Genomic DNA, 72,089 nt, shown 5'->3' with positions numbered 1-72,089 from the left:
CCTCGAAGTCCCGCACGTACTCGAATTTGCTCTTTGCCATGGTCGCTCCCAATTTCAAGCACCGTCTCAGAGTGACGGAAGTAGCAGCCAAGCAATCGCGAACTTTGAATGTGCCAGCAACCCACATTTCCCCCAAGGTAGAGAAAGGAACAGAGAGCTCCGCCCCGGAAGTTCCTGTGTCTTTTCGTGGTCGCTCTAGCCGTAGTGGAGGCCAGCATCTCGCTTGCCTCTCCTTGTAGTTCGTAATGCACTTCCGGGCCTGGAAGGAGGGTTTCAGTCTTCCCTTAGCACTATTCTTGATTGCTGCGGTATGCCCTCTCGGTCTGCAACAAGTCATTCTCACGAAATTAAAAAAATTCATTTCTGGCCAAGTTTTAAGGTTTAATGGTGATTTTTTTTCTTTCCAAATAGCATTTGTTAATGTGCTATAAAAAACGTGGTATATATTGGAAAATATAATTAAGAAAATTAACACGATGTCTCCCTTCTCCCCGCCAGAGCATTGTGGATGGTTCTTTCCGGTCTCTTTTTATATATTATGTTTACACAGGGAACACACAAAATTGGAATCAGACACTTGGACAATTTTTATATTTTTCACCTTGAGTATTTTTCCAACGTCATTAAATATGCCAAAGGGTGACTTTAAAAAGAGAAAAACGGCCTCATATTCTAACATATGTAGTACTAAGTTAACTCATTCAAATTTTCACAAAGGCTAAATGTCTGAGATGTTGTTGCTGGTGCTTGCCAGCGTGTCAAGTTGCTTCAGTCCTGTACAACTCCTTGTGACCCTATGGACTGTAGCCCACCAGGCTCCTCTGTCCATGGGATGCTCCAGGCAAGAATACTGGAGTAGATTCCCATGCCCTCCTCTGGAGGAATCTTCCCAACCCAGGGATGGAATGAACCCTTGGGTCTCTTTTCTTTCCTGCATTGGCAGGCGGGTTCTTTACCACTAGTGTCACCTGGGAAGCCTCAGTAAACACTAGTAACAATAAAACCCTAATAACTGTAGAATGCTGTATGATTTATAAAGCGTTTTGGAATTCATTGCATATATATCCCCTAAGAAAATACTATTCAAACAATATAAGAAGATAAATAGTGAAAAGTAAATCTCTCACTGACCCCTAACTCTGTACTTTAAGCAACTAGTGTTACCAGTATCTTCCCATTCAGGAAGATATTGAGATAGAGATGGACAGAGAGATAGAGATGTCTTTTGAGGCAGATTATGCTCGAGACTGAAATTGTTGCTTATTTTTATCTACTATAGGTTCACTGAGAATTATAATTTCACAAGCCAATAGCATACAGGATTTGTCTCTTAATAAGCCAATAAAGAAATAACCTACTGTAAATGATAGATTGATTACATTGTTGTTCCAGGCAAGGGGAGATAGGAGAAATAAAGTCCAAATTCAGTTGAGGTGTATCTTTCCTATGAGGTTGGTCCTCAAGAGAGTTGGCTTAGCTAACCACAAGCTGATGTCTAGCTGGTAGCTAAAGGAAAGTAAGAAGTCCCTGATGCTTATAGAGCATGTTGTTAGGGAATGAAGCTGTGTTGAGGGGCAAAGTGGTCTTTGTGGGATTGCTGCATAGCTTTCACCACTGCGGTAAAAGAGTCACTTTTACCCCAGCAGGAACATAATGCCCCAGGGTCTTCAGAGAGTTGTTTAGGTCAGTAAAGAGTCACCATGCCCAGGTGGAAACTCTTGGAAAATCCTGACAAACTCTAGGTACTTACTGTCTATATTTTTCTCACCATAGTTGCTTTTTAGTCTATTTTTATTAACAAGTCCCAAGTGGGGCCCCCTCAACAGCAGAGCTATTGACTGCTTCTTGATCACAACAGATGAGATAATGACATCCTGATACAACTTTACTTCATTCTTATAGAAAAACTGCTTTATTTCTTAAAAAAAAAAACTTTGTATTTTGTCTTTGCCATAAACAAGTGCATTTAAACAACTTCACTTTAGTGATAAACAAGTGGATCTGAAATCATATCAAACCACTTGGAGGTTTCTGGAGCAGCCTAGCCCGCAAGATGAGAAGGAGCGGTAATGTGGGGTACCTGAGGAAAGGATGGGGATACCTCACTATGGTCCCCTTCAGCCTTTGGGGCCTGGAAAAGGTCATTCATTATTTGTCCCATCAGAAGGCTCTCAGAGGTTGGTGGGAGGCAGGAGCCAGTAGTTGCCTCTGAGGCCCCTGGGCAAGTAAAGTCACCCCTCCTGGAGAAGACTTGGAGGTAGACAGAGCAAGAAGGGCCAAAGTGAGCTATGGCTGCTCCTCTTCAAGGAATCCTTGGAGGATCTGGCTGGTGCTAAAATGGCCCCACACACCATTTTAGCCAACCCAGGAAGAGAGGACTTTCCACCACCAGGCCAATTACATAGAATGCACCTGCTGAGTCCATACCCCAGTCTAACCCTCGATGGGAATCAAACCTTGAAAACAGGGGAGTGATGCAGAGAATCTCAGAACCAGACTATGTCTCCCACCTTGATTTCAGGTTGTTGGAGAGCGAGCAGAGTGAAAGAGCAGACCCCAGGCCTCCCACTCCAAGCCCTTTCAACTAAGAGGCCTGGCCTGTGTTGGGGCTTCAAGGAAGGGGACACTTTTCACAAAAAGACAAATACTGTACAATTCTGGAAACTCAATGAAGTACTTAGAGAAGGCAAATTCACAGAGACAGAACACAGAATGATGGTTGCTAGGGGACAGGGGCAGTGGGGGAAGGGAGTTGTTAACTGGGTATAGAATTTCTGTTTTGTAAGATGAAGAGTTCTGGGGATTGGATGCACAACAATGTGAATGTACTTAACACTACTGAATTGTACACTTATAAATGCTTAAAATGGTATAATTTTTATGTGTATTTTACAAAATTAAAAGTTAAAAAAATTCTGCACACAACAGATATTTGTGACACTGGACTAACTGGACACTGTCCAGACTAACTGGACACTGACGTCTATTTTTTAAAACATTCTATTATTTAGAAGATCACTTACTCAGTGAGACTGACAGAAGAAAAGTTGCCTTTGGTATGGAAGCCATATTTCAGTTTGTCTTCCCCGATGCTGACTTATTTCATTTTTACTAAGAGCTGTATTATGTAAATGAAATTTAGGGTGGAGCTGGCTAAGAAGGAATAATTTGGCTCTAAAGTCTCCTTCCCTGCTCTGAAACACTCTAATCAAATTTCTGGCTAGGAGTTACGTATATTCTTCCAGGAATGAACTGTTTGGTTCTGATGTAGTTTGGATGCAGATAGAAGCATTAGGACATATCAGGACATACACAGTGTAAGATTTAGAATGATTACTCTAGAGTAAATTAATGATTACAGGTCTTATAATTGCTGTAATACATTTATTCTGAATTTTTGAGATGTAGCTTGCATAAGTCAGAATGAATGGATTTCATTTCTGAATAGTCATTGACTTAAAGAGATGTGTGTCCTTAAAGAGATAGGTTTAGTCAACTACTCATTCTTTCTCTTCTTAGTAGAGGTTCCACAATGTGGTCACTGGAGGGCTTGGAAAAAATATTACAACAGAAAGGAGAAGTTAGATGTACGTTTCATAGTTCACTTGATCTTGTTCCACTCACTCTCACAAATTTACTCATTCATTGAACAAATCTTTCTTAATCTCCTACTATGTACCATGCACAACAGGATGCAACAGCAAACAATATAGCCACGTTACCTGCACAGTGGAGGCTTCCCTGGTTAGCTCAGTGGCAAAGACTCTACCTGCCAATGCAAGAGACATGGGTTTGATCCCTGGGTTGGGAAGATCCCTCGGAGGAGGAAATGGCAACCCACTCCACTATTCTTGCCCGGGTAATCCCCATGGACAAAGGAGCCTGGCAGGCTACAATCCTTGGGGTTGCAAAATAGTCAGACACAACTTAGTGACTAAACATCACAACAACAACCTGCATGATGGAGTTCACGGCCAGTGATGGAGACAGATATTAAACAGGAGTTTCACAAGTAACTGTTAAACTAGAACTGTATTATGTGTTGTGAAACAGGTTGGGGGCCCTGCCCTGATTGAGGGACTGGGGATAAACCATGAAGTTTTCCCTGAGGAAGTAGCACTTAAATTGAGGTCTGAAAAATGAGATCAAAAGACTGCTTGCTCTGTATGTTTCTAGAGTTGTTGAATGAATGGTTCACCAAAACATTTGCTTGTATAAAGTTTTAGAAAAGTAAGTGGAGTGATGTGAGTTTCCATGTCATGGATCAGCCAATTGATAAATACTTAATGGGAACCTTCAATGTGTAAGGGCACTGCGCAAGGTACTGACTGGGAAAATAGAAAAAATAATACCTTCCAGGTGTAAAAAACTTATAATTCCCAAACCACACTCTCATTTATTATCTCATTTTTCCTTTTAATGAGTCTGAGGGGGAAAAATAATCCTCTCCATTTCATAAGGGCTTCCCTGGTAGCTCAGTTGGTAAAGAATCCACTTGCAACACAGAGACCCTGGTTTGATTCCTGGGTCAGGAAGATTTACTGGGGAAGGGATAGGCTACCCACTCCAGTATTCTTGGGCTTCCCTGGTGGCTCAGCTGGTAAAGAATCCACCCGAAATGCAGGAAACCTGGGTTCAATCCCTGGGTTGTGAAGATCCCCTGGAGAAGGGAAAGGCTACCCAATCCAGTATTCTGGCCTGGAGAATTCCAGGGACTGTATAGTTCATGGGATCCCAAACAGCTGGACATGACTGAATGACTTTCACTTCACTTCACCATTTCATAAGAAATGAAACAAACTCTACGGGAACTGGTTAAATGATATGCCCAATATCCCATAGCTTCCAAAGCCAGAATTAGAACCCAGTCCTTTTGATGCCAAGTCCAGGTCTTCTCCACTCTACCACCCTGCCTTTCTATGTTTTAAAGGAATGAAGTGGATAGCTGCTGTTTTTGCATACTCAGCGTCCCTTTTACTCTCTTTTGGCAAAGGCACCCCAACTCTCCTTTCTCCACCCTCAGACCATTTGGCTTGCATGGGGATAACCCTATTCCACTTTTGCTCCTGGGTGAGCACTTGACTAAAACCACTGTAGTGTCACAACGTGAATTAGAGAAATGCACTCTTTTCCAGGAGATATAGCTGCGTACCAGGCAAAACCGTGCTAAGTATGCCCTACAACCTCAGCTTCTGCTTGTTTTCTTTGCAGTGAATAACAACCAGCACAAACGCTTGTGGTGGCCTCACTAATAACTGAGATCTGGCTAATCAGGCTTAGAGATACGCACCTAGACCAAGTCAGTTCAGTGAGACAGACTGGCACTGTGTTAGAATGACTGTAAAAATGAGACTCTCCTCCTTTTAGAGTTGCTGCACTGGTGGCCATGTAGCTTCAAATAGGAAGAGCCCCTCCTCCCTCCAAATTAGCCAACACAAAGTGAAAAAATCCAAGAGATGGAGAAAACGATTTCTGATGACATTGAGCACCATGCCTGGAGATAGTGATACTCCTAGACTCTTTTAAGTTCCAGAAAATCATAAACTTTAATATTTTTCAAAGCTGTATCCCCCTTGTCTAGAACAGTGTCTGGCAGATGGGAAGCAATCAATAAATATTTGTTGAGATTAAGCCAATAAGTTCCTTTTAAATTAGGTTTCTAGATGTCTTAATTCATTAAGGGTATACTCATTTTGCCCAATTCTCTGTTTATCCATGTATTAGGTAAGTGGGTTATGTTTCCTGCTCTTGGAAAAGTGACCCTATGCAATAGATGTCCTGGAGGGCCCAACAGTACATTCCTCTCTGACCATCAGAGCTATATGCTCTGGGGGTGCCCCCTGTGTGGGCTGCATGGGTCCTTTTTGTAGTGGGAGTGGCTCCAATCCTGGCTGGCTCTCAGGTCCTGCTTTATGAGGTGGCTACTGATTTATTGGTGGGCAGGGTCTGGCCCCAAAGTGGTCAGCTGCGGGACCCTGGGGCACCAAGCTGGTGCTGGCCTGTTTGTGGGCAGGTAATTCCTGGTGCTAATAGACTAGCATGATGTTCCAAAATGGTGCTTTCAAGCACCAGTGTCCTTGCTGCTGCTGCTGCTGCTGCTGCTAAGTCGCTTCAGTCGTGTCTGACTCTGCGACCCCAAAGACAGCAGCCCACCAGGCTCCTCTGTCCCCGGGATTCTCCAGGCAAGAACACTGGAGTGGGTTGCCATTTCCTTCTCCAATTCATGAAAGTGAAAAGTGAAAGTGAAGTCGCTCAGTCGTGCCCCACTCTTAGCAACCCCATGGACTGCAGCCTACCAGGCTCCTCCGTCCACGGGATTTTCCAGGCAAGAGTACTGGAGTGGGGTGTCACTGCCTTCTCCGACCAGTGTCCTTATGGCAGAACAAATTCCCAAAATTGGTTGCCACCAGTAACTATGCCTGCAGGGGGAGTCCTAGCTGCCTGTTGTCCCTTTGCGAGATTTGCAGAGATCCGCAAGTGGGTCTGACCAAGGCTCCTTTTAAAACTGCTGTCTCTGTAATGGGATTCTGAGCATGAGAAATTTTGTGTGCACTCTTTAAGAGCAGAATATCTATTTCCTACAGCCTCCTGGCTCTCCTGTATGCAAGCCCTTCAGTTCAGTTCAGTTCAGTCACTCAGTTGTGATCCCATGGACGGCAGCATGCCAGGCCTCCCTGTCCATCACCAACTTTGTGATCCCATGGACGGCAGCATGCCAGGCCTCCCTGTCCATCACCAACTCCCGGAGTTTACTCAAACTTGTGTCCATTGAGCCAGTGATTCCATCCAACCATCTCATCCTCTGTCATCCCCTTCTTCTCCAGCCTTCAAACTTTCCTAGCATCAGGGTTGTTTCATTAACGACCAGGTTAATGAGTCAGTTTTTTGCATCAGGTGGCCAAAATATTGGAGTTTCAGCTTCAGTATCAGTCCTTCCAATGAATATTCAGGACTGATTTCCTTTAGGATGGATTGGTTGGATCTCCTAACTGTCCAAGGGACTCTCAAGAGTCTTCTCCAACATCAGAAGCATCAATTCTTCAGCTCTCAGCTTTCTTTATAGTCCAACTCTCACATCTTTTTACATGACTACTGAAAAAAACCATAGCTTTGACTAGATGGACTTTTGTTGGCAAAGTATTGTCTCTGCTTTTTAACATGCTTTAATATGCAAGCCCTACTGGTCTTCAAAGTGAGACACTCTGGCTTCTTATCTTCCTGGTGCAAAAATTCTGCATTGGAGAGAGTGATGTGGGCCTCAGATTCCTTGCTCCTTGGGGAGAATCCTGTAATCATTGTTTCCTCCCATTTGTGGATTGCCCATCCCACGGTTATGGGTTTTCACTGTACTGCAACTCCACCCCTTCTACCCATCTCACTGTGGTTCCTTCTTCATATTTTCAGTTGTGGCAAACATTTTCTGCTAGCCTTCATGTCCTTCTCACAGATATTTGCTCTCATAGATAGCTGTAACTTTAGTGTGCCCATAGCAGAAGGCGAGCTCAGGGTCTTCCTACTTTGATCTTAGCCATACACCACCCCCATGCTTAACTTTCATTACTGGTTCTGACTAGTTGGGGAACAAAAGTGGTTGAACAGTAATACACATAATTTTCCCTCTAAATATTTCCAGCATAGTTTTCTTCTGTTTCTGTGAAGAAATCAACTTGGGAAGAGGATTCAAGGGATTTTAGAGACTGAAACACATCACATACTGACACTGCATGAATTTACACCATTTAAGGAAATCTTTTCTCTCTGTAATATTTTATTTTTGAAGATAATACTTGAGAACACATTTTCAGGCAGAATCTCAGGAACTACTACCTCCTTAGATTTGACTCATCATAGATGCAATCTGATAGATATCCTCTTAAAATTACTATATACAATTCTGTGATTATAGAATTTCAGGATGAGTAACTGCAATTAAATCAGAGTCTAAACAGAGTAACTCTCTCTATATCCAACATACCTTTACTCTCTAACTATATTTAGGCTTTGTTTTACCCATGTCTGAAGATGAGCATCATCTTTTCCATTTTCACAGTGACTTTTGGCTCAACTTACCTTTATTTTCCCAGTTAACCAGGCTTAAAAATTTGGAATCATGCTGGCTTTTTCCTATTTTTCTCTAATAATAATGGTTAACATCTTAGTATTTGTTAGCTGTGAAATTATATATTGAGCTCTTTTTTTTACAGAATATTTAACATCCCCACAACAATTCTTTTAGGTATAAACTGTTATTATACACATTTCATAGCTGAGGAAACAGCCCTAAAGAGATTAAGGGACTTGCCCAAGGTCACATAGCTAATAAGTGGTACAGCTAGGATTGGAAGCCAGAAATGTAATACCTGACATTATGCTCTTAACCATTTTCCACACTGTCTCCTAATAACATCATCACATTGATTTACAGATTTATCCATTCATTTATTTATTATTTCTTCACTGCATACTTCTTAAGCAACCATTCTAAACCAGAAAGTATAGAAGGTGCTAGGAACTGATTAAGACAAAGTCCCTACCCTAACAGTTTAGGGTTAGCGTGTCTATCATACGGTGCCCTGCAGTTTCTGTTTCATTGCTATCAGAAGAATCAAAGTAAGTGATGGATTTTCAGTTTGGATGTTCCTAAAATTAAAAAGGAAAGGAAAAGGAAATTTTGGTGTTCCTTTAACAAAAAAGTAAAACATATTGCAAGTGTTTAATAAACATTATTTTTACTTCCATTTCTGTCAACAAGTGCATTTCCTTCACAGTATTTTCCAAATCTGCTTCATTCCTTTTTGTGACCTACGGCTTCAGCCAAATCAAAGCCAACAGTGTTCTGGTCTCCTCATTTTGGCTAACAGCAAGTATATGTGGTAGGAGGTTGAAGATAATATAAATGCAACAACCACATTTTTGCCAGCTGACTAAATGCTCTTTTGATTAAAACAAGATAATAAAGGACATAGTAGGCACTGTAAGGGGTCTTAAATATTTGTTCCTTCCTCAGCCTCTTTCTTTTTCCATCTTTTCCATTTATTAACTATCTTACATTTTTATTTTAGGAACATTGAAACTAAAAAGCCATCACTTACTTTGATTCTGCTGATAGCAATGAAACAAAAACTGCAGGGCACTGTATGATAGGGACCAAAGAGCTCTACTTACTGTTTATTCAATATTAAAACTATATTAGTTATTCTTTTGGAGAAGGAAATGGCAACCCACTCCAGTATTCTTGCCTGGAGAATCCCAGGGACAGAGGAGCCTGGTGGGCTGCCATCTATGGGGTCGCAGAGTCGGACACGACCGAAGCAACTTAGCAGCAGCAGCAGCAGTTATTCTTTGCTGTGTTACAAACTATCCCAAAACTTAATGGCCTAAAACTATAATATATATTTATTATCTCAAATAGTTTCTGTAAGTCAGGAATTCAGTAGATTTGCTGGGTTCTTTCAGCTCAGTCTTTCATGAGGTTGTAATTAAGATGTGAGCAGGATGTATAGTCATCTGAAGGATTGTTTGGGGCTAGAGGATCTACCTCAAGTATGATTCACTTACATGACTGTTGGCAAGAAGCTTTAGACCTCTCATGTCATCTCTTCATAGGGCTACTTGATACAGGGTAAAGTAGCAGAGAAAACATGAACCAATAAATGGTATCAGTATAACTAGATTACTATATGAAATTAACTTGGATACCTATTTTTATATCACATAAAATGCCATAAACATTATAGACTTAAATATAAAAGGTAAAATTATATAACTACTAGAAGAAAATATACAAGAATTTCTTTGAGAAATCTGAGCTGGAAAAGTATTTCTTAAACAAGACCTAAAAGCATAAAATATAAGGTAAAAAATAATGGATGCAACTGTGTTAAGGATTTCTGTTCAACAGAGGATGTGAGACACAAATGAACAGATGAGATGAGTCACAGATAAGAAGAAGGTATTTGCAATGTTTGAATATCTGTAATAAATAAGGGACTCCTGCAGATCAACAAGGAAAAAGTGGGAAACACAATAATAAAGTGGCAGAGGGTTTTAACTGCACATCTGTAATGGGAAAGTTGAAAGACTAAAAAGTTTATGAAGAGATGATCAACCTATCTAAAGATCAGAGAAGTGCAAATTAAAAGAACAGTTGGATGTTTCTATACACCGATAAGATGGGCAAATTTTATTGAACAAAACCAAGTGTTGGTAAGGAAGTTGTAAAAAGGAAATCCTTATGTACTGCTGTCAGGAGTCTGAAGTGGAATGAAATAGCCACCTTGGAAAGCAATAGTTAGTGAAGAGTTGTATGTGCATACCTAGAATACAGCAATGCCACTTCTGGGTATATCTGCAGAGACTCTGCTGTACAGGTTTATGGGGGCATATCCACAATGCGGCTTGTGGAGGGAGCTCAGTGGAGGCACCCTAGGAGTCCATCATTAGAGGAATGGAGAAGTAAAAAAGTGCTTGATTCACAGTATATAGAACTCAGGAGTTCAGAACCAGACCAGACTTACCTATAATGACAAGGGTAAGTTCTCTTTAAAATTGTACTTCATAGGGTCAGAAAGTAGATCAGTGGTTTTTAGGGCCTGGGAAAAAGGGAATGGGAAGTAACTACTAATGGGTGTGAGGTTTACTTTTGAGATGATGAAAATATTCTGGAGTAAGATAACGGTGATTGATTTGCTGCAACAGCAATAGGAAACTAATACAAGGTCTTGCACAAACCAAAAATAAAAATCTGCTGGATCTGTGGAAAATAATTAACTCAATTTTCTGCATTGAATGAAAGCCTCCACCCCCAAAAGTCTATTTTCCCCCATAAACAGCACTTGGTTCATTCTCTTTGTTCTAAGAATTAGCATGTAGTGGCACCTATAATTTAAAATTTCTAAAAGATAAATTAATCAAACTCATTTCATAATTTTTTAAGGACAAAAATACCTTGTTCCACTAATTACCATGGATATTTGATTCCTGTTTGTATTAATCTGCTTGGGCTGCGGCTAACAAAATACCACAAGCTGGGTTGCTTAAACAACAGACATTTATTTTCTCACAGTTATGGAGGCTGAAAGTCCCAGATCAAGGTCCACTAGAGTTGGTTCCTGGTGAGAGCTTTCTTCCTACCTTGCAGATGGTCATCCCACTATGTCCACATAAGATCTTTTCTCAGTGTGTTCTTGAGGTGAGTCATAAAGATACTGATCCTATCAGTTTAGGACCCCACCATTATGACCTCATTAAACCTTAATTACTTCCTTAGAGATCCAACCTTAAACACAGGCACACTGTAGGGTAGGGCTTCACCAGAGAATGTAGCACATATTAGGGGGTTCAGCAAATATTTGTTCAATGAATAAATTAATTAGTGAACCGAATTTCTCCTCTAGGCCTTAATCAATGGATGTTAGCAGTAAAGAAAAGAAATAATCCCAGAACTCCCTGTTACAAATCCTCTACTAAGAAAAGAGAATATGTTAGTTTCCAAAGACTGTTGTAACAAAATATCATAAACTGGCTTAAAAACAAGATATTTATTCTTTCACAGTTCTGGAGACTAGCACTTTGAAATCAGGACTGATTCCTTCTGGAAGCTCTGAAGGAAAATCTGTTCAATACCTCTTCCTAGCTACTGATGGCTCTCAACAATCCTTGGCATTTCTTGGCTCGTAAATGCATCCCTCCAATCTCTGCCTCCATCTTTACATCATCTTCTCTGTATCCTCTCCTCTTATGACACTAGTCATTGGATTTAAGGTTCACAGAAATTCAGTATGATTTCGTCTCATTTCTTATGTAATTACATCTCCAAAGACAGATTGTGAAGTTCTGCACACTATAAGGAATCTGATGGAAATTACTACTGGCAGATAGATTTACATCATTAAGTAAATAAGTAAACAACACTTTCTACTATGCCTTATATAAACTGTCAAGGAACAAACTACTGAAATTAATATCTTATGTTATTTGACAATTATTATTGATACCCTTGCATGAGAGATGAGAGAAGAGAACAAGAGTCTATTGGACCAATTAGCAAATCAAAAGACAATTTTCTGTGAGTAGAAACTTACTGTAAATGGGTTCAGATACTGGATTTAGCAGGAAACACTACAAAGAAGCTATTAAGAATATGTTCAAAGAATTAAAGAAAATATGATAACAAACAAGTAGGAAATCTTTAATAAACAGAGGTTATTAAAATGTGAAATTCTAGAGTTAAAATGTACTTCAATTAAAATTAAAATTTCACTAGATAGCTCAATAGTGGAACTGAGATGTCAAAGAAAGAATCTGTGAGTTTGAAGATTAGACTGGATCAACAGAAATGATCCAATCCAAAGATTACAAATAAAAAGTACTGAAGAAAAACGAACAGAGTATCAGAGACTTACAGGATAACGATAAGGGTCCCAACACGCGTTAATGGGAGTCCCCAAAGGAGACGACAAAGTGAATGGGTAGAAAAATATACATGAAGAAATAATGGCTAAAACTTTTCCAAATATGATTTAAGAGAAAACAAAACAGATGATCCAAGAATCTCAACAAATTCCAAGGAGGATAAAAATAAAGAGAAGTACATCTAGGTTTATTATAGTCAAACTCCTGAAATCCAAAAACAAAGGGAAAACTGTGACAGCTACAAAAGAAAAATGACTCATTATGTAAAGAGAAAACAAAAATTTAATTACTGGCTGACTTCTCAGAAACAAAAGGGTAGTGGAATGACATACTCAAAGTGATGAAATAAAAAAGAAAAGTCAGCCATGAGTTCTACATCCAATTAAACTAGTCTTCAAAGATAAAGGTGAAATATATTTGCAGATAAACAGAAATGATAGAAGATGTTGTGAGCAGATATGTCTTCCAAAAAATACTAAGGAGAGGATGCTTGACAATAACTTGTACCTGTGGGAAGGAAAGAAGAACATGGGAAATAGTAAATGTGTGGGTAAATATAAAATACTACATAATTTTTCTCTTCTCTTATTTTCTTTGAAAAATACAAGCTTGTTTAAGGCAATAAATATATTACTCTATCATTTGGTTTATAACATATATAGCCTTAATATATATATAGTAGTAATATCATAAAGGAAGGAGGAGATGGAGCTCTACTAGTGAAATGTGATATTTTTTATCAGAATTAGGTCAGTATAGGAAGACTCTAGAAGACTGTGATAGGTTAAAGGTGAATACTGTAATCCAAAGAGCATGTATGTGTGTACGCACATATATACTCTTATAGAACACACTAAACCTCAGAGTTGTTAAAATGGTAAACTAAAAAATATTTGTATAACCAAAGAAAAGTAGTATAGGAGAAGCCAAATAACAAAAGCACATAAAAAACAAATTCCAAAATGACAAACCCAACTCTAAGAATATCAATAATTAAATTGTACTGGACTAAAAACTCTAGCTAATAGGCAGAACAATCAGATGGGATTAAAAAGCATATTCTGTTTAAAGGAGAAATACTTGGCTTAAAATACTTCAAATGTAATAGGATGGCAAAAGGTATACCAAGCAAACAGAAAGCTGGAGAGTTTATACTAAAATGAATTTTAATTCCAAAAATATCACTAGAGACAGAGAGGGACATTTCATAATGACAAAAGTGCCAGTTCATCAAAAAGATACAATTACAAATATACTGGAAACTAACGAGAGCCCCAAAATATGTGAAGCAAAATTTGACAAAATTAAAGGAGAAAAAGACCATTCAGTAACTAAAGTTGAATATTTTCAGTATTTCTCTCTCAATAATTGATAATACTAATAGGTATGACAAGAAGCAAACCAGAAAGCATATAGAATACATGAATACTATTAAACAGCTAGAATGCTCCACTTAACAACAGTAGAATATACATTCTTCTCAAGCACACATGAAACATTCTATATAACAGATCATATACACGGTGATAGAACAAGTCACAAAATAAAGATTGAAATCATAATTTAAGGATTGAAACCATATAAAGAATGTTCTTTGACCACAGTAGAATTAATTAGAAATAAATAGCAGAAGGAAATCTGGAACATATCCATATATTTGGAAATTAAACATTATGCTTCTAAATCAATCATAGGGAAAAGAAGAAATCATATTAGAAAATATCTTTAACTGGAAATCAGGTAGAGCAGTGCATAGAGGGAAACTTATAGCTTTAAATGCTTCTATTAAAAAGGAAGTAAGATTTTAAATAAACAACTTTAAAAAATCAATTAGCTAAGCTTTCACCTTAAGAAATTAGAAAAATAAAAGCAAATTAAACACAAAGTAAGTTGAGTGAAGTAATAGAGACTATAGCAGAAATTAAAAGAAAAAAAACCTCAGCAAAATAGAGAAAAATCAGTGAAACAGATGGTTAGTTCTTCAAAAAAATCTGTGGAATTGACAAAATTTTAGTAAAATGACCAATAAAAAAGAGGAAAGATATATAGGCTATCAAAATTAGGAATGAAAAAGGAAACAACCTGAACCCTACAGAAATTTAAAATATTATAAAGAAATATTATGTCAATGATTTGACAACTGAGCTGAAATGGACAAATTCACAGACAGAAATTATCAAATTGACTCAAGAAAAAATATAAAATCTGAAAAGACCTAAGTCAAGAAAAGACATTAAATTATTTAATTGGGTTACTAAAATATCTTCCTACAAAGAAAAAATCCAGGCCCAAATGGCTTCACTGATGAATTCTATCAACACTTAAGGAAACGATAATACCAATCCAACACAACTTCTTTCAAAACTAGAAGTGAATGGAACACTTTCCAGCTCATTTTTAACCAGATACCAAAACTTCAAAATTATCAGAAGAAAATTATGAACCAATACATTATGAATATAAATGCTAAAATTCTTAGTTCAGTTCAGCCATTCGAGTCGTGTCTGACTCCGTGCAACCCTATGGACTGTAGCACGCCAGGCCTCCCTGTCCATCACCAACTCCTGCAGTTCACTCAGACTCACATCCATCAAGTCAGTGATGCCATCCAGCCATCTCATCCTCTGTCATCCCCTTCTCTCTCCTGCCTTCAATCTTTCCCAGTATCAGGGTCTTTTCAAATAAGTCAGCTCTTCCCATCAGGTGGTCAAAGTATTGGAGTTTCAGCTTCAACTTCAGTCCTTCCAATGAACACCCAGGACTGATCTCCTTTAGGATGGACTGGTTGGATCTCCTTGCAGTCCAAGGGACTCTCAAGAGTCTTCTCCAACATCACAGTTTAAAAGCATCAATTGTGAAAGTGAAGTGAAGTCGCTCAGTCACGTCCGACTCTTTGCAACCTTGTGGACTGTAGCCTACCAGGCGCCTCTGTCCATGGGATTCTCCAGGCAAAAATACTGGAGTGGGTTGCCATTTCCTTCTCCAAGGGATCTTCCCGACCCAGGGATCGAACCTGGGTCTCCCACATTGCAGGCAGATGCTTTAACCTCTGAGCATCAATTCTTTGGCACTCAGCTCCCTTATGATTATACAGTGGAAGTGAGAAATAGATTTAAGGGCCTAGATCTGATAGAGTGCCTGATGAACTATGGAATGAGGTTCATGACATTGTACAGGAGACAGGGATCAAGACCATCCCCATGGAAAAGAAATGCAAAAAAGCAAAATGGCTGTCTGGGGAGGCCTTACAAATAGCTGTGAAAAAGAAGAGAGGTGAAAAGCAAAGGAGAAAAGGAAAGATATAAGCATCTGAATGCAGAGTTCCAGAGACTAGCAAGAAGAGATAAGAAAGCCTTCTTCAGTGATCAATGCAAAGAAATAGAGGAAAATAACAGAATGGGAAAGACTAGAGATCTCTTCAAGAAAACTAGAGATACCAAGGGAACATTTCATGCAAAGATGGGCTCGATAAAGGACAGAAATGGTATGGACCTAACAGAGGCAGAAGATATTAAGAAGAGGTGGTAAGAATACACAGAAGAACTGCACAAAAAAGATCTTCACGACCCAGATAATCATGATGGTATGATCACTCATCTAGAGCCAGACATACTGGAATGTGAAGTGAAGTGGGCCTTAGAAAGCATCGCTATGAACAAAGCTAGTGGAGGTGATGGAATTCCAGTTGAGCTATTTCAAATCCTGAAGGATGATGCTGTGAAAGTGCTGCACTCAATATGCCAGCAAATTTGGAAAACTCAGCAGTGGCCACAGGACTGGAAAAGGTCAGTTTTCATTCCAATCCCAAAGAAAGGCAATGCCAAAGAATGCTCAAACTACCGCACAATTGCACTCATCTCACATGCTAGTAAAGTAATGCTCAAAATTCTCCAAGCCAGGCTTCAGCAATACGTGAACCGTGTACTTCCTGATGTTCAAGCTCGTTTTAGAAAAGGCAGAGGAACAGAGATCAAATTGCCAACATCTGCTGGATCATGGAAAAAGCAAGAGAGTTCCAGAAAAACATCTATTTCTGCTTTATTGACTATGCCAAAGCCTTTGACTGTGTGGATCACAATAAACTGTGGAAAATCCTGAAAGAGATGGGAATACCAGACCACCTGACCTGCCTCTTGAGAAATCTATATGCAGGTCAGGAAGCAACAGTTAGAGCTGGACATGGAACAACAGGCTGGTTCCAAATAGGAAAAGGAGTATGTCAAGGCTGTATATTGTCACCCTGCTTATTGAACTTCTATGCAGAGTACATCATGAGAAATGCTGGACTGGAAGAAACACAAGCTGGAATCAAGATTGCTGGGAGAAATATCAATAACCTCAGATATGCAGATGACACCACCCTTATGGCAGAAAGTGAAGAGGAGCTAAAAAGCCTTTTGATGAAAGTGAAAGTGGAGAGTGAAAAAGTTGGCTTAAAGCTCAACATTCAGAAAATGAAGATCACAGCATCCAGTCCCATCACTTCATGGGAAATAGATGGAGAAACAGTGGAAACAGTGTCAGACTATATTTTTGGGCTCCAAAATCACTGCAGATGGTAGCTGCAGCCATGAAATTAGAAGACGCTTACTCCTTGGAAGAAAAGTTATGACCAACCTAGATAGTATATTCAAAAGTAGAGACATTACTTTGCCGACTAAGGTCCGCCTAGTCAAGGCTCTGGTTTTCCCTGTGGTCATGTATGGATGTGAGAGTTGGACTGTGAAGAGGCTGAGTGCCGAAGAACTGATGCTTTTGAACTGTGGTGTTGGAGAAGACTCTTGAGAGTCCCTTGGACTGCAAGGAGATCCAACCAGTCCATTCTGAAGGAGATCAGCCCTGGGAGTTCTTTGGAAGGAATGATGCTAAAGCTGACACTCCAGTACTTTGGCCACCTCATGCGAAGAGTTGACTCATTGGAAAAGACTCTGATGCTGGGAGGGACTGGGGGCCGGAGGAGAAGGGGATGACAGAGGATGACATGGCTGGATGGCATCACTGACTCGATGGACGTGAGTCTGAGTGAACTCCAGGAGTTGGTGATGGACAGGGAAGCCTGGCGTGCTGCAATTCATGGGGTCGCAAAGAGTCAGACACGACTGAGCGACTGAAGTGAACTGAACTGAACTTTCTTGGCACTCGGGCTTCCCTGGTGGCTCAATTGGTAAAGAATCCACTTGCAATGTGGGAGACCTGGGTTCAATTCCTGGGTTGGGAAGATCCCCTGGAGAAGGGAAAGGCAACCCACTCCAGTATTCTGGCCTGGAGAATTCCATGGACTATATGGTCCATGGGGTTGCAAAGAGTCCAACACAAGTGAGCGACTTTCACTTCACTTCAATTTCTTTATAGTCCAACTCTCACATCCTTACATGATTACTGGAAAAACCATAGCTTTGACTAGAGCGACCTTTGGCACAGTAATGAAGAATAGCAATTGTATCCAATAATGTATAAAAAAAGGTTATACATTATGACCAAGTAAGGGTATCAGTAATGCAGGCTACTTTAACATCTGAATATCAACTAATGTAATACATATAGTAGTAACAGAATAAAGCAGAAGTATGCATACCAAAGCTCATAGACCAAATCCGGCATGGCTTTTGTTTTTGTTAATAAAGTTTTATTGGAAAACAATCATGCCCACTTATCTACACGTGGTCTATAATTGCTTTCATTCTACAACAGCAGAGTTGATTGGCTGCAACAAAGATCATATTGCTCACAAAACCAAAAATATTTACTATATAGGCCTCTCTGGAAAATATTGCTGACTCTTGGATTAAAGGGGAATAGGATAATCTCAAAAGATGTAGAAAAAGCTGTTGATAAAATATTAATATTTATAATACACCAGAAGTCAAATCATTTTTAGATATGATTATAATAAGAAAAAGCATTTGATAAAATGCAGAAAATATTCATGAGAAAGCTCTCAATAAACTAGGGAGAGTAAGAAACTTCTTTAATTTGATAATAGCTACATAAAATCTACAACTAACATCATGCTTAAAATTAAAGATAAAAGACACTGCTTTCCCCCTGACACTGGGTACAAAGCAAGGATGTCCACTTGTATTCCATGCTGCACCAGAGCGTCTAGCCAGTGCAATAACACAACGAAAATACAATCAGTATATAACCAACTAGAAATGAAATTAAAACAATTACATTCATAACAGCATCAAAATTAAAGTATTTAATACTTTGACCAACTAAAGCGAAGACTTGACTCATTGGAAAAGCCCCTGATGCTGGGAAATATTGAAGGTGGGAGGAGAAGGGGATGACAGAGGATGAGATGGTTGGATGGCATGCCGATTCAATGGACATGAGTTTGAGTAGGCTCCGGGAGTTGGTGATGGACAGAGAAGGCTGGCATGCTGCAGTCCATGGCGTCCCAAAGAGTTGGACACAACTGAGTGGCTGAACTGAACTGAACTGAAGAAAGAGTTTAACAAAATAAGGGCAGAACTGTACACTGAATATTATACAACACTTGAATATTATACAACACTGTCAAGAAAAATTAAAGACTGAAACAAACGGACATATATCCCATGTCTGCAAATTGAAGACTCAATATTGCTTTGTTGTTGTTCAGTCACCAAGTCACGACCAACTCTCTGTGACCCCATGCCAGGATTCCCTGACCTTCACTATCTCCCTATATTGCTTCAGTTCAGTTCAGTTCAGTTGCTCAGTCGTGTCCGACTCTTTGCAACCCCATGAATCGCAGCACGCCAGGCCTCCCTGTCCATCACCAACTCCCAGAGTTCACTCAGACTCACGTCCATCGAGTCCGTGATGCCACCCAGCCATGTCATCCTCTGTCATCCCCTTCTCCTCCTGCCCCCAATCCCTCCCAGCATCAGAGTCTTTTCCAGTGAGTCAACTCTTCGCACGAGGTGGCCAAAGTACTGGAGTTTCAGCTTTAGCATCATTCCTTCCAAAGAAATCCCAGGGCTGATCTCCTTCAGAATGGACTGGTTGGATCTCCTTGCAGTCCAAGGGACTCTCAAGAGTCTTCTCCAACACCACAGTTCAAAAACATCAATTCTTTGGCGCTCAGCTTTCTTCACAGTCCAACTCTCATATCCATACATGACTACTGGAAAAACCATAGCCTTGACTAGACCGATCTTAGTCGGCAAAGTAATGTCTCTGCTTTTGAATATACTATCTAGGTGGTCATAACTTTCCTTCCAAGGAGTAAGCGTCTTTTAATTTCATGGCTGCAGTCACCATCTGCAGTGATTTTGGAGCCCAAAAATATAGTCTGACACTGTTTCCACTGTTTCCCCATCTATTTCCCATGAAGTGATGGGACTGGATGCTATGATTTTCGTTTTCTGAATGTTGAGCTTTAAGCCAAACTTTTTCACTCTCCTCTTTCACTTTCATCAAAAGGCTTTTTAGCTCCTCTTCACTTTCTGCCATAAGGGTGGTGTCATCTGCATATCTGAGGTTATTGATATTTCTCCCAGCAATCTTGATTCCAGCTCGTGCTTCCTCCAGCCCAGCGTTCCTCATGATGTACTCTGCATAGAAGTTCAATAAGCAGGGTGACAATATACAGCCTTGACATACTCCTTTTCCTATTTGGAACCAGTCTGTTGTTCCATGTCCCGTTTTAACTGTTGCTTCCTGACCTGCATATAGATTTCTCAAGAGGCAGGTCAGGTGGTCTGGTATTCCCATCTCTTTCAGGATTTTCCACAGTTTATTGTGATCCACACAGTCAAAGGCTTTGGCATAGTCAATAAAGCAGAAATAGATATCCATTTTCCCAAAAATCATCTATAGATCTAGTGCAGGCTACATGCATCACCATGCTTGTTTTTGGTAAAAATTAATAAGCTGATTCTAAAATTTATATGAAAACCCAAAGAACAAAGACTAGCCAATATGATTTTGAAAAAGAACCGAGTTTAAGAACTTATATGACCTAATCCCCACATTTACCATAAATATTTGTAATCAGGATAATGTAATATTAGCCTAAAGACAGACATTGGTCAGAGGAATAAAACAGAGTTCAGAGGTAAAGCCATGTATATCCTGTCAATTAAATTTCAACAAAAGTACTAAAGTAATTCAATGGGAAAAGGATAGTCTTTTCAACAAATGGTACTGAAACAACTTTATGGTGTTTGGTAAGGATCTAGATTCTTCTTCACAGAAAAATTAACTTGAAATGGATCACAGTGCTAAGTGTAAGAGCTAAAACTAAAACTCTTCTAGAGAAAATCACAAGAGAAAAATCTTTGTAACCTTAGGCTAGGCAAAGATTTCTTAAATATGCATAATGGCACATTAATAAATTGGACTTCATTAAAGGTAAAAATGTTGCTCTTGGAAAGATTACTAAGAATGAAAAGACAAGCTACAGACTGGAAGAAAATATTTGCAAAACCCATATCTAATAAAGAACTTATATTCAGAATATATTAAGAATCCTTAAAAATAAAAAAGAAAACCAACACAATCTAAATAACTGGCAAAAGAAACTTTAACAGAACTAGGTAATGAAGATACATGAATAGCAACTAAGGATATGAGGAGATGCTCAACAATATTATTCAGTGTGGAAATAGTTTTAAAATACAATTATTTACTATTATATTCTACTACTATAATATATTCTATATATACTAAATAGAATGGATAAAATTTAAAAGGCTTTTGATACTGATAGCTTATGGTGAGCAGTGTGGGATTCGTGATCTCTGAAGAACATTCAACTTCGGGACCAGGGACTAGGCTTGATCACTCAAGAGCTTTTGTGTAGCAGAGTTGTATTAAAGTGAAAAAGGGACAGAGAAAGCTTCTGACATAGACATCAGAAGGAGGAGGGAGAGTGCCCCCCCCCCTGCACTCCCCCCACCCCCGCTCGTTTTAGCAAGCTGTTTTATGTCTGGTAGAAAGTTATTAATCAGATAAGAGAGACACCTCAAGGCTGAGGGAAGTTTCACCGGACCCCTCTCTCACAACATGCATTTTTGAGATAGAATGGCATGAGGTGTGTCATCCCCCAGCCATAAAGCAATTGATATGAATACTGGTTTGTTGAGTTATTAGCAGCCCAAGGTTTGAGAAAAGGAAAAAAGTTAGGCTTAGGTGAAACCGTTTTGAAGAAAGGCAAATTCCAAAGCAAATATATAGTTTCATTAACATAGCTTAAGACAAATATTTCCATAAGAAAAATGCATTGGTTAGCTCAGTCAGTTAGTTCAGTCAGTTCAGTCGCTCAGTCGTGTCTGACTCTTTGAGACCCCATGAATCACAGCACGCCAGGCCTCCCTGTCCATCATCAACTCCCGGAGTTCACTCAGACTCACGTCCATGGAGTCGGTGATGCCATCCAGCCATCTCATCCTCTGTCGTCCCCTTCTCCTCCTGCCCCCAGTCCCTCCCATCATCAGAGTCTTTTCCAGTGAGTCAACTCTTCGCATGAGGTGGCCAAAGTATTGGAGTTTCAGCTTAGGTTAGCTCAAGGTTTGAGAAAAGTTAAGTTCAGGTGGAACCAGGTGTCTTCATAGCAAAACAGAATTTTAAGAGACACTTGCAGCCTATTTCCTCCGTTTGGAGACCCCTGGCCTTCCTGCCTGCTACCCTCTCAATACCAAATTTTGAAGAAGAGGTAAAGAAACCGGGACCCTCATAGGTTATGGGTGGGAATTTAAAATGACACATTTTGCAAAGTAGTTTGGAAGTTTTGTAAAATGTTATGCATAAACTTACCACATAATCTAGCAATTCTGCTTCTGGGTGCCTACCCAAGTGAGATGCAAATCTATGTCCCCACAAATATTTGTACATGAATGGACATCATATTCATAGAAGCCAAAACCTAGAAATAATCCAAATGCTCATCAACCAGTCAATGGATAAACAAAACGAATGGGAAACATCTTAAACAAAACATCCCTGTATAATTTGGTATTTCCATACTATGGAATACCATGCTGTAATAAAGAATTATTGATACATTATATTTGGATGAACCTCAAAAACATTATGCTAAGTTAAAGAAGCCAGATGTTTATGCCTACATATTATGTAATTCCATTTATATGAAATTTCTAGAAAACGCAAAATTATAGAGACAGAAAGCATATATGTGGTTGTCTGGGGTTGAAGATGGGAGCAGATACCGTTTGTACTGCTGTCACAGAGGATTGTCAGATCACTTGCTTTAAATTACTAATTCAGACTGGAATATATGAACTAGTCTTGCACAAAATCTAACATGATTTATTTCTCTGCCTCTTTCATTAGCCTTTGTTTTGTCAACGGTCCTCAAAGTGCAAAGCTGCCCTAGTGGTTCAGCTGGTTAAGAGTCTGCCTGCAATGCAGGAGATGTGGGTTCAATCCCTGGGTCAGCAAGATACCCCATCAAAGGAAATGGCAACCCACTCCAGTATTCTTGCCTGGAGAATCCCATGGACAGAGGATCTGGACAGGCAACAGTCCATGGGAACATAAAGAGCCTGACACGACTGTGCAACCAGCTTGGTCAAAGTGTGGTTCAGGGACTGACTCTTTCAGAGTTCCTGCTAAGTTAACACTACTTTTATAATAAGTCTTAGACAATATTTGCCTTTTTTACTTCATACACTCATGAGTGTATAATGAAGCTATCTAGAGCCTGTATGACCTGAATCACAACAAACTGAAGGCAGAAGCAGCCATGAGAATCTAACTTTTTAAAAAAACCTAAGTTAGACATTAGATTCACAATTCCACTCTTCTGATTTGGGGGTAAACAGTTTTATCATGAAAATGTGTTATGTTAATATCTAATGGGTTTATTATTGATACTTGAATTGATAACTATTTTTAAGTCCTCCAGTTTTTATTTATAATATGGCAAACATTGATAAATAAAATCAGATAAATATAAGCTCTTTGGAATCTTCATTTTTGTGGATATAAAGGATTCCTGAGATAAAAGTTTGCGAACCACTGCTTTTATTTACCTTCCAGTTGTAACAACTCCTATTTGCCACATTTGACAACATGGTATCAGAAAGAGAAGTGGGTTCAGGTCTTCTTTGAGAGCTAACTTGTCCTGGTGGCAAAATAATTATCTGCTTCAAGATTTATCTATATCTTTTGGTCAGGACATCACTTAGAAATGTAACAAATGTTAATACAAGATTTCTTTCTTTTTCTTGGTGATATTTAACGGAAACAAACACAGTTCCAGATAAAGGAGAGGCATAAGAATGCAAAGAACTTGAACCAATGCCTAGATAAAAGTAAGCCCCTAATATAGATTGTGATTATTATATTATTAGACTATGCTGCTGCTGCTAAGTCACTTCAGTCATGTCCGACTCTGTGCGACCCCATAGATGGCAGCCCACCAGGCTCCCCCGTCCCTGGGATTCTCCAGGCAAGAACACTGGAGTGGGTTGCCATTTCCTTCTCCAATGCATAAAAGTTAAAAGTGAAAGTGAAGTCGCTCAGTGGTGTCCGACTCTTCGGGACCCCATGGACTGCAGCCTACCAGGCTCCTCCGTCCATGGGATTTTCCAGGCAAGGGTACTGGAGTGGGGTGCCATTGCCTTCTCTAATTATTAGATTATGGCAGTCCTTATTCATTCAGCAAGTATTGTGGAATGTCTACTATACACCAGGCTCCATGACTGGCGTTGGCGATTCAGAAATGAACAAAACACAGTCTGTCCTCAAGGAGAATACAAGTCCCCTACACACCAACCTTCAAGTTGCAAAATTTTAAAGATGCAAACGTGTTTTTGCATGTCCAGTCACGGGAGGCACAAGTGAAACTGCAGCTTACTCTTTGTCTCCTATTGCTGACAATACTGCAGTTCTACAATTTCCCACCTTTCTTGTTTATTCCCTTGATGCCAGCCCCTGTATGCCAATCTTCACACTGTTCTGCCATACTTTTCAAGGTGCACTACTATAAGATTAAAAATGTTTTTTGTTTTATGTACAGTTGGGTACCTAGGATACCTCTGGTGGGTACCTCTGCTGGACTTACAGACAAATTCAATTTATAAAGGTGCTCTGGGAACATTCCTATGCACGGGGCTTGCTGTAAAGCAAAGTGGGGGACGCAGGAGAACAATGACAAAGAGATACATAATAACAAATTGTGGTAAGAGCTTTAAAAGAAGTGATAGAGATATGAGGCCATAAAGGAGATTTGACCTTTTTTTCCGAGTCAGAGAACATTTCTTTGAGGAAGTGCTAGTTGAACTATTTGAAATGCCAGGAGATGTGAAGGAGACACAAGGGAAAAATACAACTGCGGGCATATTCAAACATCTCTGTAGTAGCAATGGTAAGAGGTAGCAGTAGCTGAAGCTAGAGCTAGAGTGATTAAGTAGGAGAACTAGAGCCCAAGCCATTTGAGGCCTTATGGATTCCGCCAAGAATAGTAAACCTTTATTGTCTGACCTATGGAGAGTCCTGAGAAGATTTTTGGGGGTGGGGGCGGGGAAGGTTATGAGAGGATTAGATCTGTATTTTTGAGATTCTTGGCAACTGGAGTGTAATGGTACCAAAACGAAAAGCAAGAAAACTATTTACTATATACAGCTATAGCAGTATCCAGGTGAAAAGATGTTGTAAGATCAGAACGGAGTAATGGGAAAAACCGCAAGAGGTGGAAGAATTTGGGATGTGTTTTGCAAGTACGAGTGGTGTATTTCTGCCCATAGGAGTGGTGATTAATGTAAAGTCTAGCACTAATGGTTAAGTCCAACACTCTCCCCTGCAAGATTAAGTAATAAGGTTATTGAGACGTTGCAAAATTTGCCCTTTCCCGTAGCATAAATCCAAAGTCCCCCTTGATGGCAGGGGTCCATGGGTTATTCCGGAAGCGCAAACTGCGTATACAAGGCCGGGATCTCCAGCTCTAGTAAATGACTCACGAGACTTCAGCCCCTGGAGGTCAGTGGCTTCGAACAGCTCTGTTTCCAGGCAACGCCATTGTCGGCGCTCTGGGCGGGGGAGGGGTAACTAAGGACAACGGCCGGAAGAGAACTCCGGAAGAGAGGGATAGTCAGACAGGGAAAATAGGCAGCACGTGTCACGGCCCAGGCCATCAAGAGTGATTCGAGGGCTCCGCACGAGAGGAGCGCGGAAGTCAGGAGGGGCCGGAGAACGCCCCTGTGATTGGCGGGCTGGGGTACCAGAACGCTTGTGATTGGGCGAGGCCAAGACCAAGGACTGCTTTTTGAACCGCGTAGGGTTCTGGGTAGCAAAGACCTTGGAAGGGTCTTAACTGAAAGGGGTAGGGGGAAGGTCGCCAACAAACGGCTGAGCTCACAATCCGTCCTGGGACCAGGCCGGGGCGTACCCCTCTCCCCATGGAGAGAGCCAGGCCGGAGCAGCCGCTTCAGCAGCGCCAACTGCCACGGGCGACCCCGCCGCGCCCGCTGCGTCCTGCTCCGCCCTCGCTGCCCGTCGAGGGCGCCTCCTTTCGGGCAGCGGCCGCGGAGCCCTCTCCGTCGCCGCCCACCCCGTGCGCGGCCGCCATTGCGACCGTCGCCTCGTCGTGTGGGGAACCCTCGGCGTTGAGCGTACAGCCAGCGGCACGACGGCTGCTGCAGGTGAAGCCGGAGCAGGTGTTACTGCTGCCACCCGGGCCACCACTGCCTCAGGCCCGGGAGGAAGGCGCTGCCACCTCTCCCGCGCAGGCGCGGCTGCTGCAGCTGAGGCCCGAGCTGCTCCTGCTGCCGCCGCCGCCCCCCGCATCTGAGGGCGTCCCCTGCAGGCCTGAGTTGCACCCGTTGCAGCCCCGAGCGCTGCACGTTAAGGCGGAGAAGCAGGACCCGGGACCCGGCTTGGATCTGTTGGCTGGGCCTCGGAGGGCCGTTGAGGCGTGCCCTAAAACCTCCAGGACGGTGAAGGGAGAAGGCTCTGGGCCCCTCAACAGCCGCCGGGGGGACGAGAAGAAGGACAAGTTGGAGGCGGAGGAGATTGTGAGCTACGCAGCAAAAGGCGAAGAAGGCAAAAGCCTGGCAGCCCTCAGAGAAGGAGGCATCAAAACGGAGGCGCCTGAGAGACTTCGAGAGGACTGCAGGCTCAGTACAGAGCCCGCGTCCAATGGCCTGGCCCATGGCAGCAAGGATGTCATCCTGACCCAGCCGTCCACTGCCTTTGGGCCACATCAGCAGGACCTCAGGATCCCTTTGACTCTTCACACCGTACCCCCTGGGGCCAGGATCCAGTTTCAGGGACCACCACCTTCAGAGCTGATACGATTGACCAAGGTCCCATTGACACCAGTGCCTATTAAAATGCAGTCCTTACTGGAGCCTTCTGTAAAAATTGAAACCAAAGATGTCCCGCTCACGGTGCTTCCCTCAGATGCAGGTATTAGACAGCAGGGGAATCAATCTGGTTTTCAGACTTCGTCTATTGCCCATAGCTGACATATCAGCTGTTGAGAAGCCTAAACTAGAAAAATAAAATCATGGATTCAGGGCAAAGTCTGCACAGGTATCACTTCTGACTTGTACATATACCAGTAAAATACACTAACACGTTCAAGATTCCCAAACATTAAAAATAACCTCTTTTTTTAAAGGCCCATTAAATGAGATTTAGGTGTGACTAATGCTTATACACAAAAATAGAAGTAGTCTTTCTACGTAAATACAACATTTTCAGTTTATATTGCAGATAATCAACATTTTAAAATGTATGATAGTAGCTCAGTGTTTTTATGTGTATTAATAAAAGTTTAAGAGAAGGGAAAGTTTATACTGGATTTAGAAATGATTTTTCTTTTTTAAAAATGAGTAAGCATTTTCTAAGAGAAAAGACTACATAATTAATTGTAACAGTATTCTAAAAGCTAAGGACTTACAGAAATACAGAAAATGAAAGTAGAATAAAAGTTTTCAAATAAAGGACCATAATTATAGTAGTAACAATTAAAAGTAGGTATCTTATTTCTATCCATTATTTCCAAATACATACCTAGAAAATTCTTATTTTAAGATTTAATTCAGACAGACTATTATGCCTGTAAATGTGGAAATTCATATTAATCTTCACTTTATATTTTCATTAATTTTATATTTACTGTATTTGTTCTTATTTTCTTTATTGATTCTTCCCTCCCCACCCTCTTGCTTTTCACTTTTAGGAATTTTTAAACTTCGTTTTCATTTTCTAAAGAAGAGAAAGGGAAAGCTTTCTTTATAATACTTGTTTCATCCTTTGTGCATTTTAAAATTTTATATGTTAAGCAACCTTAAGATAGAATATGTGAAATTTGTAGACAGTGGCTTTTGATGAATTATATAAGAAATGTGACTTTAAACAACTTCCTTTATTGTAATTTCAGTTGCCCCTGTGACTTTCAAAAAGTCACCTTTATTATTTTCCTCTTTTTTCCCAGGACATGGGACTAGTGTTAATGACCCACCTTGGCAGGTGCTTCACTTTAATAATGAAATATAACTAACACTGTAATATAAGTATTTTTGCTTGAATGGGCACTCCAGCGGCATGTAAGTGAATTCCTTTAAATTTTTAGGGTACACCCACCTAGTGCTAGGATTATAATCATGAATAAGTTATAGTTCTTGTTCCCCATTAATAGAATATTTTTAATGGGAAATAAGCCAAATGTTAATTGTTGTTAGAAGCATTAATATAACTCAAGGAAGTAGTAAGCCAGCATTTTACAGTGTCTTCAATAATAATATTCTTTCTGAGGAAAAGAACAATCATTCTAAACCACAGTTTAGAATGCTGAGTTCAAGGGTTATGAGGAATTATGGAATACTGGCAGTTCTTTGACTATACTGAAGTGAATATTTTCTCCATATGTTTAAAAAGTAAATATAGTTGGAGGTGCACTTCACTTTAAAATTGTGTGTGTGTGTGTGTGTGGCACATTAATTTAGTCTTTTAATTTTTGTCATGTAGGAATACCAGATACTCCCTTCAGTAAGGACAGAAATGGTCATGTGAAGCGACCCATGAATGCATTTATGGTTTGGGCAAGAATCCACCGGCCAGCACTAGCCAAAGCTAACCCAGCAGCCAACAATGCAGAAATCAGTGTCCAGCTCGGGTTAGAGTGGAACAAACTTAGTGAAGAACAAAAGAAACCCTATTATGATGAAGCACAAAAGATTAAAGAAAAGCACAGAGAGGAATTTCCTGGTAATCAAATGAAATGAACAAAGCCTCTTTCTAATTTCTTTTAAATTTATTTATTTAGGTAAAGAATAGGTTAGGATGAGATTGAAAGACAAAATGTAATTTTTTTCTGGTCTGATATGTACAATAGAGAAAATTATGGTTAATACTATAGTAACGATTGAATTGACACTGGACGTAAGTTTTCTTAAACAGAACAAAGTAGAACGATATCTGGTCTCATATTTGCCAACCAATGCAAACCTGATCTGGTCTTATATTTGCCTACTAATGCAAACCTGGGGATATACAGTTTTACAGTGGTTTTGATTTAATATAAAAATATAAATTTAATGAAGGTGAAGCTCCAGAGTTCTATGCTATGATATTTCAAATATATTAGAAAATGAAGTGTTCGGCTCATAGCAACAGAAAAATATGCAGTGCACACTGCAGGCATTAGCACCAAGCTCCATTTTAATGTTATATGGTTATCAGAATTTAGTCCTGCCTCCTGCCTGATAAATTATCCTCATCATGATATAGTTTGAAATAAATTCTGACTTTCTCCCCAGCAGTGAGGACATTGTTATTAAGCTTGGTAAAAGCTTAATATATGTTGATATGACCAACACATTGTGCATGGAAAGAATTTTTTTCCTAAAGTAATAGAGAGATTCAGGCTGGCAATGGTCAGAGTAGTGGTTACAGGGAACCAGTGATTCTCTTGGTTGTACAGTGGCAACAACTGCCATAACTCCATTTTTCTGAGTTTAGAAGGAAATTGGGTGGTTTGTGGATGTGGAGACTGCCAAGTCTAAAAGGGTGACTTTTCCCAAAGAAGACATAAAAATAGTGACTGGTCATTAATAACCACTTCATTGTAAGACATAGATAATTGTATCTTACAGAAAGTAAAAAAAAAAACAGGAGGAGACAAATAGCATTTTACTGGGGCATTTTTTTTTTAATAGGTAGAGGAAAAACTTTGGAATTCAGACTCAGTGCCTTTAATGTTGACTTTACTGTAAATTCATCATGTGTCTTTGGAGAAAAGACATTTGCTCTTGGTCTTCCTTTGAATTATTAGTTACAACATTGACCACTAGCTAGGAGCCATATGGATAGATACGCTGAAATGCTCAAAAATAGTATCATAGAAGTGGAAAAGATACTTTAGACAACTAAGACTTAGAAGCATTTTGGACTTTTAATGTGAAAAGAACTATTTAAAGGCTAAATAGGATTTGTAGGTTCAAATTAAAAATGGTTAATCTTCTTCTCTAGGTTGGGTTTATCAACCTCGTCCAGGGAAGCGAAAACGCTTCCCTCTAAGCGTTTCCAATGTATTTTCTGGTACCACACAGAATATCATCTCTACAAGTCCAACAACAATTTATCCTTATCGCTCACCTACCTACTCTGTGGTAATTCCCAGCCTACAGAACACCATCACTCATCCAGTTGGTGAGTTGGTTTTATCGTAGATTATAATTTTATAATGGCTTATGTGGTGATTTTGCCTCTCAACTTGAAATTTTGCTTCTGATAGCTTAAGAGTTTAAACAACAATATTAAGAAAAAAATCAAAAGTGAGAAAGTGAAAACATTAAATCAGAGAAGGAAAATTTTCAGTAGACATCAAAGTCCTTGGTTTGCCAGACTAGTAAATATTCCATGTCAGACCTTTTAAGCAAATCAGGGTGAGTCCATAGATTATGCAGATAATGCATGAAATGACTTGAGGTAATTCAGTAGGAAATAGGAATGTGTTTTTAGTGTTAGCATGCCTTGCTGATGAGGTATGAGGCATCCTGTCCTGGAATTTAATAATGGTGACTGACCTGTTAAGACCTTTTTTTTTTTTTTTTTTTTTGCTGCTCCAGGAAAACAATGGAAGTAATCTATCTTCTACCAGATATTTGGTTCATTATATTGTCTTTCCCTAAAATTTCTCCTCTATTATCAGTTCTTTACTTCATTCCTATCTTTTGCTTTTAAGAACCCCAAATTGAGAATTTAATATCTTAAGAACTTTTATAGGGCTATCCATCATTAGTTTGTTCTTCCAGAGCCTATTTTAGTCATCTCTGAGGCAGAGCTTTGTACATTCCCTGCTTACTATCACTTGTCCTAAAACTGCTGTTCTCTCCAGTTTTAAAATTGACTTATTACGAACTTAGGCATTTTCATTTTTTCCCCTGTGTATTATTATAGTCATAAATACCAACAAGGCCACATCAAGGGTATCCAGACTCAAGGCAAAGAAAGCTGATCCTATCACCCTGTTCCTCTCTCAGTACCTTTGCTATTTTGTAGTATCTCTTTTAATTCTATATTCAAACTGGGTTTAATTATGCTTTTTTTTTAAAAAAAACTTACCTTGTGTAATCTGTTGTTTATGATTTATGCTTTTATCATCTATATTTCTTCTTTTTACACCTTTTTCTAAAGCTTTTCTTCCATGTCATTCTATCTACAGTTAAATAAATGCTGTATGTTTTCTTTTTTCAGAAATATATTTATCAGTGTTCTTACTTGAGGCAGCTGACATTTTAATAGAATATATTAACTTTATGCAGTTCTGAGCAAAGGTTTGGGGAAATTGTAAGTGGTAGAGCTCTTACATTCATGATGTTTTATATAAGTATGAAAAACAATTATAGGAAGTTTTTTAGAACCATATATAAAGTAATCAAATCTAGGTATTTTTTTGTTGGCTTTTTTATTTTTAAATTTCTCTTATTTCTTCTTAGGTAGTATCAGTAAAGATTTGTTTCTTGGACCTCAAATTATAAAAAGATTATTATCTTTTAAATATGAAATTTTGGAATTGTTTCCCCAGGTATATATATAGTTATATGTATAATAGTTACATATATATAATTGTTATACAATAGTTATGATAAGACTTATTGGCTGTTCTGCTGCCCAATCATACAGCTTTTGAAATATGTTCTTTTAGTTGTACTCATCAGCTTGGTGTATAGTACTTTGAGGAGTTGGTATCAGTTGCAAGTTTGGAAATGTCACTGTATATTTTACATTGTAAATCATTTATAAAACTCTTAAATAAGAAAAAATTATAGTACAAATCCCTCAGAAAATCTGCTTTTAAAGTCTGCCTTTAAATGCTCATTATCTACAGATACAAATGTTTATACCATTCCTTTTTTTTGTTTGATCAACTAATTTTATATTCTAAATATGAAATCATGGTAATTGTGTTCTTTCAAACTTGTTTGTTTCCATGGAAGAAAGATACCAAATTAGTGAGGTATAATTTATCTCAACAGAAACAATTTGTTCTTTTTCTAGAAAGGTTTGTATAGAAATATATTGTATAGATTTCACTAGTGTAGAAAATCGACTCACCAAACTATGGCTCTAAAGTAAACTTACTACTTCCAAAAACAAGTTCACTACTTCTGATAACCTGGTATTATGTTGACTTTCCAAAAATGCTCTTGATTGACATTTTTGGCAGAGAGACCATTTGTATCTACTTCATCCAATATTTTCTTAGTTCTAACTTTTGAGTTTCTTTAAAGCTCGTAGGTTAATGCCACCTGAGATCTCTTATATTCATTTTATCAATTTGGATTAGAACATTCTGTGAACTTGCCATTATACTGCATTTGATGTAATATTTTTAAACTATCTGCTGTGAAAATGAAGTAGGTTCAGATGTCTTCTTAAGGTCGTAGTAGGAAGTGGGTTTTGAGTCTCTCCATTCTTTCAGTTGACTTTTACACCGTAATGATTATCCCATTGATTCCATTGAGTCTCTTCTTTCTGTAAAAGTATTTAAAAAGGCACTTACTGTTGATTTTAAGGTCCTACAGATGTAATTTCTTCAATTTTCTTTTAAACTGTCTAATTTTTACTTGCATCACACTTACACACTCTGGCTTCTCTTTTACAGATTTGGATGAGCTCTTCATTTTAAAGACATCTTTCCTTTTTGTGGGTACTCTTTAATTTGGTCAAGCTTCCCTGGTGGCTCAGATGGTAAAGAGTCTGCCTGCAGTATGAGAGACCTGGATTCAAACCCTGGGTCAGAAAGATCCCCTGGAGAAGGAAATGGCAAACCACTCCAGTATTCTTGCCTGGAAAATCCCATGGACGAGGAGCCTGGCAGGCTACCACCCATGGGGCCACAAAGAGTCAGACGCGACTGAACGACTTCACTTTTACTTTGATTTGGTCAGTTAGCCACAACAACTTTTTGATTTTTAAGGCACATTTTTTTCCTTTTGGGTTTTTAGTATTATCATATAAAATAACCTTCATTCTTCTGTAAACTTTTTATTTTAGTTATCCCTATCAGCCTTATTTTCCTAGCCCGTATTTGTAATTCCAAAAATCTAATTTGTCTCTCACGTTTAATCCCCCATATTGAGCTTATCTCCTGTTTCCAGTTTCTGAAAGTACTTACAACTTAATAGTCCAGAATAGTTTTTTGGATACTTCCCTTTATCAAATGTCTTTGATGCCAGTTATGCCAGCATTTTAATTTTATATTAAATTCAGTTTGGTTCCGTCTCTCAGTTGTGTCCCGCTCTTTGTGACTCCATGGACTGCAGCATGCCAGTCTTCCCTGCCTATCACCAACCCCCGGAGCTTGCTCAAACTCATGTCCATTGAGTCAGTGATGCCATCCAGCCATCTCATCCTCTGTTGTCCCCTTCTCCTCCCGCCTTCAATCTTTCCCAGCATCAGCATCTTTTGAAATGAGTCAGCTCTTTGCATCAGGTGGCCAAAGTATTGGAGCTTCAGCTTCAGCATCAGTCCTTCAAATCAATATTCAGGACTGATTTCCTTTCAGATTGACTGGTTTGATCTCTTTGCAGTCCAAGGGACTCTCAGGAATCTTCTCCAACACCATGTTCAAAATCATCTATTCTTTGGTGCTCAGCTTTCTTTATGGTCCAACTTGCATATCCATAACATGACTACTAGAAAAACCATACATTTTACTAGATGGACCTTTGTTGGCAAAGTGTCTCTGCTTTTGAATATGCTGTCTAGGTTGGTCATAACTTTTCTTCCAAGGAGCAAGCATCTTTTAATTTCATGGCTGCAGTCACCATCTGCAGTGATTATGGAGCCCAAGAAAATAAAGCCTCTCACTGTTTTTATAGTTTCCCCATCTATTTGCCATGAAGTGATGGGATCAGATGGCTTGATTTTAGTTTTTTGAATGTTGAATTTTAAGCCAATTTTTTCACTCCTCTTTCACTTTCATCAAGAGACTTTTTTTAGTTCCTCTTCACTTTCTGCCATAAGGGTGGTGTCGTCTGCATATATGAGGTTAATGCTATTTCTCCCAGCAGTCTTGATTCCAGCTTGTGCTTCATCCAGCCTGGCATTTTGCGTGATGTTCTCTGCATATAAGTTAAATAATTAAGGTGATAATATACAGCTGTTACATATTTCTTTCCCAGTTTGGAACCAATCCATTGTTCCAGGTCTGGTTCTGACTGTTGCTTCTTGACCTGCATACAGGTTTTGCAGGAGGCAGGTAAGGTGGTCTGGTATTCCCATCACTTTAAGAATTTTCCACAGTTTGTTGTGATCCATAGTCGAAGGCTTTGGCGTAGTCATTAAAGCAGAAGTAAACATTTTTCTGGAACTCTCTTGCTTTTTGTATAATCCAATGGCTGTTGGCAATTTTATCTCTGGTTCCTTACCTTTTCTAAATCCAGCTTGAACATCTTGAAGTTCTTGGCTCATGTAATGTTGAAGCCTGGCTTGGGGAATTTTGAGCATTGCTTTACTAGCGTGTGATGTGAGTGCATTTGTGTGGTAGTTTGAACATTCTTTGATATTGCCTTTCTTTGGGATTGGATTGAAAACTGATCTTTTCCAGTCCTGTGGCCACTGCTGAGTTTTCCAGATTTGCTGGCATGTTGAGTATAGCACTTTCACAGCATCATCTTTTAGGATTTGAAATATCTCAACTGGAATTCTATCACCTCCACTAGCTTTGTTTGTAGTGGTGCTTCCTGAGGCCCACTTGACTTTGTATTCCACGATGTCTGGCTCTAGATGAGTGATCACACCATCATGGTTATCTGGGTCAGTAAGATCTTTCTTGTATCATTCTTCTATTAAATTGATCATGTTTATTTTTTTAAAGGTTTCTAAAAATCTGGTAGAAGCAATATTTATTTTAGCCTGGCTTTCAGATCTCAGTTTTATATGTTTATGAATTTTCTGGTGAGATTATTTCATTCTTTACATTTTATTACTGAAACCTGACATGAATTTTCCTTATTACATCTAAACTCAATTGATATCTTTTACTCTTCTGAATTCATACATTTTCTCTAAATTTTGACTTTAAAAATGTTTACTACTATTTTAATTTTTTGGTTGTAGACATATAATATCATTTTGGTTTATCCATCTCTTCTTTTTTAACAGAAATAACACAAAAACCTCCAACATTCTAATATTTTTGTAATCCAAAAACAATCTTATCTTGTCCTTGTCTAAAGATCAGTTCTTGTGAAGTTTTATGTTCAGAAGAAACAAAGATATGGCTTGAAAATTCCTCGAAAAGTAATGTAGCTCATTGTGGGTTTTCTTGTGGAGCAAAGGAGGAGGAATCATATGGCTCAAACTATATTAAGTCTTCCTAGGACTCCTCTTTACCATTTCTCTCCCCAAAGCCCCACCATCCTTAGCAGTTAGCTAACTGTTCTTCCCAAGCCTCCATTTTCCATCTGTCTCTATGCCTCCAACTCTTACCCTATTTCTCTCTCTCTCCTCTCCTCCTTTTTCTGCCTCTGTTTCTCTCTTCTTAGCCATATGCTGGTCTTCCTATCCTTCTTTCTACTTCTTTACAGCTTTTTCTTGTAGAGAAATTTGGTCTGTCTTCAGTTTCTGCCATTCTCTACTCCTTTCTGTTCATCCCAGTCACACAACAAAAGCCTGGTTACATCCTTCATCCTTTCAGCACAGGTAGTGGAGTCATCTTCTTTAGGAATGGGTGAGAGGAATTTGTCGAAACTATGGACAGCTATTAATAACTGTAATTTTTTCCTTTCCTTATCATAGTGTCCTATAGATCTAAAATTCTGCTCTTTACCTCATGTTACAATTAGATAATGCTGGCTGCTTCAACAGTCTCCTAAACATAATGGTTTAAATAGAATCATGGTTTACATTTTCACCCATGTAAAGTCCAAAATAAATATCTCTGGCTTTCTTCCAAGGGATTCATAGACACAGGTTTCTTCTACCCTATGGCTCTTCCGTCTCTGATATGTATTAGCCAAGTGTACATGAACTTGCAGAAGGGAAAAGAGCATGGAGGATTGTACATGAGAGTTTTTTTATGGTCCAGTCTCAGAAGTGGTATACAACACTTACTTCATCGGTTGTATTGAACCATATGACCGCTCCTAACTGCAAGGCAGGCTGGAAAGTGTAACCTAGCTGTGTGCTAGTAAGAGAGAAACCAAGTGACTAGATAGTCTTTTCCATACCTTGATGCCGGGAGCCAGCGTGAGGAATCCCACCCGTGACAAGGTCATGTGGCAGAGATCTGATGGGCAAGGCAAATCAGATCTCAGGGTGTCCCCCTGGTATTTCCTGAGCATGTATCCCAAAAACCAAAAATCTGCCGGCCTTTGTACTCTGCTTTTCCACTCTTCTGACACACTCTGGAAAAAGTCAACTCAGGGCTTTAGTCTCCTGCATTTGAAAGGGATGTTTCAGTTAAACCCCCTCTAATAACTCTCTAGCTTGCCTAACAGGTTCCCCCAGACCTCTTACAGCTTGGGAATTGCTTACAGCCCCACAACCGCGAGAGGCACTAAGCTTAAAGTATCTTAAGATACAGAGCCTTTTCTAAAGTGCTAAAAAATCATAATGGTGATGAGATTTCACTGTTGACTCAATGATTGCTGCCAGGCCTCCATATTCTTTATCTTTTAGGCACCTGGGAGGATGTTAATCAATGTAAATGGGATATGGAAAAGGATATATAATAGTTTTGATGTTAGCAACACTAGACTTTTGAGTTAATTACTTTTCTTTTGTTATAAATCACTGTACTCCTTTTGCCTGTTATAAATTGCTGTATCTTTGCTATGTAAGAGTGTAACTTTGTTTAGTGCTTTCTGAGAGTGGCACCAGACTTTGGGAAGATCAACACAAATAAGTCTTCTGGTTGACAAACCCTTTCATAAAAAAGGCTGTAAAATGTTAATTGGCCCTTTTGGCCAGAAGATGATGTAAATCACCTAAGACTTGTGTATACAACTAGGTATGCAGAGAGAAAAGCCTGGTTTTGATAAGAGTCTGGGCTGCTAATGCTGCATAATTTTGTATTACCCATTGATCTCTATGTACAATCAAAGAGGTATAAAAGGCCTTTCTAGAGAATAGAAGCTGGGCCAGTCACTGGACTGGTTTCCCCCGTGTCTCCTCTTTACTCTATTTTCTGGCTGAATTCCCATCTGGGGCATGGAGGCTCGCCATGTCTACTTACTTGCCCCGGCTTCTAAGATCCACAGAGGGGGAGCCCAAGGTGGGGCACCCCCTGCTATTCAAGAGGATGGCAGTGGCCTAACGTAGATGGTACAAGCTCCTTGTCTGGAACTCTATTGGCTTTCCACATAAACCAAGTTATTCAGCCTCTTTTTCTCCACTTAATTTTCCTACTACACTATTTCTTCCTAATCTAATCTTATCTTAATAAATAAATAAGTTTTTTCCTCACCAACGCCGTCCCGGCTTCGAATTCCCTGGATCCACCGGGGCTGGACCCTGGCACCTTATCTACAGTGTGATATGTTAGATCTCTGCCCTTTCCACAAGTCTTCCCTATTCACTGAGTTTATCAGTGATGATTAGGCGTTGGACGCATTAACCTCTCGGTATAGCAACCTGAATTTTGACATTTAGGACATCTTTATTATACTTCCATATAACTCTCTATGCATCTGATTTTTTACCTCAGGTCAAAATGTTAGTTGCTTGGTAAATGTTTGTTTAAGTAAATGAGTGCATGGTTTTATCACCTCTTGATTCACTGGTTCCCCTTATTTTATAAAAAAATATCTGGTAGAAAAGAACATTTGCTATCAGCTAAAAGATTGAGTCCCTTTCTTCTTCAGTAACTGAAGTAACTACAGCTCCTATAATTTTTTGTTTCCTTTGCCTAAAAAGAGCATATTTCTCTTTTGAGGACTAACAGCCTAGAGGATTGTGCATGAGAGATTTTTATGGACCAGTCTCAGAAGTGGTACACAACACTTCTTCTTACTAAACTTCATACTGCACAGGAAAAGAAAATCTGCATCAGAGGTAGATTTTAGGAGCAGATGTGTTGAGTGCAGTGATAATTCAGTGAATAAAACTGAGAGATTTTACAAGTCAGCCTGGTGTAATATGTATTTAGAGGAGGAGATTTTTTTTGTACAAGATCAGAGATAGAGGTTCTGTCAGCTGTAAGCTTGTTTGTTTTTTCTTTCCATCTAGTCGTACATAGCTTTCTTAACTGTTATTAACCAGGTTCTGTGCCAGATAATGGGGCTACTAATATGAATTAAACTCTTCCTGCTCTTGAGCTCCCCGTTTTGTGATTGTGGTAAGGGTGGCAGACCTGCAAATTTACACAATTTTTATAATATGTGATAGATTTATAGTTTCTGAAGGAACATGAAAAGGGAGATTACTTTATGCTTGATTAATCAGAAAGGCTTAAAGCCTGTGCCTCACATATGGGAGGGCTAGTCCATTTAACCCCATTAACTGAGAATCATGATAGCTTCATCTGTACACTGCTCTGTGTTGCCTCTATTTCACTGGGTCAGAGGCCATCTTGAAGCAGATGGATATCTCTCTTCATTCCCTACCTCCAGGTTTAAGGGTGGTAGTTATTTGACTTACCTGGAGAGAAGGAAGGAGAGGAATGTGTTACCTGGCCAAGACTGAGAGAAGATTGACAGTCCTTTGGACCTCTGGCAGAAACATTCCTAACCACAGAGTCTGCTCTTGGACTGCCTCTTCTATACTAACAGAGATGTAACTGCACTGAAATAAACTCGATCATGAATCTCTTTGGCTTCTCTCTGTATTTCTTCGGAAAAGTTTAGTTAAATTTAGGCTAAATGTGTCTTTTGAGTAACTTAGTAACTCAGTCAGCAGTCCTTCTTCTTCAAGATCAAAAAGATAAAATACATGATTATTTTAGTTGCCTCTAAAAATTCTGCCATCTCCATCTTGCCATGCTGCAATAATATTCTTTCCTATCTCACAAATTGCTGACCGATGGCAAGTCATGGTCTCTTCTGGGAATTTCCTTATGTATTCACATTGGATGCAATAAAGCAAAATAATTTTACTGATGGTTTCTTTAGTTTTTTTCAATTAAAAAATGTCATTCATAATTTAGTTTATCATAGAGTATACAAAATAAAAAAAAATGACCTATACTGTTATGATGAAACTTCTATTAATACATAAAATTGATATATTTAGAGAATAGAAAATTCAAATAGTCCCAATAGGTACAAAATGAAAGTCTGGCTTCCCATGGCCCTATCTCCTCTTCCAGATGACCATCTTTTAAAAGGAACCACTATCAATAGTTTCATATTGTTTCTTTTAGAAATATTTATATATATATTCCAGCATTTGTATTTGTCATTCACTCAGACATTTTATTCATCTATTTATTCATCCAAAAAATATTTTTTTAAGGACCTATTCTGTGTCAGGCAGAATTTTGAACCCTGGGGATATAGTAATGAACAAAACAGAAAAGGTGTCTCCTCTTAGGGCATTAAGAATCTAGGTGGGAAAGAGAGACAAGAATGTAAAATAAATGAACAAGATGGCTTCAGTTTGTCAGGATGCTATGAAAGAAATAGAATGGTGATGTTCTTAGGTAAGGAGGTTAATGGAGGCTTCTGGTTATACAGTTCATTAAGTTCTGCTGAAAAAAGAAAAAATAGTGACTCAATTCATGCCTGACCTATGCTATTTTTATTTCTGAAGGTGAATCTCCACCGACCATCCAGCTGCCCACACCGGCAGTCCAGCGTCCAAGCCCCATCACACTTTTCCAGCCCAGTGTCTCCAGTACTGCCCAGGTGCCTGTCCAAGCTCCAAGTCTGCCCCTCCGTCCAGCACTCCCACCCCAGCGCTTTGCTGGGCCCTCCCAAGCGGACACTCATCGGCTGCATTCTGGAGTCAATCGCTCTGTGAAGAGACCCACTCCTGTTTCTCTGGAGAGCACCAACAGGATTCCGACTAGTGCAAGTCCTGCCCATTCCAGATTTTCAACCTCAACCATCCAACCTCCCAAGGAGTATCCCAGCGTTTCCACTTGTCCCAGAAGTACTCCAATTTCCCAGGCTCCTCCTATTCCACACTCACATGTCTACCAGCCCCCTCCCCTTGGCCATCCAGCTGCATTGTTTGGGACACCACCAAGATTCTCTTTTCATCACCCTTACTTCCTGCCTGGACCTCACTACTTCCCATCAAGGTAAATGAATAGTTTATTTCCTTTCACCTGAAAGTGCTTTCACCTTTCACCTAAAACTATTCATTCATAGTTAATGAATTTTAACCCCTGAAAGCCTCTCTTATTTACTGAAAAAGGAACTTTCTCAATCCTGTTTGGTATCTAATTTAGTTTAGCGGCTAGATAGGGGCCAACCAGTTGACATGAGTACATGGAAGGGCTGGATAGGACTTGGGGAGCCAAGGAGAGTGCATGCCCCATCTTATGGGGCAGTTGCTACTGAGTTCCAGCCTACTGTTGCCACATGAGAATATAGGCTCCATTGTTGTCAGATCTGATTTCTCTCTTGAAAAAAATCATCAGTTGAAAGTGATCTTAAGATCATTTAGGTCAACCCCCTTACTGAATAGTAAGTGTGGTTCTAAAACTTCTATATGTATATAAATCACATGTGATCTTAATAAAATGCAGATTCTGAGTCAGTAGGTCTGGGTTACAGTAGGTTCCTGTACAGGGTTACAGTAAGCCAGATATTCTGCATTTCTAACAAGCTCCCAAGTGATGTCAATTCTGTGGTTTGTGGAATACTTTGAATAGCAACAATATAGAACACACTGGCCTAAGAGGTTAAATGACTTGTCCAAAGTTATTTACCCTCTCAGGGCTCTTGTTAATAAACCAAAAAGTTTATTAGGTAAATTACCAGTAAAAGAAATTTTTTTCACAGGTATGTGTCTAAGGAAAACAAATTTGTAACTTTTCATTTTGGAGTGATAGAATTTAACTTTGAAAGCATTTTGATAGAGTGGCACTAACCTCTACTTTTCAGTTGCTCTTAAAAGTATAAACAGAGATGGTTTCTGTTCAGAATGTTTAATACCCATCTTTTATATTTAGAAAGTAAAACTACTCCCTACTTGGGTGTATCAAAGCCTCAAAGAAGTTTTGCAGTATATATTATGTTGCTTCAATTCATAGTGGAATTGCTGGCTTTCAAGTCTTTAGTACAGAACTAAAAGAAAGTGAAAATAGATGATCAGATTAGGAGAAAGGGAGATACTGCTGTTGTGGTTTGTTTCATTTTTCCAATGGGCTCTTCTTTAACAGCTTTCAGAAGTCTTTTAGTTCAAGAAATCAAACTTTAAGAGACTCCTAAGGCTAGGATCTCTTCTTATTGCTGTTAGGGCCTGAGATTTTATAGGAATTTTAGAGAATTTTACAGTGGTTTTTTTTTTTTTAACATATGAGAAGAGTGCTAAGGACATAGCTGGAATTTAATAAATGAGTAGGTTTGAAAAGATCAGCCTTAGTTAGAACCTTGAGGTTCACAAACTTAAAATTGGTGAAATTTTATCTTTGTTACATAATTCATTTTGTAGTACAAGAAAGACTTGAACAGTACTTATATTAAAGGAGAAGAAGAGGCATCTAGAATAGGTGTATAGCACAATCTTACTCCAGTTGTTTTTTTCTTTTTAGCATTTTGAGAGCTTGGTATTTTTATCTAAAATTCTCACAGTAATCCTTTGTTTTTGGCATAATTATCCCTTTACTTTTTCAGATAAAGAAACTGATCAGCTGTTAGATAAATAGCTTTGTTAAGGTCACTTTTCACTTTCATGCATTGGAGAAGGAAATGGCAACCCACTTCAGTATTCTTGCCTGGAGAATCCCAGGGATGGGGGAGCCTGGTGGGCTGCTGTCTGTGGGGTCTCACAGAGTCGGACATGACTGAAGTGACTTAGCAGGAGCAGCAAAGTCACACAGCTGGTAAACAGCAGAGCCAGTAGTCAAACTTAGATTTAATGTCTGATTTTTAATTCTGTGGTTTTTTTTTTTTTTTCCACTGTATCACTAAGGCTTCTCGATATAATGGCTTCTCTTGCTTGGTAGCTGTTAGTTGCTAGAAGAGAATCACATGGAAAATGCATCCTGTATTTTTGAATGGAAAAGTAGTGTAGTCAAGTACACTTTTGGGCAGGAGAGTTTTTTTTATACAATAAATAAATAAAATCATAGGAAATTTATCTTCCTTACTCATGACAAGACTTACAGGAATTGGCTGTTAATTTACAAACCATTGATGGCTTAAAGAACATTTTGAAAAGAAACTCAGGAAAATATGTCATTAGAAGACAGAAAATATATCTCCATCTTGAATGGTATTATTGCTAATTAAACAGTTAGAACTGGACATGGAACAACAGACTGGTTCCAAATAGGAAAAGGAGTACATCAAGGCTGTATATTGTCACCCTGCTTATTTAACTTCTATGCAGAGTACATCATGAGAAACGCTGGACTGGAAGAAGCACAAGCTGGAATCAAGATTGCCGGGAGAAATATCAATAACCTCAGATATGCCGATGACACCACCCTTATGGCAGAAAGTAAAGAGGAACTAAAAAGCCTCTTGATGAAAGTGAAAGAGGAGAGTGAAAAAGTTGGCTTAAAGCTCAACATTCAGAAAATGAAGACCATGGCATCTGGTCCCATCACTTCATGGGAAATAGATGGGGAAACAGTGTCAGACTTTATTTTTGGGCTCCAAAATCACTGTAGATGGTGACTTCAGCCATGAAATTAAAAGATGCTTACTCCTTGGAATAAAAGTTATGCCCAATCTAGATAGCATATTGAAAAGCAGAGACATTACTTTGCCAACAAAGGTCTGTCTAGTCAAGGCTATGGTTTTTCCAGTGGTCATGTATGAATGTGAGAGTTGGACTGTGAAGAAAGCTGAGCGCCGAAGAATTGATGCTTTTGAACTGTGGTGTTGGAGAAGACTCTTGAGAGTCCCTTGGACTGCAAGGAGATCCAACCAGTCCATTCTGAAGGAGATCAGCCCTGGGATTTCTTTGGAAGGAATGATGCTAAAGCTGAAACTCCAGTACTTTGACCACCTCATGTGAAGAGTTGACTCATTGGAAAAGACTCTGATGCTGGGAGGGATTGGGGGCAGGAGGAGAAGGGGACGACAGAGGATGAGATGGCTGGATGGCATCATTGACTCGATGGACGTGAGTCTGAGTAAACTCTGGTAGTTAGTGATGGACAGGGAGGCCTGGCGTGCCATGATTCATGGGGTTGCAGAGTCAGACACGACTGAGCTACTGAACTGAACTGAACTGAATAATGCTATTAGATGAACTAAATGAAGTGAGTCAGCAGTATTATACTGAATTTTATTTCATGTAAGAATGTCAAAGAAGTATGTCAGCTATAAACATTAAGCCAAATATAGTTTTCCAAAATAAGACCGGCCTTATAAATTATAGTATTGTCTAATTTCATTTATAACTTCTACCTGTTATGTGTGTGATAATAACTTCCCCAAGGATATGGGTAACTTATTTATGTTTGTTTAGATAATATACTTTAGTAAAATCCAGTCTGGCTAAATAACAGATTTAATTGATTTTTTCTCAATTTTCAACTGGCTCTTCTTCCAACTAATAACAGAATCTTCTATAAAGATACTTCTTCCCTAATCAAATTACATATGCAATTGTTCAGCCATTCCAATACCATAATTATAATGACATTTGATATATATATATTTGGAAAATATATACCAAATAAACATATTTGATATTTTCCCCCGTTTATCTAGAGTAGAAACCATGGAGCTTAGGCAGTTTAATCAAGGCATCATTTTATGAAACAGAGAGACACTTAGAAATACTGATCCCTAGGTCTGGGGCTAAATCCTCCTGCCCTTATATAGTAACCATCTTCATACTATGCTTATTAAGACTCTCTCTTTCTGTACTATGTTCAGTTCAGTTCAGTCACTTAGTTGTGTCCGACTCTTTGCAGCCCTATGAATCGCAGCACGCCAGGCCTCCCTGTCCATCACTAACTCCCGGAGTGCACTCAAACTCACGTCCATCGAGTCAGTGATGCCATTCAGCCATCTCATCCTCTGTCATCCCCTTCTCCTCCTACCCTCAATCTCTCTGAGCATCAGAGTCTTTTCCAATGAGTCAACTCTTTGCTTGAGGTGGCCAAAGTACTGGAGTTTCAGCTTTAGCATCATTCCTTCCAAAGAACACCCAGGACTGATCTCCTTTAGAATGGTCTGGTTGGATCTCCTTGCAGTTCAAGGGATTCTCAAGAGTCTTCTCCAACACCACAGTTCAAAAGCATCCATTCTTTGGTGCTCAGCTTTCTTCACAGTCCAACTCTCACATCCATACATGACCACTGGAAAAACCATAGCCTTGACTAGACGGACCTTTGTTGGCAAAGTAACATCTCTGCTTTTGAATATACTATCTAGGTTGGTCATAACTTTTCTTCCAAGGAGTAAGCGTCTTTTAATTTCATGGCTGAAGTCACCATCTACAGTGATTTTGGAGCCCAAAAAAATAAAGTCTGACACTGTTTCCACTGTTTTCCCATCTATTTCCCATGAAGTGATGGGACCAGATGCCATGGTCTTCGTTTTCTGAATGTTGAGCTTTAAGCCAACTTTTTCACTCTCCTCTTTCACTTTCATCAAGAGGCTTTTTAGTTCCTCTTCACTTTCTGCCATAAGGGTGGTGTCATCTGCATATCTGAGGTTATTGATATTTCTCCCGGCAATCTTGATTCCAGCTTGTGCTTCTTCCAGTCCAGCGTTTCTCATGATGTACTCTGCATAGAAGTTAAATAAGCAGGGTGACAATATACAGCCTTGACGTACTCCTTTTCCTATTTGGAACCAGTCTGTTGTTCCATGTCCAGTTCTAACTGTTGCTTCCTAACCTGCATATAGGTTTCTCAAGAAGCAGGTCAGGTGGTCTGGTATTCCCATCTCTTCCAGAATTTTCCACAGTTTATTGTGTTCCACACAGTCAAAGGCTTTTGCATAGTCAATAAAGCAGAAATAGATGTTTTTCTGGAACTCTCTTGCTTTTTCCATGATCCAGCAGATGTTGGCAATTTGATCTCTGGTTCCTCTGCCTTTTCTAAAACCAGCTTGAACATCTGGAATTTCACGGTTCACGTATTGCTGAAGCCTGGCGTGGAGAATTTTGAGCATTACTCTACTAGTGTGAGGGATGAGTGCAATTGTGTGGTAGTTTGAGCATTCTTTGACATTGCCTTTCTTTGGGATTGGAATGAAAACTGACTTTTTCCAGTCCTGTGGCCACTGCTGAGTTTTCCAACTTTGCTGGCATATTGAGTGCAGCACTTTCACAGCATCATCTTTCAGGATTTGAAATAGCTCAACTAGAATTCCATCACCTCCACTTGTTCGTAGTGATGCTTTCTAAGGCCCACTTGACTTCACATTCCAGGATGTCTAGCTCTAGGTGAGTGATTACACCATTGTGATTATCTTGGTCGTGAAGATCTTTTTTGTACAGTTCTTCTGTGTATTCTTACCACCTCTTCTTAATATCTTCTGCCTCTGTTAGGTCCATACCATTTCTGTCCTTTATCGAGCCCATCTTTGCATGAAATGTTCCCTTGGTATCTCTAATTTTCTTGACGAGATCTCTAGTCTTTCCCATTTTGTTGTTTTGCTCTATTTCTTTGCATTGATCACTGAGGAAGGCTTTCTTATCTCTTCTTGCTATTCTTTGGAACTCTGCATTCAGCTGCTTATATCTTTCCTTTTCTCCTTTGCTTTTTGCTTCTCTTCTTTTCACAGCTATTTGTAAGGCCTCCCCAGACAGCCATTTTGCTTTTTTGCATTTCTTTTCCATGGGGATGGTCTTGATCCCTGTCTCCTGTACAATGTCACGAATCTCTGTCCATAGTTCATTTGGTACTCTATCTATCAGATCTAGTCCCTTAAATCTATTTCTCACTTCCACTGTATAATCATAAGGGATTTGATTTAGGTCACACCTGAGTGGTCTAGTGGTTTTCCCTACTTTCTTCAATTTAAGTCTGAATTTGGTAATAAGGAGTTTGTGATCTGAGCCACAGTCAGCTCCCGGTCTTGTTTTTGCTGACTGTATAGAGCTTTTCCATCTTTGGCTGCAAAGAATATAATCAGTCCATTACTTTCTTAGTTATCCTTTTTACCCCCACCTTTTCTTCTATTTTTCCTTCTTTTTGCAGTATTTATACTTTCACATACAATGAAGATATCTAGAATCTTCATTCTGTTGGCCATTGAGTAAATAAATGTGTTCAAAAGTGTATTGCGATTAGTGTTATAGAATGGATATGAATGATAAATTGAAATTTATTAGCTTGAAATATATAAAACTATAATCAAACATATCTGTATATCTCTCAGGGAAGTTAAGTCAAAAAATTCTAAATTGTGGTAATATATAGCATCTTAATTGTAAGATTTTGGACAAACAGATCAAATGTTATAAAGCAGTTATCCTTAATCCTTGTTTGGCTTATAGATCTATGAAAGAATTTGATTGAGGTTTTCGATCTATTTCCTATTATAATGTACATCTACATACATATACAATATTTTGCCTAATTCTTATGGAGGATAGAATTTATAGTTCCAAAACAAGATAGATTCAGCTAATATGGAATGCTGCTGCTGCTAAGTTGCTTCAGTTGTGTCCGATTCTGTGCGACCCCATAGACGGCAGCCCACCAGGCTCCGCCGTCCCTTGGATTCTCCAAGCAAGAACACTGGCGTGGGTTGCCGTTTCCTTCTCCGATGCATGAAAGTGAAAAGTGAAAGTGAAGTCACTGAGTTGTGTCCAACTCTCAGCGACCCCATGGACTGCAGCCTACCAGGCTCCTCCATCCATGGGATTTTCCAGGCAAGAGTACTGGAGTAGGGTGCCATTGCCTTCTCCGTAATATGGAATATCTTCTGCTATAACTATTATAAATGTTGAATTTGAAATATGAACAATTTAATACCTAGCTGAAATCATAAGAAAGGAAAATAAATCCTACTTTGTTAAAAGACCAATAAGCTGAAAACTTGTACCGTGGTCTTGGGGATAGTTTGCAGATTCAGAAATAGTCTCAGCATTTATAAACTTGGGTTTTAATGCCTACATAAGGAGAGGTCTTGACTCTTTTCAAGGTGAGGAGGTGAAACTAAAACCTCTTCATAAAGCTTCTGTTGCTGCTCCTTTGTCACTTCAGTCATATCTGACTCTGTGTGACCCTATGGACTGTAGCCCACCAGGCTCCTCTGTCCATGGGGATTCTCCAGGCAAGAATACTGGAGTGGGTTGTCATGGCCTCATCCAGGGGATCTTCCCAAACTAGGGATAGAACCCAGGTCTCCCACGTTGCACGTGGATTCTTTATCCTCTGAACCACCAGGGAAGCCCCTTCATAAAGCTAAGACCTTAGAAAGGCCTCTCAACTTTGATAAAGGAATAGAAGATTTTTTTATCACTGATCCAGACAAAGCACAAAGGAAACTTGTTTTTATCCAGGGCTATATATGAAAAAAGTCCTTCTGTTAGATATAAAAACTCCAGATTATACTGCACACTGATTGAGACTCTGAAATCACCCTATCCACTTGATAAACTAACACACAAATTAGTTCTGGGATGACTTACCTGGGACAGCTATTCTAAAGGGGATACCTCAACCATTCAAGCCACTTACGAATTTCCAAAGGGAGAGAATTATTATTAAAGGTGAGCTTTAGCATATAGAACACAAGGACAGGATTCATTAAGAGCAAGAGTCAATACATGCTACAAATAGTAAGAATAATACCCAAGAATGTGAAATAACTGAATTTCAGTTCAGTTCAATCGCTCAGTCGTGTCCAACTCTTGAGAGACCCCATGAACTGCACACGCCAGGCCTCCCTGTCCATCACCAACTCCCAGAGTCCACTCAAACCCATATCCATTGAGTCAGTGATGCCATCCAACCATCTTATCCTCTGTCCTTCCCTTCTCCTCCTGTCCTCAATCTTCCCCAGCATCAGGGTCTTTTCAAATGAGTCAGCTCTTCACATCAGGTAGCCAAAGTATTGGAGTTTCAGCTTCAACATCAGTCCTTCCAATGAACAGCCAGGACTGATCTCCTTTAGGATGGACTGGTTGGATCTCCTTGCAGTCCAAGGGACTCTCAAGAGTCTTCTGCAACACCACAGTTCAAAAGTATCAATTCTTTGGTGCTCAGCTTTCTTTATAGTCCAACTCTCATATCCATACATGACCACTGGAGAAACTATAGCCTTGACTAGATGGGCCTTTGTTGGCAAAGTAATGTCTCTGCTTTTTAATATGCTGTCTAGGTTGGTTGCAACTTTCCTTCCAAGGAGTAAGCATCTTTTAATTTCATGGCTGCAGTCACCATCTGCAGTGATTTTGGAGCCCAGAAAAATAAAGTCTGACACTGTTTGCCATGAAGTGATGGGACTGGATGCCGTGACCTTCGTTTTCTGAATGTTGAGCTTTAAGCCAACTTTTTCACTGCCCTCTTTCACTTTCATCAAGAGGCTTTTTAGTTTCTCTTCACTTTCTGCCATAATGGTGGTATCATCTGCATATCTGAGGTTATTGATATTTCTCCCGGCAATCTTGATTCCAGCTTGTGCTTCTTCAGCCCAGCTTTCTCATGATGTACTCTGCATAGAAGTTAAATAAGCAGGGTGACAGTATACAGCCTTGACGTACTCCTTTTCCTATTTGGAACCAGTTTGTTCCACGTCCAGTTCTAACTGTTGCTTCCTGACCTGCATACAGGTTTCTCAAGAGGCAGGACAGGTGGTCTGGTATTCCCATCTCTTTCAGAATTTCAGAACTGATTTCAGATTTCAGAACTGAATATCAGGAAGAGACTAAAAACCATATTTCAAATAATTAAAGAGGACTTCTGTACCAGCCAAGATTAGGGCTGAATCTACCCTCATCTGAAATGATTTTTAAGAAAAGGCAAAATATATGATTTTCAAGACACTGTTTATCAGCAATGATATGAAGATCCTTGAGAGAGAGAAAACAAATGAGGTAAACCTTGAAATCTCCCCTGCTTACTGGCCTGGAAGCCATGGAAGGAGACATGGAAACAGGAAGGAGCAGCACGTGGAAACCATGGAAGGAGAAACACAAGAAGATCCTTGTAGACTCACCAAGTTGAGCAGATAGAACCGAGAGTCCAGTGAAACCAAGTCAGCTAGAATTCTTGGGATAGAGTACTTGAGAGAAGAAGGTTGCACAGTGCAAAAATTCTGAATCTCTGCATAGGTTCCTTTTTGAGTATTCATCTGAATGCTGATCAGCTGATGCATGTGAGGAATATTACCCAAGATTGGTGAAGAAACTGTCCAACAAATCAGAGACAGCATTGCCCAGCACTCACACCAGGCTGGGAATATTTCTTTTTCTCACCAAACAGATTAGAAAACCTTGATGGGATATTGACTACTTGGAGAGTCTTGTTTTAGGTAGATCTAGACTAAATGTTGCTATGGTTTTATCTAAAAATTCTTAAAATCAAGACCTGAAGTGATCAAAGTTACTGTTTTCTAGTAACTAACTGTATCTAAAACAAAGCTTAAGGATATTAATAGAAATAGTATGATTATAAGGATAAGAGAGAGGGAGTTTCATTTCTGAAGTGGCAGCACGAGGAGTTCTATGAATCTACTACTCCCAAGCAAACAACCATAACTGGTAAAAACTATTTTTAAAGACCAGCTACTTAAATTCTCTGGGAAGTGTCCTAAGGGCATACAGCAGATAAGGAAACATGTATTCAAGAATACACCTTAAAACTTCGTAAGAAGAGCAAGAGTCTATGATACTTGGGCCATGAAAAATACTCCCTTACTGAAGGCAGTGGCAACCCACTCTAGTAGTCTTGCCTGGAAAATCCTGTGGATGGAGGAGCCTGGTAGGCTGCAGCCCATGGGGTCACTGGGAGTCAGACATGACTGAGTGACTTCACTTTCGCTTTTCACTTTCATGCATTGGAGAAGGAAATGGCAACCCACTCCAGTGTTCTTGCCTGGAGAATCCCAGGGATGGGGGAGCCTGGTGGGCTGCCGTCTATGGGGTCTCACAGAGTTGGACACGACTGAAGTGACTTAGCAGCAGCAGCAGCAGCAGCACCCTCAGTTAACTTGATGGAATCCAACTCTGAGTGGCCAAGAAGATAGCTTTCTCTCCCCTCAGCTCCTAATCAAAGGATACAATATCTTACAGAGAGATGTAGCATTTTTCATCCTCTCCAGATCTTAGTAAAGAGGTTAAATTCATGGTGAGTGTGACCAAGAGGTTGGGGGTTCCTTTCTTTTGTTCAGCACCTGCTGACAGGATAAGTGTTCAACTCTTAAGGATGACAAACAGAGAGTACTGTGACCCTGAGCATCCTTGATCCAGGTCACTTTTAGAAGAGATGTTCTATGCTGGCAGAAGAAAACCAGAAAATTTTTCCATAAGAATAGAGAGCTCAGAAACTCTCTCCAAAGAAATTTGACTTCTCTGAAACAGTGTGGGGAAGTTTATACATAAGGATATTCTTGAAAACAAGGAGATTCTGGTGGTAGGCAAATAAAAGAGGCATCACTTAATCAAAATAAGAAGCTAGGGACTTCCCTGATGGTCCACTGGTTAAGATTCTGGTCTTCCACTGCAGGGGGTAAGGGTTTGATTCCTGACCTGAGAACTAAGACTAAGAATCTAACTGTATGCCAACTAGTACATAAAAATCTAGGGAAAGAAATGCTAAGAACCCTCCTGCAGTCAGAACAAACCTCAGAGACTTCTCAAAATTGACCCCTGTCTGAATTTAATTGGATCACACTGTGGAACAGTCTCTGCCCCAAGACATTTTGAAACCTTGGAGCAATCAGCCAGCAATGAGTATAATCCTCAAGCTGTATGTAATGGCAAATGAATCAAGAGCTTAACACAAAAATCAAAGAAAGAGATAGAGTCCTGCTAAAACCATTATCATCCTAGGGTGACTGTATTCATGTCCAAATCTGTGCCCTCTAAGAAGTGACACTCAGGGTTTACACTACAGAGAAAATACACTTCACTAAAATTTAAGTCAAAAAAAAACCAAGCAAAAAAAAAAACAAAACTAGACCTGGAAAAGTTAAAGAGAGTTATTGTCCCAAATTCCTGAAAGTTATTGCTCCTGAGTTACTGAAAATGTCCTGTTTTCAACCAAAAATTATGACATGCAAAGAAAAGGAAAGCGCCATTCATACCTGGAGGAGAAAAATAAGCAACAGAAGCTACCTGTGGTAGGGCTCGTATCTCAAATTTAACATAGGCTTCCAAGACGTTATAACTATATTCAAGCAGTTAAAGGAAACCATTTTTAAAGAAGTAAAAGAAGTTGTGATGATGATGTCTTTTCACAAATACTATCATTAAAGGCATAGAAATTATAAAAAGAACCAAATGGAAATTCTGGAATTGAAAAGCACAATAACCAAAATGAAAACTTCACTAGAGGGGCTCAAAAGTAAACTTGAACTGACATGAGAATGAATCAGAAACCTTGAAAGTAGACTGGTAGCGATTACATAACCTGAAGAATAAAGAGAAAAAAGAATGAAGAAAAATGAACAGAGCATCAGAACTGTCATCATTAAGTGCACCAATGTATATGTAAAAGCATCGGAAGGGAGGAGAGGAAAAGCAAAAAGTATTTGAAGATTTAATAGCTGAAGACTTCTCATATTTTATGAAAAATATTATACATTTAAGAAAGCCAGGAGATCCACAGAGGGCCACATCATAGTAAAATACTGAAATCTGAACCGGAAGAGAAAGTGAGAGAGTCAGGCAGATGGACACTCATATCATGTACAGGGAAACCCCAATAAAATTAACACCTGACTTTCCATCAGAAGCAATGGACACTAGAATATATATTTGAAGTACTGAAGAAAAACCCCAGTCAGCTAAGAATCTTATATACGGTGAAGCCATTTTAAAAAAATTAAGCCAAGGTAAAGACATTTCTGAGATAATCCAAAACTGAGATTGCTAGCACATTTGCATTACGAGAAATACAAAGGGAGTTCTTCAGGCTGAAAGTAAATGATCCCAAATGGTAGTTGGGATAAAAAAACACAAAATGTCGAAGAGCCCCAGGAAAGGTAAAAATACAGTTACAAAAGACAGTATAGGAAAGCTAAAATGGAGTAGATATATATATACATACATATATATGTATATAACTTTCCTATGTAGCAGAAACTAGCTATAATTTACAAACAACTTTGTAAATCAACTATATTCTAATAAAAGTTAACAAAAAATACTATAAGACAACATAAAGGCTGTATGAATCTTCTTTTGACTGGTTTTAAAAGCAATTATCCCAAAGAAAGGCAATGCCAAAGAATGCTCAAACTGCCACGCAATTGCACTCATCTCACACGCTAGTAAAGTAATGCTCAAAATTCTCCACGCCAGGCTTCAGCAATTGAACCGTGAACTTCCAGATGTTCAAGCTGGTTTTAGAAAAGGCAGAGGAACCAGAGATCAAATTGCCAACATCCGCTGGATCATGGAAAAAGCAAGAGAGTTCCAGAAAAAACATCTATTTCTGCTTTATTGACTATGCCAAAGCCTTTGACTGTGTGGAACACAATAAACTGTGGAAAATTCTGGAAGAGATGGGAATACCAGACCACCTGACCTGCCTCTTGAGAAACCTATATGAGGTCAGGAAGCAAAGTTAGAACTGGACATGGAACAACAGACTGGTTCCAAACAGGAAAAGGAGTACGTCAAGGCTGTATATTGTCACCCTGCTTATTTAACTTCTATGCAGAGTACATCATGAGAAACGCTGGGCTGGAAGAAGCACAAGCTGGAATCAAGATTGCCAGGAGAAATATCAATAACCTCAGATATGCCGATGACACCACCCTTATGGCAGAAAGTGAAGAGGAACTAAAAAGCCTCTTGATGAAAGTGAAAGAGGAGAGTGAAAAAGTTGGCTTAAAGCTCAACATTCAGAAAACGAAGACCATGACATCTGGTCCCATCACTTCATGGGAAATAGAAGGGGAAACAGTGGAAACAGTGTCAGACTTTATTTTTTGGGGCTCCAAAATCACTGTAGATGGTGATTGCAGCCATGAAATTAAAAGATGCCTACTCCTTGGAAGAAAGGTTATGACCAACCTAGATAGTATATTCAAAAGCAGAGACATTACTTTGCCAACAAAGGTCCATCTAGTCAAGGCTATGGTTTTTCCAGTAGTTATGGATGTGAGAGTTGGACTGTGAAGAAAGCTGAGCGCCGAAGAATTGATGCTTTTAAACTGTGGTGTTGGAGAAGACTCTTGAGAGTCCCTTGGCCTGCAAGGAGATCGGTCCTGGGTATACTCTGGAAAGAATGATGCTAAAGCTGACACTCCAGTACTTTGGCCACCTCATGCGAAGAGTTGACTCATTGGAAAAGACTCTGATGCTGGGAGGGATTGGGGGCAGGAGGAGAAGGGGACGACAGAGGATGAGATGGCTGAATGACATCACCAACTGGATAGATGTGAGTTTGAGTGAAGTCTGGGAGTTGGTGATGGACAGGGAGGCCTGGCGTGCTGCAATTCATGGGGTCGCAAAGAGTCGGACACGACTTGAGTGACTGAACTGAACTGAACTGAACTGAAAAGCAATTATATAAAACAATATGCAAATAATAATTTTGGGGACCATAATATATAGAAATATATTTGATAATAAAAGCAGAAGGAGTTGGAGGCAAAGTTGTTTTGGATAAGGAAATGATAGCAGATATTCACTTGAATCCACAGGAACAAATTAAGAGAACCATCAGTAATGCATGAGAAGGTGACTATAACAAACTTCAGGGACTTCCCTGACAATCCAGTGGTCCATACTTCTACTGCCGGAGGCTTGGGTTCCATTCTTCATCAGAGAACTAAGATCCTGCATGCTGTGAGGTGCAGCCAAAACTTAAGAAAATAAGTAAAAATGAAAAAAAAAAAAAGAAACTTCAGAATATATATGTGCTTTGCTTTCTCTAAGTTTATTTAATAGGCATAAAATTATGTAATAATCATACCAATATATTGCTGGTTTTAGAACACATAGGTTTAATTTATATAACAATAATAGTATAAAAAGGAAGAAGAAGGAATAGCTATATACAAGCAACATTCTGTATTTCTTGGAATTAAGTTAGTAAAAATCTGAAGTTGATTTTGATAAGGTAAGATGTATATGATTAATGCTAGAGCAACCAGTAAGGAAACAGTGGAGAAGTTATTAAAGGAACTAAAAAGTTACAATGGGGAATATTTACTTTGTGCAGTAAAGAAGGAATAGAAGGCAAAAAGGGAAATATGAGACACATATAAAGCAAAAACTAAAGTGGCAGACATAAATCACATTAAATGTTAATGATTAAATACTCAAAAGGCATATATTGTATAATTGGATAAAAATCAAGATCTTAATATATGTTATCTACAGTTAACACTTTATAGACAAACTCTTTCAAAAAATAGAAGGGACTAATTCCATGAGGTCAGCATTGCTTTGATAGCAAAAATCAGAGAAAGACAAACACAATAAAGAAAAACTACAGGTCAGTATCTCTTTGAGAGACAAAAATGATCAACAAAATACTAGCAAACTGAATTCAGCAGACTAACAAGAGGATTATACACCATAAACAACTTAGATTTATTCCAGGACTGTGAGTTGTTTGAAAATCAAGACATTTGGAAATTGATTAATGTAATATACCATATGAATTAAAATCAGGAACAAAACTACACTATCTTTTCAGAAAGATTTTTTCCAGAAAAAAGCATTTGACATGAATGACCAAAACTTCATGTTGAATGTGAAATATTCCAGCAAGCTAGGAATATAAGGAATCTTCCTCAACTAGTTAAAAATTACCAAAAAACACCTAGTTCACTTCAGTTGCTCAGTTGTGTCTGACTCTTTGCACCCCCATGGACTGCGGCACACCAGGCTTCCCTGTCCATCACCCAACTTCCAGAGTTTACTCAAACTCATGTCCATTGAGTCGGTGATGCGATCCAACCATCTCATCCTCTGTTGCGCCCTTCTCCTCCCACCTCCAGTCTTTCCCAGTCTTTTCCAAGGAGTCAGTTCTTCGTATCAGGCAGCCAAAGTATTGGAGCTTCAGCATCTGTCCTTCCGGTGAATATTCAGGGCTGATTTCCTTTAGGATGGGCTGGTTGAATCTCCTTGCTGTCCAAGGGACTCTCAAGAGTCTTCGCCAACACCACAGTTCAAAAACATCAAATCTTTGGTGCTCAGCTTTCTTTTTAGTCCAACTGTCACATCTGTACAAGACTACTGGAAAAACCATAGCTTTGACTAGAGGGACCTTTGTTGGCAAAGTAATGTCTCTACTTTTTAATATGCTGTCTAGGTTGGTAATGGAGAAGGCAATGGTAACCCACTCCAGTACTCTTGCCTGGAAAATCCCATGGATGGAGGAGCCTGGTAGGTTGCAGTTCATGGGGTCGTGAAGAGTCAGACACAACTGAGCGACTTCACTTTCACTTTTCACTTTCATGCATTGGAGAAGGAAATGGCAACCCACTCCAGTGTTCTTGCCTGGAGAATCCCAGGGGACGGGGGAGCCTGGTGGGCTGCTGTCTATGGGGTCGCACAGAGTTGGACACAACTGAAGCGACTTAGCAGGAGTAGCAGCAGCAGGTCAGTAATAGGTTTTCTTCCAAAGAGCAAGCAAGAAATTAGAAATTTCTTCTGATTTCCTGGCTGCAGTCACCATCTGCAGTGATTATGGAGCCCAAGAAAAAAAGTCTGTCACTGTTTCCAGTTTCCCCATCTATTTGCCATGAAGTGATGGACTTGATGCCATGATCTTAGTTTTCTTAATGTTGAGTTTTAAGCCAATTTTTTCACTCTCCTCTTTCACTTTGATCAAGAGGCTCTTTAGTCTTCGCTTTCTGCTATAAGGGTGGTGTCATCTGTGTATCTGAGGTTATTGATATTTCTCCTGGCAATCTTGATTCCAGCTTGTGCTTCGTGCAGCCCAGCGTTTCTCAAGATGTACTCTGCATATAAGCAGAAGTGACATAAGCAGGGTGACAGTATACAGCCCGACGTACTCCTTTTCCTATTTGGAACCAGTCTGTTGTTCATGTCCAGTTCTAACTGTTGCTTCCTGACCTGCATACAGAGTTCTCATGAGGCAGGTAAGATGGTCTGGTATTCCTATAGCTTTAAGAATTTTCCACAGTTTGCTGTGATCCACACAGTCAAAGGCTTGGTCACAGTCTTAGAGGAGAGTCAAAGGTGTAGTCAATAAAGCAGAAGCAGATGTTTTTCTGGAACTCTCTTGCTTTTTCGATGATCCAACTGATGTTGGCAATTAGATCTCTGGTTCCTCTACATTTTCTAAATCCAGCTCAAATATCTGGAAGTTCACGGATCACATACTGTTGAAGCTTGGCTTGGAGAATTTTGAGCATTACTTTACTAGTGTGTGAGATGAGTGCAATTGTGTGGTAGTTAGAGCATTCTTTGGCATTGCCTCTCTTTGGGATTGGAATAAAAACTGACCTTTTCCAGTTCTGTGGCCACTGCTCCATTTTCCAAATTTGCTGGCATATTGAGTGTAGCACTTTCACAGTATCATCTTAGGATTTGAAATAGCTCGACTGGAATTCCATCACCTCCACTAGGTTCATTAGTAGTGATGCTTCCTAAGGCCTACTTGACTTCACATTCCAGGATGTCTGGCTCTAGGTGAGTGATCACACCATTGTGATTATCTGGGTCATGAAGATCTTTTTTGTATAGTTCTTCTGTGTATTTTTGCCACTTCTTCTTAATATCTTCTGCTTCTGTTAGGTCCATACCATTTCTGTCCTTTATTCTGCCCATCTTTTATGCAAAGTTCCCTTGGTATCTCTAGTTTTCTTGAAGAGATCTCTAGTCTTTCCCATTCTGTTGTTTTGCTCTATTTCTTTTCATTGATCACTGAGGAAGGGTTTCTCATCTCTCCTTGCTATTCTTTGGAACTCTGCATTCAAATGGGTATATCTTTCCTTTACTCCTTTGGCTTTCCCTTCTCTTCTTTCCTCAGCTATTTGTAAGGCCTCGTCAGATAACCATTTAGCCTTTTTGCCTTTCTTTTTCTTGGGCATGGTCTTAATCCTGTCTTTTGTACAAGGTCAAGAACTTCTGTCCATAGTTCTGCAGTCTGTCCATTAGATCCAATCCTTTGAATCTGTTTCTCACTTCCACTGTATAATTGTAAGGGATTTGATTTAGGTCATACCTAAATGGTCTAGTGGTTTTCCCTACTTTCTTCAGTTTAAGTCTGAATTTGGCAATAAGGAGTTCATGATCTGAGGCACAGTCAGCGTCTAGACTTGTTTTTGCTGACTGTATAGAGCTTCTCCATCTTTGCCTGCAAAGAATATAATCAATCTGATTTCAGTTTTGACCATCTGGTGATGTCCATGTGTAGAGTCTTCTTTTTTGTTGTTCGAAGAGGGTGTTTGCTATGACCAGTGTGTTCTCTTGGCAAAACTCTATTAGCCTTTGTCCTGCTTCATTCTGTACTCCAAGGCCAAATTTGCCTGCTACTCCAGGTATTGACTTCCTACTTTTGGATTCCAGTCTTCTAGAATTAAAAGGACATCTTTTTCTGGTGTTAGTTCTAGAAGGTCTTGTAGGTATTCATAGAACCATTCAACTTCACCTTCTTCAGCATTACTGGTCAAGGCATAGCCTTGGATTACTGTAATATTGTATGGATATTTGCCTTAAAAATAGCTGAGAAAAGAAGAGAAGGGAAAGCCCATCCTAAAGGAAATCAGTCCTGAATATTCACTGGAAGGACTGATGCTGAAGCTCCAATACTTTGGCCACCTGATGCGAAGAACTGACTCCCTGGAAAAGATCCTGATGCTGGGAAAGATTGAAGATGGGAGGAGAAGGAGACAACTGAGGATGAGGTGGTTGGATGGCATCACCAACTCAATGGAATGAGTTTGAGCAAACTCTGGGAGTTGGTGATGGACAGGAAGGCCTGGCATCACAAAGAGTTGGACACGACTGAGTGACTGAACTGAACTGATTCTTGCCTGAGAACCCAGTGAACAGCATGAAACTCCAAAAAGGTAGGACACTGAAAGATGAACTCCTCATGTCGGCAGGTGCCCAATTTGCTACAGGAGATCAGTGAGAAATAACTCCAGAAAGAATGAAGAGACAGAGCCAAAGCAAAAACAGCACCTGGTTGTGGATGTGACTGGTGATGGAAGTAAAGTCTAATGCTGTGAAAAGCAATATTGCCTAAGAACCTGGAATTCATTGGCTCATGAATCAAGACAAATTGGAAGTGATCAAACAGGAGGTAGCAAGAGTAAACATTGATATTTTAGGAAGCAGTGGACTAAAATGGACTGGAATGGGTGAGTTTAACTCAAATGATCATTATATCTACTACTGTGGGCAAGAATGCCTTAGAAGAAATGGAGTAACCCTCACAGTCAACAAAAAACACCTAACGTTAGACTTAATGGCAGAGACTGGAGATCAGCAAGATCCAATTAATAGCAAGAATAAGACAGGTGTACATTTTTGTCACTTCTATTCAGTATTTTTTTGGAGGTTTAGTCTAGGACAATTGGGCTTCCCCTGTGGCTCAGATGGTAAAGAATCTGCCTGCAATTCAGGAGACCTGTGTTCGATCCCTGAGTTGGGAAGGTCCCCTGGTGAAGGGAAAGGCTACCCACTCCAGTATTCTGGCCTGGAGAATTCCATGGAGTGTATAGTCCATGGGTTCGCAAAGAGTCAGACACAACTGACTTTCACTCTCACTAATCCTAAGTCACTTCAGTCATGTCCGACTCTGTGTGACCCCATAGACGGCAGCCCACCAGGCTCCCCTGTCCCTGGGATTCTCCAGGCCAGAACACTGGAGTGGGTTGCCATTTCCTTCTCCAATGCATGGAAGTGAAAAGTGCATGGAAGTGAAAAGTGAAAGTGAAGTCACTCAGTCGTGTCTGACTCTTCGCAACCCCATGGACCACGGCCTACCAGGCTCCTCCATCCATGGGATTTTCCAGGCAAGAGTACTGGAGTGGGGTGCCATTACCTTTTATACCTTTTATTTTTCATGTCTAATTGTCCTTCTCCGTCACTCTCACTAGTATAGGACAATTAGACATGAAAAATAAAAGGTATAAAAGGTAATGGCACCCCACTCCAGTACTCTTGCCTGGAAAATCCCATGGATGGAGGAGCCTGGTAGGCTGCAGTCTATGGGGTCGCACAGAGTCAGAGATGACTGAGTGACTTCACTTTCACTTTTCACTTCCATGCATTGGAGAAGGAAATGGCAACCCACTCCAGTATTCTTGCCTGGAGAATCCCAGGGATGGGGGAGCCTGGTGGGCTGCCGTCTATGAGGTCGCACAGAGTTGGACACGATTGAAGTGACTTAGCAGCAAAAGGTATCTAGAAGGTATCTAGATTGTAAAAGAAGAAGTAAAATTGTATTTATGTGTCACACAATGTTATATACAGAAAGTCTTGAGGAATCCATAGAAAAGCTATTACAAGCAACACAAGAATTCAACAAGTTTTCAGGATATAAGACATATATATATATATATAAAAGAATTGTATTGCTATATAGTAGCAATGAGTAAACAGAAAATGAAATTGAGAAAACAATCCCATTTACAATAAAATGAAGAGTTTAAAAACCTTTGGAATAAATTTAACAACATAATCTCAAAACTTTGAAAAACATGAAATACCGTTGAGGTAGAATGTCACAAAGAGTTGCACAATGGGGATCTCTAAGAATCTACCTCTCCACTAAAGCAATAATTATGTTGGCCAAAACAGTGTCAGAATCATCTGAAGAGGTGTTTAATGAAGAAAGAAGCTGCTAAATTTTGATAAGATAGCATTGTGAAATTTTTGCCGCAACTATCCCTGGTTATCTTGTTCAGTGATGGGCAAGGAAATGGCGACTCATGTTCCTCGTGTGACTTGTTGCTATTAGAGGAGGCAACAGAGACCTAGTTCTTAAAGAGAGTGTTATGATTGGGCTTTTTGACCTGTCTGGTGACTTCCTGAGGAGTTGGCTCAGGGGGAACCTTAATTTGACTCTCCTAAGAACTCCCTTAGGGGTAGGGTGGCCTCCCAGCTTGTGTTTGTGGAAAATATTTAAAGATGTAATGCTATCCACAGCTGCCTGGGTTAAGGGACAACAGACAGGACAAGCAGCAGACAGACTGAAAAAGCCTAGAAGAAATTGGGGGAAAAAAGTCTTATCTGTAAGAAACTCACTTTATTAAATAAACACATACACTAAATAAACATAGTATTCACTAAGCAGATTTTAACTTTTTTTGTTTTTGGCTACATCATGTGGCATGTGGAATCTTAGTTCCCTGACCAGAGATTGAGCCTGTGCACCCTGCAGTGAATGTGCAGAATCCTAACCACTGGACCACCAAGGAATTCCCACAAGAGACTCACTTTAGATCCAATGACACAAATAGGTTGAAAGTGAAAAAGAAACAGATATTCCTCGCAAATAGTAACCAAAAGAGAGCTGAGATGGCTACAATAATATTAAACAAAATAAACTTTATGTTAAAAATTGTTACAAGAGACAAAGTCATTACATATTTTGTTTATCTCTCTCTATTTTGGCTATGCAAGGTCTCAATTCCTTGACCAGGGATTGAACCCAGGCTGCAGCAGTGAAAACCTGGAAACCTTAATTAATCGCTAGGCCACCAGGGAACTCCCATATATTTACTTTAAAACATTAAAAAGATATAGCAATTATAATTACATACATATATGATAACTACTCTATATGAAGCAAAAATTGACAGGATTGAAGGGAAAAATCCACAGTTATGTAATAATTGTTGAAGACTTACTACTTTATTTTTTATTGAGATATAATTGACATTAGTTTCAGGTGTACAACGTAAATTTTTTTTTCTTGTGATGAGAATTTTAAGATTTAATCAGTTAGAAACTTTCAGAAATACAATTCAGTATTAACTGTAGTCACTGTGCTCTACATAACATCCTGAGGGCTTACTTATTTTTTAAATAAAAAGTTTGCGTATTGGGACCACGTTTATCCATTTTGCTCACCTCTCACTCCCAATCTCTGGCAACCACCGAACTGTTCTGTGTCTATGAGATGGGTTTTTTTGTTTGGTTGGTTTTGGTTTTTAGATTCCTCTTATAAGTGAGACCAAATGGTTTTTGTCTTTCTCTGACTTACTTCACTTAGCATAATGTCCTCAAGGTCCATCCATTTTGTGGCAAATGGCAGCATTTCCTGACAGCATTGTGGTGTTAATTTGTATTTCCCTGATAATAGTGATATTGAACACCTTTTCTTGGACCTATTGGATACCTGTATGACTTTGTGGAAAAAAAAAATTGTCTATTTAGATCCTCTGCCCATTTTTAAATGAGGTTTGTTTGTGTTTTTTTTTTGCTATTGAGTTATATGAATTCTTCATAAATTTGGATATTAATTCTGTATCAAATGTTTTGTATGGTTTGCAAATGTTTTCTCTCATTTGGTAGGTTGTCTTTTCATTTTGTTGATGGGCTTCCTTTTAGTACGGAAGCTTTTTAGTTTTTAGTTTAGCCCACTTGTTAATTTTTGCTTTTGTTGCCTTTGCTGTTAAATCCAAAAAAAATCACCAATTCAGATGTCAGGAGCTTACTGCCTATGTTTTCTTCGAGGAGTTTTAAGGCTCCAGGCCTTATGTTAAAGTCTTTAATCCATTTTGACTTGAGTTTTATGTATGATATGTGCATTTAGCTATCTTAATTTTTCTAACACCTTTTATTGAAGTTACTGTCTTTTCCCCATTATCTATTTTTGTTAATAGCTATGAATTAATTAACCACATAGGCATGGGTTTATTTATAGCTGTCTTTTCTGTTCCACTGAGCTTATGCATTATTTTTATACCAATACATATTGTTTTGTTTACTATAGTTTGAAATCAGAGATTGTAATGCTTCTAGCTTTATTCTTCTTTCTCAAGATTGTTTTGACTATTCACTGTCTTTTGTGTTTCCACAAAAAAAATTGGGATGATATGTTGTTTCTGTGAAAAATGCCACTGGATTTTAATAGGTTATTTCATTGAATCTGTAGATTGCTTTGGATAATACAGACATTTTAACAATATTATTTTTTCTAATTCGTGAGCACAGAATAATTTTTCATTTATTTGTGCTTTCTTCAATTTTTTTCATCAGTGTCTTACAGTTTGCAGTGTATCTGTCTTCACACCCTTGGTTAAATTTATTTCTAGGTATTTTATTCTTTTGGTTGCAATTGTAAATGGGCTTGATTTTCTTAATTTCTTTTTCTGGCAGTTTGTTGTTAGTGTATAGGAATGCAGCTGATTTTTGCATATTGATTTTGTATCGTGCAGCTTTACTGAGTTCACTAATTCTAACGGGTTTTTTTGGTTGACTTTTTAGTGTTTTCTAGATATATTATTGGGGTTTCCCTGGTGGCTCAGATGGTAAAGCATCTGCCTGCAATGCAGGAGACCCGGGTTTGATCCCTGGGTCGGGAAGATCCCCTGGAGAAGGAAATGGCAACCCACTCCAGTACTCTTGCCTGGAGAATTCCATGGATGGAGGAGCCTGGTAGGCTACACTCCATGGGGTCGCAAAGAGTCAGACACGACTGAGCGACTTCACTCACTTACTCAGATATATTATTATGCCGTTTGCAGATAGAGACAATCTTACTTCCTTGTTTCCAATATGAATTCTTTGTGTTTCTTTTACTTACCTAACTGCCCTGGCCAGGGCTTTTGGTACTATGTTGAATAAAAGCAAGAGTAGGCATCCTTGTTTTGTTCCTGATTTTAGAGGGAAAACTTTATAAACTATTAACCATTGACTATGATGTCAGCTGTGAATACTTTATATAATAATGGAAGATCATTCGTCTAAAAATGGATGAAGGGCAAAAAGGAAATAGAAGACTCTATGAATCAACTAGATCTAACAAATATATATGGTCTGAACCCAACAACAGGCTATACATTCTTAACAAGTGAAAATGGTATATTCTGTAGGATATGCCATATGTTAGATCACAAAACGAGTCTCAGAAATTTTTTAAAGTTTGAAACCATACAGAGTTTCTTTTCCAGCTATGATGAAATGAAACTAGTCATCAATAACAGAAAGAAAAACTGGAAAATTCACAAATATTGGAAATTAAACAACACACTCTTAAGCAACCAATTAGTCATATAAGACATCATAAGGAAAATTAGGAAATAGAGATGAATGAAAACACAACATACCCAAACTTAAGGAATTATATAACAGAAGCAGTGCTGATAGAGGAATTCATAGCTGCCCTAGCCTACATTTAAAAAGGAAGATCTCAAATTAACAACCTAATTTTATGCCTTAAGGAACTAGAAACAAAAGAGCAAATAAAACCCAAAGCTAGTAATGGAGTAAAGAGTAGAAAAACAATAGCTTAATGAAATAGAGAAAAAAAAGTAAAAAAAAATTACCTTTTTGAAATGATAACAATACTGACAAACTTTTATAGCTAAGCTAAGAAAAAAAGACATAAATTACTAAATCTATAGTAATGAAATCTATAGAAATGAAATCAAGTACATTATCCTGATCTCACAGAAATAAAAATGATTACAGGATAATAATTATAGAATAATTGTATACCAAGTTAGAAGACCTAGATGAAATGGACAAGCACATGAATTACCAAAACTGGCAATGGCACCCCACTCCAGTACTCTTGCCTGGAAAATCCCATGGACAGATGAGCCTGCTAGGCTGCAGTACATGTGTCCCTCAGACACAACTGAGCAACTTCACTTTCACTTTTTACTTTCATGCATTGGAGAAGGAAATGGCAACCCACTCCAGTGTTCTTGCCTGGAGAATCCCAGGGACGGGTAAGCCTTGGGGGATGCTGTCTATGGGGTTGCATAGAGTCGGACACGACTGAAGTGACTTAGCAGCAGCAGCAACAGTAGCAGCAGCAGCCTCCAGAAAAAATAGAAAATCTGAACCAGACTTATCAAGAAATAAGTCTTGACTAAATATATCAAGAGATTGAATCAGTAATTAAAAACCTCCCAACAAAGAAAAACCCTGGACTTCTTCACTGGTGAATTCTACTAAAGTTTTAAAGAAGAAGTAACACTAATCCTGCTCATATTCTTCCAAAATATATAAAAGGGAATGAGTCTAAGGCCAGCATTACTCTGTTACCCAAGCCAGAAAAAGACATCACAAAAAAGAATATTGCAGGTCAAAATGCCTTTTGAATAGAAACATATGACCGACAAAATACTAGTAAGCTGAATCCAGCAGTGTATTAAAAGGATTATATGCTATGACTGAGTGGGATTTCCCTCAAGAATTCTAAGTGTGATTTAACATCAGAAAATCAATCAGTGTCATATTCAGTACACTTCATTAGAACAATGAATGAGCAAAACCATTTGATCATCTCAATTGGTGCTGAAAAAGCATCTGATAAAATCCAGCACCTTTTCATGATAAAAATTAACTCCTGATTTCAAAACTTACTCAGCAAAATAGGAATAGAAGTTCTTTTATATGATAAAAGACATTTATCAAAAACCGACAATTAACATTATACTCAATGATGAAGGCCCAAAAGCTTTCCTTCTATAATTTGGGGAACAAGATAAGGATGTCTGCTTTCACCACTGCTATTCAACATGGCACTGGAAGTTCTAGCCTGAGCAATTAGGCAAGAAAAAAAGGCATTCAAATTAAAGACATTAATTCAAAATTACCTCTTTCACACATGATCCTATATATGGATAATCTTATAACTAGAAAGTCCTAAAAAAATCCACAAAAATTTATTAGAGCGAATGAATGAATTTGGCAAAGTTGCAGGGGATAAGATCAATTTACAAAATTCAGTTGTATTTTTATACACTAGCAGTAAGCAAACCAAAAAGGAAATTGAGAATGCAATTACTTTTTATAGTAGCATTAAAAAGAGTAAAATATAGAGAAAGAAATCTCACCAAGGAAGTACAAAACTTGTAAACTGAAATCCATAAAACACTGCTGAAATAAATTAGACTGAAGTAAATGGGAAGATGTTCATGTGTATGCATTGACAGACTTATTATTAAGATGACAATACTTCCCGAAAGGATTTGCAAAATCAATACAATCCTTTTGAAAATCCCAGTGACTTTTTTCCAGAAATGGAAAAGCTGATTCTAAAATTTATATGGAATTGTAAGTGATCTGGAATAGTAAAAAGAAAATCTTAAAAAAGGAAAACAAAGATGGAGGACTCACAATTCTTTGCTTCAAATTCCACAATGCTATTAATATTTAGTGTCAAAAAATGTGTTATCAAGAGGATGAGGGGACAAGCCACAGATTAGGAGAAAATATTTCTGAAAGATGTATCTGATAAAGGACTGTTATCTAAATATACAAAGAACTCTGAAAACTCAATAATAAGAAAATGAAAAACCCAATTAAAAATGGACAAAAGACCTCATCAGGTACCTCAGCAGAGAACACAAAAAATGACAAGCATAGATAAGATGCTCCACATCATGTATCATTAGGGAATTGCAAATTTAAACAACACTGAGTTATCACTATGGTAGTGCTTTTCCCACTACACCGCGGTGCTTCTACAGTTATTCATTTTCATCTATGTAACCTTTTAGGATGATTCTTGTCTTTGTTCTCCAGAAATAATACTAACTTGTTTTACCACACCAATATAGCCATGTAATGTTTGCATTATAGCACGCTTTAGCACATATCAAGTATATACTACTTGGATTTTAGATTTTTTTAAATTAAATTGTCCACTAAATCTTGTGATTTGGTGTCTTGACTATACTGAGTCCTGAAAGACTAGTTAGTAGGTGAATTGTTTCTAGCTGAAGAGAAGAAGACTTTGTGGAGGAAGTTGATTGGAGTCCCTCATTGTAATATTTGTTAGTTGTTCAGCTGTGTCTGATTCTTTGAGACACCCATAGACTGTAGCCTGTCCAGCTCCTCTGTCCATGGAATTCTCCAGGCAAGGAAACTGGAGTGGGTTTCCATTTCCTTCTCCAGGGGATCTTCCTGACCCAGGGATTGAACCTGGGTATCCTGCATTGTGGACAGATTCTTTACTGTCTGTGCAACCAGGGAAGCCTGGAGGTTTGTGACATGTGCTGCTGCTGCTGCTAAGTCACTTCAGTCGTGTCCAACTCTATGTGACCCCATAGATGGCCGCATACCAGGCTCCCCTGTCCCTGGGGTTCTCCAGGCAAGAACACTGGAGTGGGTTGCCATTTCCTTCTCCAATGTATGAAAGTGAAAAGTTAAAGTGAAGTCGCTCAGTCATGTCCGACCCTTAGCAACCCCATGGACTGCAGCCCACCAGGCTCCTCCATCCATGGGATTTTCCAGGCAAGAGTACTGGAGTGGGGTGCCATTGCCTTCTCCGTGTGACATGTGCAGGAGGCAGTTATCAAGAACATCCCTAAGAAAAAGAAATGCAAAAAGGCAAAATGGTTGTCTGAGGAGGCCTTACAAATAGCTATGAAAAGAAGTGAAAAGCAAAGGAGAAAAGGAAAGATATACCCATTTGAATGCAGAGTTCCAAAGAATAGCAAGTAGAGATAAGAAAGCCTTCCTCAGTGATCAGTGCAAAGAAATAGAGGAAAATGATAGAATGGGAAAGACTAGAGATCTCTTCAAGAAAATTAGAGATACCAAAGGAACTTTTCATGCAAAGATGGGCACAGTAAAGGACAGAAATGGTATGGACCTAACAAGCAAAAAATATTAAGAATAGGTGGCAAGAATACACAGAACTATACAAAAAAGATCTTCATAATCCAGATAATCACAATGCTATGATCACTCACTCACCTGAAATTTGAAGTCAAGTGGGCCTTAGGAAGCATCACTACAAACAAAGCTAGTGGAGGTGATGGAATTCCAGTTGAGCTATTTAAAATCTTAAAAGATGATGCTGTGAAAGTGCTATACTCAATATACCAGCAAATTTGGAAAACTCAGCAGAGGCCACAGGACTGGAAAAGGTCAGTTTTCATCCCAGTCCCAAAGAATGACAGTGCCAAAGAATACTCAAACTACAACACAGTTGCACGCATCTCACACGCTAGCTAAGTAATGCTCGAAATTCTCCAAACCAGACTTCTCAGTTCGTGAACTGTGAACTTCCAGATATTCAAGTTGGATTTAGAAAAGGCAGAGGAACCAGAGATCAAATTGTCAACATAGGTTGGATCATCAAAAAAGCAAGAAAGTTCCAGAAAATCATCTACTTCTGCTTTATTGACTACACCAAAGCCTTTAACAGTGTGGATCACAACAAACTGTGGGAAATTCTGAAAGAGATGGGAATACCAGACCACCTGACCTGCCTCTTGAGAAATCTGTATGCAGGTCAAGAAGCAACAGTTAGAACTGGACATGGGTCAACAAACTGGTTCCAAATAGAGAAAGGAGTACATCAAGGCTGTATATTGTCACCCTGCTCATTTAACTTATATGCAGAGTACATCATGAGAAATGCTGGACTGGATGAAGCACAAGCTGGAATCAAGATTGCTGGGAGAAATATCAATAACCTCAAATATGCAGATACCACCATTATGGCAGAAAGCAAAGAACTACTAAAGAGGAAAGGGAAAGGGAAAGAGAAGAGTGAAAAAATTGGCTTAAAACTCAGCATTCAGAAAACTAAGATCATGGCATCCAGTCCCATCACTTCATAGCAAATAGATGGGGAAACAGTGAAAACAGTGACAGACTTTATTTCCTTGGGCTCCAGAATCACTGCAGATGGTTACTGCAGCCATCAGATTAAAAGACGCTTACTTGGAAGAAAAGTTATGACCAACCTAGACAGCATATTAAAAAGCAGAGAGATTACTTTGTCAACGAAGGTCCGTCTAGTCAAACCTATGGTTTTTCCAATGGTCATGTATGTATATGAGACTTGGACTATAAAAAAAATGCTGAGCGTCAGAGAATTGATGCTTTTGAACTGTGGTTTTGGAGAAGACTCTTGAGAGTCTCTTGGACTGCAAGGAGATCCAACCAGTCCATCCTAAAGGAAATCAGTCCTGAATATTCATTGGAAGGACTGATGCTGAAGCTAAAACTCCAGTACTTTGGCCACCTCATGTGAGGAACTGACTCATTTGAAAAGACTCTGATGCTTAGAAAGAATGAAGGCAGGAGGAGAAGGGGACAACAAAGGATGAGATGATTGGATGGCATCACTGTCTCGATGGACATGAGTTTGAGTAAGCTCCGGGAGTTAATGATAGACAGGGAGGCCTGGCGTGCCACAGTCCACGGGGTCGCACAGAATCAGACGCGACTGAGGGACTGAACTTTGTGAAATATTTGTGGAATATGAAGCATGTGGAATCCAACAGGTGGAGAGACATAAAGGTGGAAGAGCTCTGGAGCCAAGTCATCGACTTCCAGTACTCTGTGTTCAGCACATATAGATAAATTAAAATGCCTGAGTGAGGCTGTGGCAATAGCAATGGAAATCTGGAACGTTTCAGAAGCCATGCTCCATATTTCTAATATTGAACCTGGGTCAAGTCTCTAGCATTGAAGATGTGGGTTACATCACCACCACTGAAGAAACCCTCCATTTCCAAAGAAATTGAGATTGGAATCTATTAGTTGCACTTACATTTTTAAAGGGAAGGAAACAAAGTTAACCTTTAGAAGAGAAGTGGGAGCATGAAATGAAACACCCAGCTTGTCTTGGGTTTTGTTAATGAGCATGGTAATTATATTATCTGTCCCTCCTGGAGGAGGAAATGGCAGCCCACTCCAGTATCCTTGACTGGAGAATTCGTGGAGAGAGGAGCCTGGTGGGCTATATATATATATATATATATATATATATATAGATATATAGATATATATATATATATATAGTTATGATGTCAGAGTCAGACACTACTGCGCGACTAATGCTTATCTGTCACTAGATGGAGTCCGTGAGTCCAGGCAAATTTTGGATAGACTTTTCTGTATATGTCTTCCTATGATTCCTGTTTTGTGCCTTTGACGTGGAGAGTAATACTTTATTAAAAAAAATTGACAAGTAAGCTTGAATGGCAGAATTTTAGATTTGCCTTAAAAGAATAACCATTGGGTTTAAAACAGCAAAATAATCTTTTCAATTCTTCATATCTCCATTCTCCAAATTTTTTTCTTTTTTGAGAAACAGTCTGAAAAATTACAGCTGAATATCAGTTCTAAGTCATTCTAGTATTAAGTGTTTTTAATATAATTCATTACTGAATGTGAATTTAAAAGTTAAATTGTTATCCTCTGAGTGCCCTCCCTCCACCCCAAGAATTCTTGGTTTCAACCAGTTTCACATTTCCCCCACCATAAGGTTTGTTTCATTAGTAGTAAGAACAATTGTTACACTGCTTACCAAGTGTCAGTTTTTAAGCAAGCACAACAGGTGTCTGCATTTCTAAAACCTTACATGGCATAAAGTGTTGTGAGAAAAAGGACCAGATAACTGTTAATAATTTTTATTTTATTGAGGCTACCAAAATATACGAAGTCTGAGGCTGATGAGAGATAATAGTTACAAGCTTACTTTGCAATTATTTCATGTTAGGACTAGGCAACATGTGGATGAATACATGAAGTGGTTGCAAAAAGTTATCTTGGGAGCTCTGTAGGCTCCAGAGATGGTGTAGTTAAACTTGCTCAATTAATCTGCACACAAGACAACATGTGGGCAATGTATGATGTAATTCCTTTTTTGTCTTTCTGCTACAGCACGTGCCCTTATAGTCGGCCTCCCTTTGGCTATGGAAATTTTCCAAGTTCAATGCCAGAATGCCTTGGTTATTATGAAGACAGGTACCAAAAACATGAGGCTATGTTTTCAGCTTTAAATAGAGACTATCCTTTTAGAGACTACCCAGATGAACGCGCTCACAACGAAGATTCTCGAAGTTGTGAGAACATGGATGGGACTTCTTACTATAATAGTCATAGCCACAGTGGGGAAGAATACTTAAATCCCATGCCTCAGCTGGACATTGGAGCCTTGGAGAATGTCTTCACAGCCCCGACATCAACTCCCTCTAGTATCCAGCAAGTCAATGTCACTGACAGTGATGAGGAGGAAGAAGAAAAAGTGCTCAGGAATTTATAATTTTAAAACAAATATGCACAGAAAATAAACATTTCTTAAATATATTCTGGGTCACTTGGTGTGAGAAAAAAAAGCCTAGAATGCTTTGCTGAGAGTTTTCAGCCATGATTTGAGTAGTCAAAACCAAATGCAATTTATGCCTTCATAAAGTTTTGATTAGTGAAACTGGAGTCTGATGTTTCATCATAAGAATATTTAAGATATGAAGTAGTTTATTTTTATGGCTGAAATTTACATCAGCATATATTATCATTACTTTATCTTGGAATGTGCAAAATACTGAATCCTCACAATTATATGTGAGAGGAAAGGGAGTGTATAATTTGTCTTAAGTGTGATTTGTATTTTATCTCAGGATGCATTTATTTTTCTTTATATGATTTTTTGGTTTGGTGTTTATGTAATACTTACAAATATTTCAGTTTTTATGTAACATTTTGAAAATATTTTGATAACTTTTAGTAGTAAATTGGGACTCAGTTACTAAATTTAATTTACACTAATAGCCAATTATAAGTTGCAAATGTGTTTTAATGGAACCTGAGTAATTCCTTCAGCTAAATTAGCCATTTCTAAAATGTTCCTAAACATTTTTATCATCTTTTTTGGATATATTTCCATTTGGTATGCATTGTTCTACTTTTGTTATAATTAAATAAACATAGAGAAAATTTTTCTTGTTGGATGTTTTCTTATTAGGGGATAGAAGTAAGCCAAACGAGTATTTTTCAAATGAGAATGGTGCCCATACCACATGCAGATATTTGTTTTTACTTAATAGTCTGTAGAATTGTACAGATCCTATTAGCTTACTTGAAGCTGTATCAGTGAAGATGGTGTGCACATATTCTGGTGCCATTTCCAAACTCTTTACAAATTGTACCTATGACTTAAGCACTCCCCTCAGTGGAAGAGCTCTTCCAAGTTTGGTTCAGGCAGTTGTCTTTAAAACCATAGAGTTTATTTAAGAGCACGTGGCATTTGTTTAATTCACAATGAGCAAAAGAATTCTGTTTGCAGTGTGACCTCTTGGTAAATACCCACTTATGAACAGAGGGAACCATATTAGAACTGGATGGGAACCACCAGAGCTGGGATCAGGGTAGAAAAGATCTATTAATACAAGACACAAAGTGAATTGATGATTAGAAGTAACCACAAACCTATATACCTTTCCCTCAATGATCTATATAATTTATGCGAATTGATATATATATATTTTTTTACTTAAAACTGCTTGGAAGTTGTGTAGGGATACCTGTTTTAAGCTTCCAACTCCTTCCTTTACTAAACCTGTATTTGTCCCGTAAGCAAAGGCTGTTAATGTAACATATTTCATCAACCATAGACTTATTATATGTAGCATTTCCTTTTCCCAATAAAATTTTTATTTTCATATTTTATATTTATTATTACTCTGTGCAGTGTTATGTGAATGTGGTTAAGGATCAAAACTTGAATTTCTTGGTAGAGAATGAACATGTAACTTCATGTTGGAACTACAGCACATTTAATGTCTACACCTGACAGATGTCTACACCATTGTATGTGAGTTTGAGCCATTTTATCCCATCTCATTTTAATAATACCTTAGTGACTAAACTGGGTTTAGAGTAACTTACTCTTTTTTACTGAAGTATAGCTTATTTACAATATTATACTAATTAGTATTAGATGTACAACATAGTGATTTAGTGTTTTATAGGTTATACTCTATTTAAAGTTATCATAAAATACTGGGTATATTTGTTCTGTACACTATATCCAGTAGCTTATTTTATATGTGGTAGTTTGTACCTCTTAACCCCATCCCTATTTTGCCCCTCTGCCAATTCTTCTCCTCACAAACTAATTCTCAATATCTGTGAATCTGTTTCTGTTTTGCTAT

The 72,089-nt window shown here is 38.9% G+C and overlaps 2 protein-coding genes across 3 annotated transcripts in view; one reads left to right on the top strand and one right to left on the bottom strand.

The window, feature by feature from the left end:
• Positions 1-244, bottom strand: part of THG1L (tRNA-histidine guanylyltransferase 1 like) — a 7,098-nt gene extending 6,854 nt beyond the window's left edge. The window contains exon 1 of one of the 2 annotated variants that reach the window (XM_069590013.1): positions 1-244. This exon is cut by the window's left edge and continues 64 nt beyond it. In XM_069590013.1, the coding sequence (XP_069446114.1) occupies positions 1-127 (127 nt within the window). In that variant the 5' untranslated portion in view covers positions 128-244. The other variant, XM_069590012.1, reaches the window with a different exon arrangement.
• Positions 245-25,766: 25,522 nt separating this feature from the next.
• Positions 25,767-70,201, top strand: SOX30 (SRY-box transcription factor 30). The gene is made up of 5 exons (XM_069592499.1): positions 25,767-26,775; positions 28,342-28,581; positions 29,845-30,024; positions 39,574-40,066; positions 69,820-70,201. Exons 1-5 carry the CDS (start codon positions 25,767-25,769, stop codon positions 70,199-70,201), a joined length of 2,304 nt encoding a protein of 767 aa, XP_069448600.1.
• The last annotated feature ends 1,888 nt before the right edge of the window (positions 70,202-72,089 follow it).

This window comes from Ovis canadensis, chromosome 5 (assembly GCF_042477335.2).
Source record: "Ovis canadensis isolate MfBH-ARS-UI-01 breed Bighorn chromosome 5, ARS-UI_OviCan_v2, whole genome shotgun sequence".
In the NCBI taxonomy this organism is placed as follows: domain Eukaryota; kingdom Metazoa; phylum Chordata; class Mammalia; order Artiodactyla; family Bovidae; genus Ovis; species Ovis canadensis.
The sequence above is the reverse complement of the archived record's forward strand: the minus strand, read 5'-3'. Positions and strand labels throughout refer to the sequence as shown.

Excerpts from the sequence above, each read along its gene's own strand:
- SOX30 (XM_069592499.1), top strand. The coding sequence starts at position 25,767 with ATGGAGAGAGCCAGGCCGGAGCAGCCGCTTCAGCAGCGCCAACTGCCA. Across the intron at positions 28,582-29,844 it reads GCACAGAGAGGAATTTCCTG|GTTGGGTTTATCAACCTCGT; the intron begins GTAATCAAATGA and ends CTTCTTCTCTAG. Across the intron at positions 30,025-39,573 it reads CACCATCACTCATCCAGTTG|GTGAATCTCCACCGACCATC; the intron begins GTGAGTTGGTTT and ends TTATTTCTGAAG.